The 72,089-nt window shown below is 36.2% G+C and overlaps 6 protein-coding genes and 2 non-coding genes across 8 annotated transcripts; 6 read left to right on the forward strand and 2 right to left on the reverse strand.

Moving 5' to 3' along the window:
• Positions 1-1,096: 1,096 nt before the first annotated feature.
• LOC125499210 (small nucleolar RNA R71) lies at positions 1,097-1,203 on the reverse strand. Its single transcript, XR_007275927.1, has one exon. It is a non-coding gene; the product is annotated as a small nucleolar RNA R71 (small nucleolar RNA).
• A 16,224-nt stretch (positions 1,204-17,427) lies between these two features.
• On the forward strand, positions 17,428-18,170 carry LOC104895970 (probable calcium-binding protein CML41). The gene has a single exon (XM_010682625.3). The coding sequence runs from the start codon at positions 17,540-17,542 to the stop codon at positions 18,122-18,124; it is 585 nt and encodes a 194-aa protein (XP_010680927.1). The 5' UTR covers positions 17,428-17,539; the 3' UTR covers positions 18,125-18,170.
• A 12,005-nt stretch (positions 18,171-30,175) lies between these two features.
• LOC104895971 (cold-regulated 413 plasma membrane protein 4) lies at positions 30,176-33,151 on the forward strand. Its single transcript, XM_010682626.4, has 4 exons — positions 30,176-30,675; positions 32,384-32,491; positions 32,588-32,658; positions 32,735-33,151. Exons 1-4 carry the CDS (start codon positions 30,566-30,568, stop codon positions 32,974-32,976), a joined length of 531 nt encoding a protein of 176 aa, XP_010680928.3. The 5' UTR covers positions 30,176-30,565; the 3' UTR covers positions 32,977-33,151.
• Positions 33,152-33,283: 132 nt separating this feature from the next.
• LOC130589358 (lysM domain receptor-like kinase 4) lies at positions 33,284-39,198 on the forward strand. Its single transcript, XM_057395643.1, has one exon. The coding sequence runs from the start codon at positions 36,895-36,897 to the stop codon at positions 38,842-38,844; it is 1,950 nt and encodes a 649-aa protein (XP_057251626.1). The 5' UTR covers positions 33,284-36,894; the 3' UTR covers positions 38,845-39,198.
• A 1,990-nt stretch (positions 39,199-41,188) lies between these two features.
• LOC104895974 (lysM domain receptor-like kinase 4) lies at positions 41,189-43,840 on the forward strand. Its single transcript, XM_048647161.2, is given in 2 exon segments — positions 41,189-41,885; positions 41,888-43,840. Coding segments are annotated over 2 exon segments (1,959 nt in total). The 5' UTR covers positions 41,189-41,696; the 3' UTR covers positions 43,658-43,840.
• Positions 43,841-44,120: 280 nt separating this feature from the next.
• LOC104896174 (lysM domain receptor-like kinase 4) lies at positions 44,121-48,348 on the forward strand. The gene has a single exon (XM_010682892.2). It carries the CDS (start codon positions 46,239-46,241, stop codon positions 48,183-48,185), a length of 1,947 nt encoding a protein of 648 aa, XP_010681194.1. The 5' UTR covers positions 44,121-46,238; the 3' UTR covers positions 48,186-48,348.
• Positions 48,349-48,485: 137 nt separating this feature from the next.
• Positions 48,486-51,653, forward strand: LOC104896175 (lysM domain receptor-like kinase 4). The gene has a single exon (XM_010682893.4). The coding sequence runs from the start codon at positions 49,531-49,533 to the stop codon at positions 51,448-51,450; it is 1,920 nt and encodes a 639-aa protein (XP_010681195.1). The 5' UTR covers positions 48,486-49,530; the 3' UTR covers positions 51,451-51,653.
• A 298-nt stretch (positions 51,654-51,951) lies between these two features.
• TRNAA-UGC (transfer RNA alanine (anticodon UGC)) lies at positions 51,952-52,024 on the reverse strand. Its single transcript has one exon. It is a non-coding gene; the product is annotated as a tRNA-Ala (tRNA).
• Between the last annotated feature and the right edge of the window lie 20,065 nt (positions 52,025-72,089).

Raw genomic sequence — 72,089 nt, forward strand, 5'->3', positions numbered from 1 at the left:
ATTGCGCAATATCATGAGTTATGTTTAGCTAATAAGAATTAGAATCGAAAGATCATATTCATTAGAGGCTTGTTACAATAGGTAGATTTGATTATGTTGAGCGACCGTACTGGCATATGTTAATCTAGGAGTTGTTAATGCCTGACCAAGGATTAGCGAAATATTTCATTTATTCGAACCTCAATCCAAGTGTTGTTGAACTATATTATATTGATTAAACTGGTATAAGCATGGTGGACCGATCGATTGCCCTAGGCTTTTAATTATTTGATAAATTCCCATTTTTCTGCGTTCTATTTATTTTAGTTTAGTTATTAATTATCAATCATTTATCTCTCTGAAGTAGTTAGATAATTGACAAATCTGTAGAACTCCTCTCCCTGTGGATCGACCCGTATTTGCCAGTTTCTGCTAAACAGACACCGTGCACTTGCGGTATATTTTAAAACCCATCAAGTTTTTGGCGTCGTTGCCGGGGAGACGGCTAGTTTCTATAGCTTTCTGATTAATTATTTGACTATTTCTGCTGTCTCATTGGAACTTCAAGTTCCAATGAGGCCATCTCACTACACATTTTTCTTTGTTTCTTTTATGCCCAGGTCTAAAAACAGGTTCTCCAGTTCAGACTGATCCTGATCTTGAGAAAACCATCCGACAGCTCAAGAAGACACAAAAGAAGAAAAAGCAGTTTGCTAATCAGAAAAAAGCCACGGAAGAACCAACTGAACCAATTATGCCTCCTAAGTCGCTGAAATCTGCTTATGGGGTACCTTCTCCTGGCAATGTTCCCACAGGCCCTACTATGCCTGATATACAAGCAGTCAACTTCGAAATCAAGCCTGGCCTCATCAACATGATCCAGCAGAATCAATTTGGTGGCCATCCATCTGAAGACCTGCAAATCATTTACAACGGTTTCAACAGCTTTGTCGTACCGTTAAGCACCAAGGGGTCACTCCTGATCAGTTGAAGGTTATGGTCTTTGAATTTTCACAAAGGACAAGGCACAGAAGTGGCTGAATGATGTTAATGAAACTGAGTGGAGTGCTATATCTGAAGCATTCCTGAAAGAGTACTACCTCCCACCAAAACTGCAGAAATAAGACACAAGCTTGCCACCTTCCAACAAGAACCTGATGAAACATTGAAGGAAGCATGGAATAGATTTAAGGATCTGCAGAGAGAATGCCCACACCACAATCTGGATAAGTGGTTCATCACCCAAGCATTCTACAATGGTCTACAACCTCATATCAAGAGCACGATTGATTCATCTGCAGGGGGTGTCTTCCTAGATAAGGGGGTAGATGAAGGATACGATTTTCTGGCCAACTTAGCAGCGAATGATCATAGCTCCTCCAGGACTACTACAAGAAGAAGTTGGATGCTGATGCATATACTTTGTTGTCCTCACAAGTAGCACAGTTGAGCATGAAGATGGACTCATTGAAATCTTCGCAGTCCACTACTCCTCCCATGAGTATTAATGTGATGTCCTCCATGGCTCCTATTACTTCCTCCTTTTGTGAAGTGTGTGGTATTCAAGGCCACTTTGGTCATGATTGTTCCTACAGTCAACCTGATCCGAATCAGATGGAGCATGCCAATGCTTTTCAGCAGAGACCACACAACCCCTATTCTAAACTTACAACCCAGGTTGGAGAGATCACCCCAATTTCTCCTATAAGAGCAACAATGTCCAAAATCCTCAACCTCCACCACAATCTTCCTACCAACCACCACATCAAAACCCACCACAACATGCTGCTAGACCACCATATTATCAAGGGGCTCCTCAGAACCCCCTCCTGGTTTCAATAGGCCTTCACCCAAGGCTATCAGCAGCAAGCTCCTCATAATAACAGCTCTCAAGAGCCTACTATGTCTGATCTAATGAAAATGATGGTTTCTATGCAGAAAAATCATGAGGAGAGCATCAAGGAGCTGAAGAACACCACCAAGCATTTGGAGACTCAACTTGCTCAGGTGGCTGGAAACAATGCACAAAGGCAACCAGGTCATCTGCCGGGGCAACCAATTCCTAAAGAAACCGCTAATGCTGTCACTCTTCGAAGCGGTACACAATATGATGCCCCACCTATGCCTACTGATGATTCAATACCTCCAGTTCAGAATGATGTTGGATGACAATGAAGGTGAGGATAGCTCCAGAACTGAAGTTGAGCCGGGAAAGTGGATGACGCAGAGAAACGCAAGGAGAAGGTTACTGATTCTCCTACTCCACCACTACCTTTCCCCCATAGGATGCAAAAATCAAAGGTCGATCAACAACTTGGTAAATTTATGTCTATGGTCAAAAATCTTGAGGTAACAGTTCCTTTCACTGATTTAATTTCTCAAGTACCTGTGTATGCCAAGTTTCTGAAAGATATGATAACTAAAAAGAAAGATTTTGGTGGGATAGATAGGGTTGCTTTAACTGAAGAATGCAGTGTGTTCTGCAAAATAAAATCCACCCAAATTAAAAGATCCTGGTAGTTTTTCCATCCTTTGTCATGTGGGTGCTCGGTTTATAGATAAGGCTTTGTGTGATCTAGGTGCTAGTGTGTCTGTTATGCCTTTATCTATCTGTAATAAACTGAACTTGGGTGCTTTAAAGTGCACACAGATTACTTTACAGATGGCTGATCGATCTGTGAAGTATCCTTTGGGTATTTTAGAGGATGTCCCTGTTAGAGTTGGAAAATTTTATATTCCTGTGGACTTTGTAGTACTTGATATGGAAGAAGATAGTCAAATTCCCATTATTTTGGGTAGACCTTTTTATGTACTGCTGGTGCTGTTATAGATGTAAAATCTGGCTCTCTACTTTGAGTGTTGGTGATGATACTATTACTTTTTAGTTAACCAATGCTATTAAGTCCCTATGCTTGAGCACACATGTTGCAGGATTGACATACTCGATGAGATCTCTGGAGTTAGTTTTTCACAATTTCTGTCTGATGAATTATTGGAGACAAGTCTTGATCTCACTGATGATCTTAACATTGATACGGTAGCAGATTGTAAGGTAATGGAGACTATTTGCTCTACTTCCGAACCACAGGTAAAGAAGTTAGAACTTAAACCTTTACCTTCTCATCTCAAATATGCATTTCTTGATGATGCTGAGGAATGTCCTGTGATTGTCAGTACTAAACTCACAGATAGCCGCTTTCACAACTTCTTACAGTGCTTCGCATGCACAAGAAGGCTATTGGGTATAGTATTGATGATCTAAAGGGCATTAGTCCTGATTTCTGCATGCATAGAATTAATTTGGAAGAAAATCACCGCCCTTGCATACAACCTCAAAGACGTTTGAATCCTAATATGCAAGAGGTGGTGAAAAAGGAAATTATGAAACTACTTGACGCGGGCATCATCTACCCCATCTCAGATTCTAAGTGGGTGAGCCCGGTTCAAGTTGTTCCTAAAAAGGGGGGGACTACTGTTGTTAAGAATGATAGAGATGATCTAATTCCTACTCCTACTGTTACATGTTGGCGGATGTGTATTAACTATCGCAGATTAAACATGCCACTCTGAAAGATCATTTCCCTCTCCCTTTTATTGATCAGATGTTAGAAAGATTAGCAAAACATAACTTTTTCTGTTATTTGGATGGATATTCAGGTTTCTTTCAGATTCCCATTCACCCAGCTGATCAGGAGAAGACGACGTTCACTTGCCCCTATGGCACTTTTGCATATCGCAGAATGCCATTTGGTTTGTGCACACGCCCCTGCCACATTTCAGAGATGTATGATGGCCATTTTTTCTGATTTCATCGAAAATTCATGGAGGTATTTATGGATGATTTTAGTGTTTATGGTTCTGACTTTGATGTGTGTTTGCATAATCTCTCTAAAATTCTGAAACGTTGTTCTGAGGTTAATCTGGTTCTTAATTGGGAAAAGTGCCACTTTATGGTGAATGATGGAGTGGTACTTGGACATCTCATATCTGAGCGTGGCATCCAGGTGGACAGAGCAAAAATTGAGGTGATTGAGAAACTTCCTCCTCCTGTGAATGTCAAGGGAGTGAGAAGTTTTCTGGGTCACGCGGGTTTCTATCGCAGATTTATAAAAGACTTTTCAAAAATTGCGAAACCCCTTACTCAATTGTTGCTCAAGGATGCCACCTTTGATTTTACTGATGCGTGTGTGGAGTCTTTTGACAGGATTAAGGAAGCATTGATCACTGCCCCTATCATACAACCTCCAGACTGGAGTCTTCCTTTCGAGATCATGTGTGATGCTAGCGATTATGCGGTTGGTGCTGTGCTTGGTCAACGGAAAAACAAAGTCCTCCATGCCATCTACTATGCCAGCAAGACCTTAGATGAAGCCCAGGTCAACTATGCTACGACAGAGAAAGAATTGTTAGCCATTGTGTATGCTCTTGACAAGTTTCGGACCTACCTCATAGGTTCGAAAGTGATTGTTCATACTGACCATGCTGCGCTAAAGTATCTCTTGGCCAAGAAGGAGGCCAAACCACGACTTATACGATGGATATTGTTACTACAAGAGTTTGATCTGGAGATCCGTGACAAGAAGGGTGCTGAGAATGTAGTTGCAGATCATCTCTCCCGGTTGAGGTTTGAGTCAAGTGCTGACGGTCCCATAGATGATGCTTTTCCAGATGACCATCTTTTCGCTGTGTCTACTCAATCTCCATGGTATGCTAATTTGCTAATTATTGTGTTAGTGGTTCTCATCCTCCTGATTTGACATACCAACAGCGCAAGAAGTTCTATCACGATGCCAAGCATTATTTTTGGGATGACCCCTCTTATACAAGAAGTGTTCAGATGGCTTGTTCCGACGATGTATAGCTGATTGGGAGATAGTTGGCATTCTCCAACATTGTCATAGTATGCCTTGCAGTGGACATCTGGGCTCACAAGCCACCGCTTATAGAGTTCTCCAGAGTGGTTTTTATTGGCCTACCATTTTTAAAGATGCTCGTGTTTTTTGTCTCTCTTGTGATGAATGTCAACGAACGGGTAATATTTCAAAGAGGCAGGAGATGCCCCAGATGGGTATTTTGGAGATTGAACCCTTTGATGTATGGGGTATTGATTTCATGGGACCTTTCCCTTCTTCTTGTGGGAACAGGTATATCTTGGTTGCTGTGGACTATGTGACTAAGTGGGTTGAAGCTGTGGCTTCCATTACCAATGATTCTAAGGTAGTCATGAAGCTCTTCAAGAAGGTCATTTTCCCTCGATTCGGAGTCCCGAGAGTCTTGATCAGTGATGGGGGATCTCACTTTCACCAGCGCACTTTCAAAGCTTTACTGAAGAGATATGGAGTCACTCACAAAGTTGGTTTAGCCTATCATCCTCAGACTAGTGGTCAAGTTGAAGTCTCCAATCGTCAGATCAAGCGCATTTTGGAGAAGGTAGTCAACAGGTCAAGGAAGGATTGGTCACAAAAATTGGATGATACTCTGTGGGCTCTGAGAACTGCTTTTAAGACACCTCTAGGAACCACCCCATATCGATTAGTCTATGGCAAAGCTTGTCATTTACCAGTTGAAATGGAGTATCTCTCAGCTTGGGCAGTTAAAGAAATTAATTTGGATTTGGAGGCTGCAGGGGAAGCAAGACTTCTTCAACTGAATGAGTTAGATGAGCTTCGACTATATATAAGCATATGAAAACCACAAACTCTACAAGGAGCAAACCAAACGATTTCATGACAAGATGATTGTAAAGCGGGAGTTTCATGTTGGTGACAAAGTCCTATTATACAACTCTAGACTGAGGCTTTTTCCTGGAAAGCTTAAGTCAAAATGGTCTGGACCTTTTGTCGTCACTGACGTGAAAACACATGGAGCTATTGAAGTGGCCAATGCGCTGGAACGAAGTTCAAAGTGAATGGGCAGCGTCTGAAACTGTACCATGAGGCGCCTTCATCGGCCAAGTAGAGGTCATGTACCTAGACACTCCCTGATTTTGAGAAGAGGTACTAAGGTCGTGCGGGACCATCTAAACCAGCGCTTTGCGGGAGGCAACCCGTCTTTTCTTTTTCTTCTTTGTCAGTTTCGATTTTTGTTTTCTTTTGATTTTTTTAGTTTACTTTCTTAGTGTGGTGAGGGAGAGTGTACTGATATTTGGACGAGTCTAGTGTGTGCAGGAGGCAAATTTTACGACTTGGGAAAATTTTGACGGAAAATAGCGCAAAAATGAATTCGCCCGGTCAACCGGGCGAGTTCGCCCGACCGGGCGCGCAAGCAGTTTTCAACAGAGTGAACGAAAAAACGCGAGAAAAAGTAAAGTACTTTTCGCCCGGTCGACCGGGCGAAGTCGCCCGCCCGGGCGCGCAAGCGTCTTTTGGGGGTATATTGCCCGGTCAACCGGGCGAAACAAAAATGAAAATTCTGGAAATCGCCCGACCGGGCGGATTTCGCTCGGTCGACCGGGCGGAATTTCTTCTTTCGAAAACGCCCAGCTTCGCCAAAATCGCCTAACTCTGCGAAAAAAAAGATTTCGCCCGGTCGACCGGGCGGGTCGGCCCGACCGGGCGAAATCCCCCGACAGCTTTTATTTGCCCACGATTTCACCCCCTTTTCATTCTTTCTTTTTCCTTCTCTCAAAAACTTCATCTTCTCAAAACCCTTATCTTCTCTCTCCTCACTACCTCCATCTCCATACCTTCTCCTACCTCTCTTCTCTCACCAATCTCATCCCTTCCTTCAAATTTTCTTCACTTTTCTTCATCTTTCTCACAAAAACAAAAGAAAAATTCAGAAAATCTCCATCTTTTCTCTCTCTCACTTCCATTCACCTTCCTATCAAATTCAAGCATGTCAAGGCCAAGCAAGAGGAGGCAAAATTCACGAGGGGAATCAAGCACTCGCATCCCACCGGATTCAAACTTCCCCGAGGTAATCTTCAAATCTCTAGAACAAAAAGAAAAATTTCAGAAATTGAAACATAGAAATATTGTTCCTACTAGATTTGTTGATTCGCAATCTCTACATACATTGGGAATATTTAATGATACAAAGACTTTATTTGAGAAATTGGGTTTGGGTACTATGTTTGGCATATTTTTCTGGACCTACAGGCACCTAACCCTCGAATTTCTGAGTTCCCTAGAAGTAGGGAATAAAAATCAGGTGCTTCATTTTCGCCTCATGAATGAGGATAGGGAATTAACATTGGGCCAACTAGCTGCTATCTTTGGCCTACCCCTCACTGGGGAACATCGTCACCCTCCAGAACTTCGCATAAATACACTTTGGGCAGCCTTTACGGGTGAAGATGCGGTCAACACCCAACCATGTCTGCCGATCATTTGCACCTTCCCAGTCTTCGCTACTTGCAGCGATTTCTTGCTGCACACTTTTTGGGCGAGCTGAGCCCCACTCCTGTCAAAAACAGGAGATTTTTCTGATGGGGAGCTATTTGTTTCCCGAGCTTGACTACGCTTTGTGCCTGCCCTATTTGTTTGTCTCCCAGCTCAAACGGACCGCCACTAGCTTGCCTGCCCAATTTGAGGATGGTAGTGTCAGGGGACAACCTATTGTTGTAGGTGGACTTATAACTGCTATTGCTGTTCACTTTGGTTTTGTGCCTGACGTTAACAATGCAGTAGTTGGCCCTGTAGAGATTGGCATCGATGACATGATCAATGCCAAGTGGATCACTGCCCAGTCGGCCAACAAGTTTAGGTGGTACATTGCCAAGAAGGAGTCCATCCTTCTTCCTGACCGCGCCCAGACCCGCCTTGAGCCTGGTGTAGGTTCCTACCTACTTCCTTTGCGGGGTCAGGAGCCCATTGCTCGACGACCCTTGAGGACCTACCATAGGCAGTCGGCGGGGGAAGCCTCTTCCTCCGCTCCTGTAGACCCTATGATGGCCGCCCTTACTCGCATCGAGCAGGGACAACAGTCCCTTACCTCACAGATGGGCTGTCTTGAGTTGGGTCAGGCCACCATTCAGACCCACCTGACCTCCTTGGACACACGGTTGACCACCGTGGAGTCCGACATGCACCATGCCCTCTACCCCATCTACCATGACTATTACCACCAGGGGCTTATCGCCCATGACCATACCCATCCGTCTTGGTATACGCCACACGTACCTGACCCCACTGACCATATGGGGGAGGATGCCTTTGGCAATGCTGTTTTTGGTGCTGCAGGTACTTCTGGAGGCGGTTTTACTGCGGATATGTCTGACGATGAGACATGAGTCATCTCTTCTTCCCTCTTGCTGCAATGAGGTCATTGCCGAGTTCAGCTTGGGGGGAGATTTGTTGTAAGTACACCCTCTCTTTTTATTGCTTTTTAGTGTAGTCAGTTTAGTTAGTCTGTTTGTTATAGTTTACCATGCCCTCTACCCCATCTACCATGACTATTACCACCAGGGGCTTATCGCCCATGACCATACCCATCCGTCTTGGTATACGCCACACGTACCTGACCCCACTGACCATATGGGGGAGGATGCCTTTGGCAATGCTGTTTTTGGTGCTGCAGGTACTTCTGGAGGCGGTTTTACTGCGGATATGTCTGACGATGAGACATGAGTCATCTCTTCTTCCCTCTTGCTGCAATGAGGTCATTGCCGAGTTCAGCTTGGGGGGAGATTTGTTGTAAGTACACCCTCTCTTTTTATTGCTTTTTAGTGTAGTCAGTTTAGTTAGTCTGTTTGTTATAGTTTAGTTTCATTGCTTTAAAAAATAAATAAATAAATAAAAATCATATATTGCTGAAAAAAATACCAAAAATACGAATTGACTGGATTGGTATGATCGCCTCTCTGTGCCCCATGATATTCTTTGAAAATGTATTTGGGCTCTTTATCTGGATAGTTGGGTACTTGTGATTGTGATGCTGGAATGTGAACTCTAAAGGCCATGACCCTCAATGAGTTTTGATAATAAAGCGCTTATCTTGACTGCATACTTGATCTGGTTAGACTGTGAGGATTCATTTTTGCCAATGGATTCATTTCTATATCCATTCTATTTTCTTGTGTGTTAGTTCCTCATTAGCTGACTGATCTTGACTTTGACATCGTACGCATTGAGATCTGATGACTTGTGGCAATTGCTGTGATAGAGGCGTTCTTTTGTCTGTTTTTTTTAGCCTTAAAGTGATTTTCATGATATACTTTTATCCTCCTTAGCCCTGCTGAGCCTAATGACTATTTCATGTTACTTAACCTCATTACATGCCCATGACCTTTGTTTTGATACTAATCCCAAGCCTAGCTTGGGGGAGCATATGGTTGAGTTAGCATCTGAGATAGTTTTTATGAGTTACTTTGGATGGAAACGATTGTCTTAAGGTACAAAAATTGAGAAAAAGAAAAGAATGAGCAAAATGAAATACATGTGATTATGGGATTGAAAAAATGCAAAGAGAAAGAAAAAGAAAGATTGAAAAAGAAGAAACGAACAAAAAAATCAAAAATTCTTTCTTTTCCAAGTGCTTGCAAAGAAAAAATTCAATCACGCTGTTTCTAGAATGAGTTCATTGCAAATTTGGTGATTTATAGAATTAGGAAACTATTATTGGCTATATTCAGGTTGATACTTCTAATAACTTGTGCTCCCCTATTCTTGGTTTTTTCCACCCACATTTCCATACATAATCCATACCCATACCTAAGCCCCATTACAACCCCAAGAAGTCCTCTTGAGCTTGCGCTTATATTGTCTATTGGATCGATGTGGTCAGTTTGTCAAGGTTAAAGAGTACGTTCGCTACTTGAGTCGACATGATTAGGTTGAGTGACATTATTACCTTTCTAAACACATGAGAGCGTGAGTGGGAAGGGTCATTATGGTTGGGATGGTGAGCGATCGGGCACATCTTTTGCCTGCCACAAAATGTCGAGAGGAGTGACACCCCAGTGAGTACCTTTTCAATATTTGTACGTCATATAAGGCAGCTGTATTGGTTTGGGTGATTGGTAGTAGAGTGATCTGAACTTGAACTTGAATTGTGCCTGCTTGAATGATTTGTGAGCCTTATAAAAAAATTTTGATCTCTGTTTTCATATTTGAAGGGGTGAGGCAATCATATTCTGTTCATGTCATGGTTTTGCTTAGGGACAAGCAAAAGGTTAGCTTGGGGGATTTTGATGTGTTCATTATTCATCGATTATTTACTCTAATCCCCTTAGTTTTGATAGTCGATTTGGGCTCTTTCGAGCTCTTTCTTGTGGATTTGATGTGTTTGGAGTTCTTGTCGTGTTTTGCAGGTTTTGATGCGGATTTGGTACTTTGTACCTTTATCGGAGTCGCAACACGGAAGTCTAGCAGTCACACAAGGTCCAAGGCGTATGCGGAAGACCGCATGAGCGTTTTGGTTGGATTCCACGAAGAAAAAGACAAGGAAACAACTTCGCCCGGTCGACCGGGCGAAGTTTCATACTTAGCCACCAGCAGCGTTCGAAGAAGAAACCACTCATGCGCCCGACCGGGCGGTCTCGCCCGGTCGACCGGGCGAACTGCAACACTTAGCATTTTTCATCCTTCATTTCGCCCGGCCAACCGGCGACCAGACGAAGAAAAACGCTTGCGCGCCCGACCGGGCGGAATTTTTCCTTCGTCGTAAGTTTGTGATCACCGTCGCCCGACCGGGCGGACTCTCAGGACGCGATTTTTCGGGTTTTTTTAGCCGGTTTTGTAATTAGTATAAATAGGTTTTTAATTTTCTACGTTTTTTAGGGCCAAACACTTAGTTTATTCTCTCTACTTTTGTTGAACTTTTACATTGGAAGATTATATAGATCGTCGATTTCCTTTTCCATCGTTCTTCAATCATTTGGTATTCTTCTCTACTTAGTTTAATTTAATGAATTCTTTTACTTTGATTATGTTTATTGCGTTTAATATCATCATGAGTGAGTAGTCTATTTCTAGGGTTTAGAGAGGGAAGCCATGTTTATACCTTTTTATTGTGGTTTGATGTTCTTCAATAATTGGATTGAATTAGAATAATTCCTATTGATTTGTTATACTTGTTTAATTCATGTAATTGCGCAATATCATGAGTTATGTTTAGCTAATAAGAATTAGAATCGAAAGATCATATTCATTAGAGGCTTGTTACAATAGGTAGATTTGATTATGTTGAGCGACCGTACTGGCATATGTTAATCTAGGAGTTGTTAATGCCTGACCAAGGATTAGCGAAATATTTCATTTATTCGAACCTCAATCCAAGTGTTGTTGAACTATATTATATTGATTAAACTGGTATAAGCATGGTGGACCGATCGATTGCCCTAGGCTTTTAATTATTTGATAAATTCCCATTTTTCTGCGTTCTAGTTTATTTTAGTTTAGTTATTAATTAATCAATCATTTATTCTCTGCAAATAGTTAGATAATTGACACAAATCTGTAGAACTCCTCTCCCTGTGGATCGACCCGTATTTGCCAGTTTCTGCTAAACAGACACCGTGCACTTGCGGTATATTTTAAAACCCATCACTCATCCTCCAAAAATCGGCCACTTCCTAATACACCTAGAACTTCAATTAGTAGGAGGATTAGAGAGGTAAAATTAACAAGGAATAAGTGCAAGTTTATGGAGGATGAAAGATGAAAATTCTCTCACAATGGTGTTTGAAAATTATGGTCCACTATTCTCTGTAATTCCCTGTTGTAGTCTGTAGTCTGTAATCATGGTAATCATTGTATGTCCCATGATCCTAGGTTGATACTCTGAGCATTTCTGCTATTTTCTAGAAAGACACTTGTCATAGCAGCAGCAGTACTAGTTGTCATGTGTGACCGTTTCTTTTGTCTGTTTTCTAGAAAGACACTTGTCACTATGACAGTGGACATAGATTAGTACTTAATGTATTGCTCTCTATTTTAGAGATTTCAAGCTGAATGAAATGAATATGGTGAGATCATATTGAGAGAAAATATCTCCTGAAACTTGTGTTCTCGTTGTCTTCATGGTATCAGAGCAAAGGTTCTCATAAAACAGTTTCTAACCCTATCTCCTTCAAACCTGTAAAACCTTCTTTCCTCAGCTTCACTCTTGTTTAAATCATAACAAAAATTGAAACAACTATAAAAAGTCAAACATTATTTTACTTTGTCATACTTTTAAATATATTTGAAAAACTTAAAACACTTTTCGGGTTGTGAAAATGACTTTTAAATTGGGTATGAGGATCTCAACCACTCAAATCATCAATCATTAAATATTATTTTTGGCCCAATCACCTTATCCTAAGCCCAAAAGAGAAACCTATATAACACCCCCTCAAAACCCCAAATTCCCACACACTTTATTTTCTTTCTCTTTCCTCATCTTATGTCCTCTCTCTTTTATATTTCTCTTTTCTTCTCCTCCTCTTCGGTTTTCTCCCTCACCTCCACCACACGTTTGCCGGACCACCGAATCAGCAGCCGGCGTCCCTTCGGTTGCCGCGAGTCCTCTCCACCCCCTTCTTGTTTGGTTATTTCTTCCTCCTTAAGTTTTATTTTAATGTAAAGTTTGTATTTTAAGGGTTTGTTTTAATATGTTTATGTTTGATGATCTAATTATGAATCTAAGATTATATAATTTATATAATGAATTAATAAAAATTCAGATTTACTTATTATGTTTGAATTGGAACTTTAATCCTCAAAGAATGGATTTTTAGGGTTTCATGAGTTCAAAAATCATAGTAGTATACTATAGTTTATGACTTTAAGTATTCTTATGATTTTAAGTATGTTTAAGTATGTTTTTGAAAAAGGGCTTTATTATATTATATGTTGTTGGAAATTTAAAAGGATGTTGATGACAGAGTTTTTATGATTTAAATATTATATTTAAGGAGTTTTAACAACTACTATAGTACTCCATCCATTTCCTAAAGATCTTCCCTCTTTCCGTTTAAGTGCGTTTCCAAAAGATCTTCCCTCTTTTACTTTATTCCTTATTTGGAATTTTTTTCCTTTTTACCCTCTCATGTCCCTATCATATGGTCCACCACTACATTATTAACTCAATTTTACTCCCTTTCTTTCTCCTACTTTAAGCCTTTTTTATTTGTTTATTTGTCTTAACCCCTTTCTCTCTCCTACTTTACTCACCTCACACCCCACACAAATGGATCCCCCTTGGTATCTGTAAGAACAGTAACAAGGAAGGTCTTTAGGAAACAGAGGGAGTAGTACAGCTAGTACTACACTAGGAGGTTTTACTAATTAAGTTTTAAAGGTGGAAAAGATTTTTAATCACTTTTAAGAATGGTTTAAAGTGATTTATTATTGTTGGAAATTTAAAAGTATTTATTGTGGATTATATTGGTTATTTTTAGCCAGAGAATTCTCTTTAGGTGACTTTTAAGGTTGTGAAAGTGGCCTCTCGATTTATACACAAGGTATGTACATACCTATGTGTTGATTGGATTAGTATCATGTCCTAAGGATGAGAATTATGTATTATCATGTATAGGGAACTATTTCTAGTTCATACATGATTTCTATTATGTTGGATTTGCATGTTTTATGCCGTTGTGTGGAGCATGTTAGTTATGATATTTATATTACTAGTCTTCAAAATTTGCTATTCTATTAGATACTCCATTCGTACTTTATTTATGATTAAACTTAAATGTGAAAAATTCAACAGTTAGATGATTTTAGATATATTAATTCGCTAATGTAAAAAAATAAAAAGGTTGTGAGTGATTGTTAACATTAATTTTTTGTGAATGAATATTGAACAGAAAGAACAAAAATAGTGAGTTGGTTTAACTGAATTAAAGAGTATCAAATGTAGTGAATGTTCAGACTTTCATGTGCACGTTATGTATGCCATCTTTTTTATAAGGTATAAATATTTTGTTCATTTAATTTTTGATTGAAGTATTTGATGCATATACCATTTTAAACTTGTTTTAAATGGCAAGTTGGAATGAGAATTTTTAAATGATTTGCTTTTGTAATTTTTTTCATTCCATTAATTAGATCATTAAGGGTATTTTAGTCACTTCAAAAGAGGACACCACACCTCCTCCCTTGGCGTATATAATAGAGATATTTGTATGGAGTATTGATGTAAGCATATGGTATTTGGAAACTTTATTTTATTAATTCACATGAGGGATTAATTTTTATGTTAGTTTAGATCATGATTGAATCATGTTGTTCCCTATGAATTATTTAATTACTTTATGAAAACAGAGGTCCTTATATCGTAAGTTGATTATTATACCTATGAAAGGTTGGTTGGTGTTGACCTTGTTCAACGAATAAAAGAAAGTTATTAATTAAAAGTTGGAATTAATCTTGGCTTGTAAGTTGTTGATCACCTAATCTAATCCCGAAACAAAAACAGAAGCTTATGATTGTTTGATGATTATATTATGTGTCCTTCTTGTGAATCATAACAAGTGAATAAATTATTAATCATGTAAAGTGAAACGTGGATAACAATAACTTTAGACTTGTGCATGTCTGAAGTGTTGGACAAGTATGAGTTGGAGTACATAGTGGTAGCCCATGGCTTTTTGTGGGACCGGATTGATCACAGTATCCTATTTTTATTTTAAAGGTTCCTCGATATCGTAGGTTAGGGGAATACGGAGTCGTGCCCGTTTTTCGTCTTCAAGGTTGGAGACTGATTTCGGTTTAGATAACTCGTTCCATTGACTATTCCATCTAAATTAATTAATCTACTAGTTGTGAAGTTTAGTTCAGTAAAAGTAGCCTGCAATGTTATTTTATTATTATTTATCCATGCCTATTATTTATTACTATCATGTTTAGATTGTTTATTTATTTATTATGTACTACTCACCTTTGATGATTACGTGCTTTGTGTGCATGTGTTGATCATGGTTATGCCTTATTGATCATGTGATGACCCATTTGGTGAGCAGTCTATAGGAATCAGTATTGCGTGCATCGTCCATTACAGGTTTGAAGATGATGCATCATGGGTTCGGGATTGGAGAGCTTGTGTTGACTACATATTTTATTTTATTTTATACTTTTCATCTGTTACTTTGACTTTTGATGTTGACTTCAACTTTTGTTGGTTTGACTTTTAGAGTTGAATTTTTGTTTGACTAAGTTTTATTTCTAAAGTTTATTTATTATGTTTTTAGCTGTAAATTTTGAGTAAGTTGATACGTTATCACACAAACGATAATACTTTGATAACTGTCTAAGTGTTATATTAAAAAGGTATTTTGATAAATAGAGAATTGTCAAGGTGTTAAAGGTTTAGATGTGGTTAGTAGTGGGTTGTTACAACCTTCCCGATGGCCAGTGCAGCATGGACCCCGTGCTTCCTCCCTCTCTCGTGTCGATTTCCCCCCTTTTGCCACGCAATCTCTTCCTCCCAATCCACTTCCTAACAACCACCACGCAGTCACTGGTTCTCCTCACCGCTACCAGACCCCTTCCCTTGCCGAGCTATCACCCCATTTCTTTGCTTTTGAAATTCGCTTCCCCGCCCCAGATCCCCTTCCCTTGCTTTCGAAATTATTTTCCCTTCCCCGCCACCCTCTACCCTGCCCAGAAAAAGCCTTCCCCATCCCTAAAACCCCTCATTCGTTCCCTTCTTCGTCACGCCTTCCCCCGCCCCTGAACCCCCCTCCCTGGCCCCGCCACCCCCTCTCCTATTCAAGAAAAGTTGAAAACTCTCCAATTCCATTACCCCCCCCCCCCTCAAACATGTAAATGATTTTTTAAAAAAAATTACCGCTTAAACCGGTAACCTTACACTTGGACCATTTTTCTAAATCACCCCCAAAGCTGGGATCGTTGTGGAATATTAAAAATTTAGGATCTATGATTGGAATGGGAGCCATAAGTGGACCTGCCGTTGTCAATTTTTCCAAAATATTGTAACAACAAGAAAACACATGCCTAAAATATTTTAATAATGGGTCATCCCTAATGAGGATAAGGTAATTGACCGGTATATTCCCCATAACCTTGCCATCATTCACAACACATGATCAATTTTTATTCCCATCCCCGTCTAATTTGAGCAGTCTAACCATACCCCGATCAACCCCCTATCCACCACAAAATTCCTTATAATTGGTACCTTAATTAGGTTTGTATACTATCATGGAAAGAAAACACGTACAAAATACAAGGGAGGATTGAGGAGAGCAATGTATAGGGTAATAGTTGAGTAAAAATAGTTACATTTAAGAAATGGAAGTCACTAACTACCCTTTTCACTCAACATGTAAAGGAAATACTTTATTTATTTATTTTCGTTTATATTACTTAAAAATTATTGCCCATTTTCTTAGTTTAGTCTTTCTAACATACAAGTTTGGATGGAGCCATATAGGAGAATAGACAATATGATGTTAGAAGTTGATGTGTTATGATTTTATGATATACTTCATCCTTTTCTTAATAGATGCGTCATATTGACTTTTAACACTATTTGAATATTAATCTTTGACCATATTCAATTATTAGTTTGTTAATATAAATGTCATTATTTGTAATTGTTGTTGCTTAATCTCAAGGTATATATTCAAAAACATTTTTAAAAAAACTTTTAAATCATATGTAATTAAAGATATTGATAGTTAAAATTATACATCAATAAGTATTTTGAATCAATCTGATACATCTATTAAAAAACTAAAGAATCATTAATAAAAATTAAAATATAGCTCTAGACGCCCCTCTTATGCAACAAAAAAAGGGAGGCAAAAAACTCCAACCATATCAGTATAGCCATATCAAACAAATGCTGTGCACTTCATAGTAATGGAGTTGGAAATGAGTTGGCTTATAAAATTCGCACGTCGCTATCATTATGTTATCAAATGAAACTGACTTCTATAATAAGAAAATATTGCCCCCTAAATATATTTAGTTCCTTTGGCTTATTTGTATTTTTGTCTTTATACTTTTATCAATGGACAAAATTTTCAAATTTTGACCATAAAATTTGAAGTAGGAAGAAAACATAGGAGGACTATAACTTATTAATTGAATCGAAAACCACCCCCTTAAACACCAAGCAACAAAACTTGAACAACAAAGTGTAGTAGATCCAAGTTGATTATCCACTGATAGAAAATCTTCATTCGAATTTTCATCAGCAAATTCAGCTTATATAGCCAATAAAACTTAGTAAAATATATGGTCTTAACTAATCTTAAAGCACAATTTATTATTTCCTACTCAAATTTCCTCATACTTTTCATTTAGGAGAATGAAAGTCGGCATATAATTGATTAAAACAAGTGGAACTAGAATACTAGATGCGTCAGCTCAGCTTCGTTACGTGGGGGCTGGACCCAAACGAAACTGCCATGCAATTTCCTTAAAGCAACTCCTACGTAAATGTCTCCAACTTTGATCCTTCCTTAGCAATTTCCATCTCAAATTCTCCACTGCATATAATTTACTTGTACTTTAAATCTATTCCTATCGCTTTTTTTATTGTGCGTGCAACTCTTCTACTTCCCTACATCTATATATATCATCCCAAAAAACAATATAACTCGAAGTATCAAGGAAGCTAGCTAACTAGTTAAAAAAAAAGACCTAAAACTTTTCCTACAAAAATGGCATCCGATTGTATCTCTAAAAGTAGGTGCTTCCCAAATGTAGGACTACGAATAACCCTCCACAAAAAGAAGTCCAAGAAAGCCACAGCTAGTGGATCACCCTCGTCGAGCTCCTCCGGCTCGCCTCGCTCCCCGTTCACTCCCGGGTCCGTTTCTATGCGGACCAGGGAAGAGGAGCTTAAGGATGTGTTCCGTTACTTTGACATGGACAATGATGGTAAGATTTCGGCTCTCGAGTTGCGGAGGTATTTTAACTCCATAGGGGAAATCCTTTCGCAGGAGGAGGCGCAAGAGGTGATTGATGAGCTTGACTCGGACAATGATGGAATGCTAGTGTTTGAGGATTTTGTTAAGCTTATGGAAAGTAAAGATGGTGCAGATGAAGATTTGAAGAAGGTTTTTGAGATGTTTGAGCATGAGAAAGGGTCTGGTAGGATTACTCCTAAGGGACTTCAAAGGGCTTTGACTCGTCTTGGAGATTCTAAGTCTTTTAAGGAGTGTAAGGCCATGATTCAAGTTTATGATGCGGATGGTGATGGAGAGCTTGATTTTAATGAATTTCATCAAATGATGGCTGTTTGAGAAACTTGTACTATTACCTTAAATATATGAGTGTTTCTTTTCCAAATCGGTTGTTATATTACTACTGTTTTTTTATGGGGTTATTATATTATTAGTTTAAATTACACTATCAGAGTGATAGCATTCCATGTTTGGAGACAATGAAGACTTGTGTAGGTAAACCATTGTAAAATCAATGCGTCTTGGGTGTAACATATTACATGATAATTTATTGTCTAATATGCAAAATGACATATATTCCACCAAAAAATGGACTGTGCAAATAATAACATGAATTTTATATCATTTATTTTAGGTCTTACAAAAGAAATATTAGTTTGTGGATTATTATACCGAAGAATTTTCGTTGTAAAATAGGTTAAGGACGGTTGGGTTGGGGGGGGGGGGGGTTGTGTTAGTGGGAGAATGATGAAATAATATATGCAACTTCTGATATGCATGTTTTGGTGCCTTGGTGGCTGAGGTGGTTGATAACAATAATGAAGCATGAGAAGATCGTTTTCTTATTAGCGCCTGAGAGATTAGGAGAGGGGGCTTTGCTTTTGCAAGAAGTCATATTTATGAATTTCCTAGAATCGGAGCAAAAAAATACTTGAAATGATTTGGCAAGCAAATATAGGAAATAATATTTGTAGCTTGAAGCAATGTGAGGCTACTTTAATCAGCCCAATGTCATAATCGAAATGATTATTGTTGCCAAGGAAAGGATTTGATTTTTTGGAAATGAATTCGAGTGGAGGGATGATAAAACACTAATTAGGCTTTGAAATCAATAACAATAACCCTTTTGCAAAAAAGAAGTAGTTGGAGGCTTGATAAGAAATGGAAAGTAAAAAGGTGGAAGGTTAAGTCAATGTTAAAAATAGGGATGGCAAATGGGTGGGCGGATGCGGATACCCCTGAATCCACACCCACCTCCACCTAAATTTTCCATACCCGCCACCTGCACGCCAACTATGACGGGTACAAGTTTCCATATCCACCTCCGCCCACGTGGGTATAAGGTTATACCCACATCCGATCCGCTCCACCACCCAAGTGGATATCCATTACCCACTTATACCCGCCCATCACCTAGGTGGATTTTCCACCCGCCCACCTGATTTATTTTCTATATATAACCTATTATATAAATTAATTATTAGAAACACCCTTTTCAAAGAAAAATAAAAGTACACATTTTTAGTATTCATATTTCTTAATTATTTTTTACAAATTTTTAGATTTATGAACATAATTCTTTATTTTATAAAGGGTAAATTAGTAAATATTATACGGGGCGGATGGATATGGGGCGGGGCGGGCGGATATGGGGCGGGGCGGGTGGATTTGGGGGGGATGTGACCTCATATCCACCACCTACCCACTACCCATGGCGGATTTGACTTTTCGTATCCATACCCACCCACTACCCACCAAAGTCATATCCATACCCACCCCAACTGGGGCGGATGCGGTGCGAAACCCGCCAAATTATACCCACCTGCCATCCCTAATTAAAAAGCTATCAGCTAGGTTTTAGAAAGAATGCTAGAAAGCTGTTAACTTTTAATGAAAACATATTTCCTTTGTAGAAGTACTTCAATTACTCCTCTTTATAAAAAATAAAAGTAAATTCCTCCTACTTTCATTTTCTCTATGAGAAGCTACAAAAATTGGAAAAAACGTGTAACTATAAGTTAAGTTGGGACTTAGGAATTAGGATAGAGAAGTATATCAATTACTTTAACATAATACATTATATACTATTATTTATTTCATAAGACCGTTTGAGCAATAATAATAACAATAATAACAATAATAATAATAATAATAATAATAATAATAATAATAATAATAATAAACAAAAAAAAACTCCAACGGCTACTTTTTCTCTCCAGCTATGGCGATTTTGCTTGGTTAGGGCTTCAGCCAACTCAGTCACTATGACCAGGAATAAGAAGACTCCTTCAGAACAAGTGTCTACAGCTTCGGAATCTAGAACAAAGGATATACTACCTTATCCTAGTGATGGTCCTATTTCGCCTGAATTGCAATCGGCTATTAATGCGATTCAATTTGCGATTGTTACGCCTCATCCGGATGATGCTAGAACTGTAGAAACGGATACTCCTCAACAGCCTAAACAAAATGACATTGCGAATACAGAGAACTCTTGGAATACACTTTTCAAAAGTAGCATATTGACATCCAAAGGTAACTCATTAAACTTTATAGCGCCGATAATCAAAAATGGTGTTGTTGTGGCTTGTTTGGATAAGACAGAAACTGATAGACTAGCAGAATTATGGGCTTCTAAAGAGCCGAGGAGGAGGTCTCCGATAATCCTGCAAAATACAATGAAAAACTGGCCCCGGGGGTGTTCCCAGGAAAGCCCCTCCGACGCTCAAGTCATTTGAGATTGAGTTAGAGAGAGAAAGTGAGTAAATGTAGAGAGAGATGCTCTGGTTTTGTTAGGTGAGAATTTCATCCCTTTGTCTGATGAGACAACCCTATTTATAGAGGATGAGAGTTAAGGGCATTTTAGTCAGCTCTAGCTGGTGGAGGATTATGTTCCCTAGAGGTAGGGGTATTTTAGTAACTTCGTCATAGATGGGTCAGTCCCGGAAATGGGCCCAAACATCTGCCATTAAGCGATCACCTATTAGTAGGACTTGATGATCTAGAAGAGTGAGGAAAAATTCCTTGGGAAGTTCTTGGAGAGGTAACTTCTTTCGTCGCATGCAAAGTCCTCAATATTGACCGAAGTGGAAGATGATGCTTGTTGAGTTTGTTGTGCGGCTCTAAGCCTTCGCCGTATGGCCTTGACTGTCCTTTCTAACTCCGGATTGTATGGAATCAAAGGAAAGTCATGCCCACTTGGCATACAAAGCTAAGCAAAGAGTTAGCAATAAGAAGACAACAAGCAACAAGATGAAATGAAAATACTTCCTCCGTTTCTTTTTACTCGCTACACTTTGCATTATGGGAAGTTTCACATTACTTGCTACACTTCTTTTTTGGGCAACAAACTCTCTCTATCTCTCTCCTCCCACATGGGTCCCTTTTCTTTTTACTCTCTACCTCTCTCTTCACCAAAAATTGCCTAGGAGTCCGTGAAATGAGAAGTGTAGCGAGTAAAAAGAAGCGGAGAAAGTAGTAAAAGACTTAGACTCACACAACTTTACAACGTTTTAATGCTAGACGCTATTCCATGGCAACGGCGCCATTTTGACAAAGGGAAATTAGGTCTTTACTAATCTCCTAATGTCAAACAAAACCTAACTAAATACTAAACTAGGTAAAGGGATAAGTAATGGTGGAAATCCGCAGGGAATAGCAAGAAGAACACTAATGTTGCTAATTGTTGCAAGCTAAGTCGAAGATTTAGCAAGATGTTTGGTTTCCTAAACTAAGAACTAAATTAACTAATTAATTAAGATCTTAAGAAGACACTAAGTGATTAGATAAGAAATTGATTGATAAAAACAATGGGAGAAGGGGATAAACACCATCCAATCATGATTTAGAAAATAAGAAGTGCGAAGTTTAGAGGAAAGAATCAAGCAACTAATTGAGGTTATTGTCTCTTAACTAGTTCTAAGCCCTCTCTCAAGGGTGCATAAAACTACCTAAGTCACATAAGTAAGCCACTCTCATGATCTCAAATATGCAACCAAGGGGATAAGTATGATGTCAATCCACAAAACCCTCACTCAAATCTCACTCTCATGAGTAATTAAGCAAGATAATAGCATAAACGTCAACCTTAATCTCCTCTCTCAATTTGAATAAGGCATCAATCAACAAACATCCAAGTAACCAACTAAAATGCAAGTAGATAATAATCATGCTATTGATCAATTAAGAAGTCCAATCAAACCCCTAACTTCTTATTTAAACACCCAAATCGATCATGGTTGGGTTTCCATCCCCAACTAATTAACTACTCACTAATCATCATAGTCATCATAGAAATACTAATAGAAGAAAAAAAATCAAACATGAACAACTAAACAATCAACACAAGATCTAACATAATATTAAGTTAAAAATTGAAATAAGTAAATATAAAAGTATAAAAAGTAGAGAGAAGAGGAGATATTTCTTAAACCATGAAGAAGAAATGAAGTTCTTGCATAAAACCCACAATTTTTGTCATAATCCAATCTACAAAAACATGAAAATCTACTTTCTTTTTCTAGAACTTCACTTTCTCTCACTAGATTAAGCAAAAAATTCTCTAAAGATGATTTACTGGAATAAAAGTTAATTCGTCATTAAGCGAAGAAGTATTTATATTATTACAAAAACGGGGCTAAAACAACGTTTAAAGAAGAAATGTCGAGAAAATAACAAGGAGCGCCCGCTCCTTGTTAATTAGGAGCGCCCGCTCCTAACAAAGTAAGGCGATGGCGATGGAAGAGTGCTCATGGAAAGCTCTGGGTTGCTCCATCCCTACTGCCAACAGGGTGGCTGCCCATCAAATAAGGATCGCGCGCTCTTTGGTAACGGGGAGCACCCGCTCCTTGTAAAATGCTCCCAAGGAGCGCTTGCTCAATGGGGGCTCCTTGGTAGGTCCAACTTTTTGCATCCTTCTGCCAGCTTCAGTACGTCAAGGAGCTCCGGCTCCTTTTTCCTTGAGAGCACTCGTCAGTTCCTTGGTAGCTCCCTCCTCGTTCCAAGTCCCTGCCTCATTCTGCTATGTAAAAGATCATGGAGGAGCGCCCGCTGCTTTCCTGTTTGCTCTTTTTCCTCAAATACAACCACACTAAACAATAGTGTTAGCTATCAAAGGGGAGAGGGGAGGAACCATGAAATTTCATCTACCTAGCATGCATCATTAGAGGATGAAAATAAGGAAATTAAAGGGAAAAAGCGCATTTGAATTCAAAATTATCATGCACAACGTGCCAAAATATGCACATGAGAGACTAAATTCTCACTCGTTACACTCAGTCTTTCTCCTCTATGTCTGTTCCGTTGCGTAGTGTTGTCGCTGCAAGATGCGCTGCCGACGATGGTCCTCCTCACTGTCGGTGTTGATGTTTGGTTTCATCTTCTCTTCCGCATTGTTGTGGTACGGTCAAGTGTTCTTTCTGTCTCCTATGATCCTGTGTTGCTGCTATCGTGGTCTGTTGTGCTGATGTCGGTGCTCCAGCGTCGTTGATGCTGCTTTGCGATGGTGTTGATGTTGGTGTTCTCTTATACTTATTCCTTTCCAGTTCTCTTGTGTGTTAGTGAAGGTATAAAGTTCAAATCTTAATCTTATTTTCCTTAAGTTGATAAGCATAAATTCATATTTCCATTGGTTTAAGAATCAGATTATTGAATTGAAATAGTTATTTTGATATTGAGAATAAAGATTGGAACTATGTTTTAAACAATTGACTGAAATTTCTTTTGGAGTTGAGAATCTTAGTAAGTTTGCTAAATCAGATTTTATAAGTTAAGCTCCTTATAAATCAAATCCAATTTATAATTTTATGTCCAAAATTAGTATTGTAATTCTCTAAATAGGAGTAATTAGAATTAAAGTTAGAGATTAATATTGTGAATTGGTTGGATTAGTTGAAGGTTTGCATATAAGGATTTGTAGTGGTTCATGGAAGAGTTTAGAGTGTGAGCAAGTCGATTTATTTATTATGGTAGGAATGAATGTTAATTGTTTGTTGTTTTTGTTATGAGGTGATTATTGGAGAATTGCTAATGGTTATATAAGTGATTCAAGCTAAGAAGTTGAACAAGTTATGATTCTTGGAGACCGCGTATAAATATTCTTGGGTTTATTTTCGTGAGTATCTTATCAATTAAGGTAACATTTATGTTCAGCATAATGTATTTACATGCCCGCTATGTGTTATGTTTTAGATATCGAACATCGTTATAGTCATGGTCATGGTTATAGATGCATCAATATATGTGTTGAGTTGTGAAATTATATTGATTGACCAGAAAAGTATGTTTTGCTCAATTATTGGAATTGTTCGAAAATACGGTGTTTCTTGAGATATGATTTGAGTATGATAATGAGAAAAGGATTTCGTAATTTGTTTTAGTTGGCCTAGCTTATCAACTGAAATGAATAAGGGGAAAGGTACAGGTGGAGAAAAATGATTCAGATATAAGTTATGTTAAGACTAAAGAAGGTCGAGTATTTTGTTATGTATGTTACAATATGTTATGTTAAAGCATGTACTTGCCAGCGATCTATGTTAAGTGATTGAGCTATGCCAACGATATATTTTAAAGTATTAATTCCTTTCCTAACGATTACCAAGCTTGAGTATTGTATGAAAAATGTTTGCCACCCAAAATCGATTTAACGAGATTAAGTAAAGTTACTGAGCTTTTTTCTCGTTATAGTTTTACTTTAGTTTTGTATTTTTCCTCTGTTATTTTCAGGTTTGTCTTGGAAGCTCGAGGTAGATTGTAAGCGTGAATTAGATTATGAAGTTGTAATTAAATATTGAAAGTAGAGGTTTTATTTAGAGTATAAGTTGTTAGTACTCAAGTGCTGATATGAAATTAAGTATTTTATTATTTGGGGATTGATCGAGTAAAGTATTTTGTAATATGATATTGGTTTTTAGGTTGTTTGTTGTGGGCCTTTACCCATAGGTCCCAAGATCGTGTAAAAAGGTTATATTTTCTCTGTGAGTAAACATTTAATTAGAGGTTTATTAAGTGTTAATTATCATTAGTGAATCTTTAGTGTGATTAGCTAGCAGCTCGGAAGTGTAGGATGTCGTTACAACAAGAATTAGAACCAACAAAGGTGTCATGTGGATATTTCCTCCGTTAGATGTATCTCCCCCTCGAACCAGGACCATCGTTCCCATTGACTCATTGAGCTTCTTCAAATCCACCTTCGCCTTTGAGCATCGTGATTGGAAGACTTATAGTTAATACGAACCTTCTTGCCCCTTTTACCATGTGCCGACACACTGAAGGCTCCCTCTTGGCTTGATAATTCTCCTCCCTGCTTCATCAACTTTTTCGACTCTAGAAGGCAAACAACGGTCTCATCCAAGGTCAATGTTAGCTTAATTATCAACAAAGAAGTATTAACAATATTAAATTTTAATGGAAAGGGTACCAGGGGAAAAAAAATTTCTTATCTTCATCCTTGAAGGTCTAATCCAACTTTTTCCAATTGGATTATCAATCATCAAACATGTTAAAGTAAGCTTTCAAGTCACCGTTTCCTCCATCCCCAAACCGAACAAATCCTTCTTAAAAACAATCTACTCGTCAAAGACTTAGATTGAAACATCTTATCCGATTTCTCCCATAACTCTTTGGTTTTTTCTTCTTTAGGAAAATCATATTTAATCTTTGATGCAAGGGCTAACCAAATAGTCGATGTCGCACACCTCTTCATGTCCTCCATATGGGATATTTTCGTCTTCGGGTTTCTTGTTTGCGAAGGCTTCATAAATACCTTGTTGAATCATATTATCTTTCACCACGCTTTGTCGTAACACAAAATTGTTGTTGCCATTGAACAATTGCATCTCGAACTTTCCTTCAAAGATCTTGTCTATCTATCCTAAATTTCACATGTAGGCTCTGATGCCACTTGTTAGGACTTATACAGAAGCCTAGTAAAAAGTAAACACTATAAATAAAGCTAAGGAGCAAAAAGAAACAAATGAAAATTTAACGTGGAAATCTCTCCCTTAACAAGTACAGGAAAAACCACCAACCATTTCACGAATCCTTCAACGGGTATTGCAAAAAAACTCAAACTTATAAATCTGGTGAATTACAATCTATGTCAAGAATTCTAACGAGAGAGCTAAGAGTCTTTGTAATCTCTCCCGTATTTGATGCGCATATAAAATAATCACTAGTAGAAAAACGCTAATTTGTGTCGAACAACAAAGGAGCCGACACTGTAGCTGAGGTAGATATCATTTGCGTCCAACATAGGGATGTCAATCCAGTCCGAATCTGACCCTAGCCCGCTTCGATCCGAAGGAAAAAATCTGAGTTGACTCCGACAAAAAAGTATCCGACTCCGAGTCGGAGAAGGGTCGGAGGAGAATCTCATAAAATAATCCGACATCCGACTTCGAGTCAATCAATCCTTTTTTCTTATTTATGTTAATGTATAATTTATGTATAACCTGACTTTGACTTTCAGCCAATTGTATTATATAGGATTTTCCCATTGAAGATATGATTGTTTTAAATAATGGTAATATTTGAATTATTTGAACTATATAAGATTTCCATATGATTATAAGAATAAATTATAATGATTAGATTATTGTATTATAGAAGACTATTCTATTATAAAAAATGGGCAGAAAAATAAGTCTGGTCGGATTCAAAGTCGGATGTTCGGATTTTAAGTCGGATCGGAGTCGGATGTTCGGATTTTAAGTCGAGTCGGACTCGAATTGTCGAAGTCGGACTCGAATTAAAATCCGACTACTTGTAGGGTCAGAGTCGAATTATGCATAATCAGGTCCAAATCCCCACCTCATTCTCTCTCCCCACCCAACTGCCCATCTCATTCTTTCACTTTCTTCATTCTTCTTCGCCGACTTTTTTCCCCACTCAAATCCACCTTTGATTTTGTGGCTTCAACACCAATTTACAGCAGATGTATGTCGTTTTCTCCTTCCTTTCCACCCTGATTATCTCCATTTCTCTTTCTCTCCTTATCTCCTTTACATTTTTTCTCCTAAATTCATCTAGAGTTTCAGAAACAAGGCAAAGGAAAGTGGGCCCTACTGAATCCGTTAACTCACAAACTTTACTTTTGTTCATCTAGGTATTTCACTAATTTGATTGATTTACTGGGTTTCGATATCTCGAGGATACAATTGCGGAAGACGAGTAGATCTTGGAGAAATAACAAAGCAAAATAAATATACAGAAGAAGAAGATGATGGTGCTGATGAGGATACAGTTCATAGCAAGTTCTTCGTTAATGGATTCTTATGTATTTGTTTTTACTTTCAGATCTGAATTAGTTCCTCTCTAAACATATTATTCATCACTCTCTCTAAAATGGAATCTCATTTATCCGAAATTTTTAATTTGTTTTGGTTTTTTTCGCATATTTTTTTAATATGATATTTGGACCTTCTTGATATGAATCCTCAAGATGTTATTGAGTCCCTTGTCAACAAAAAAATAATCTTCCAGCATAGAAAATTCTGTATGAAAGTTTTATATGTTCAAGCTACTTGACACATTCTATACCCATAGTGTTTATATTGTTGATTAGGTTTGTTTAGTTTATGTGGTTTTTTGGGGTTCAATTTAGATTTTTATGTTGGTTGTTTATTTGTTGTTGTTTATTCTCATATCCGCACGCTTCCCTTCTCAAGTTCTTTGCATTTGTTTTGGTGTTTATTGTTTGTGTGGATACTGCTACCATGAATTTAATTTTTTTTGATAAATAAATAGCAATTTGCACTGGATAGCGATTTCTTTGTATTTTTTGGGTGGAAAACAAGGCCAGGGGCATGATCTGCACCATTCTAATGCAGTGGGTCAATGGCATGATTTACATCTGACCCTGATGAACGTGTGATGCAAATGGTCCATCAATTACGTCACATAGTGAACCGACACAGATCTTGTCTAGGAAATTTGCGCCATGACCTGTAGCGTCGGACCCGAAATTGAGGGAAATTGGGGTTTGGGATCCGATGCATATCGTGCTTTTTGTACCAGTGAATGATCTTAAGCCCCCTTTATATAGAGAATGAAATCCTATACATAGTAAAATTAGCTTCTAATAAGGTCTAGTCTAGCTTGACTTAGGAAACTAGTTCTTTATGTTCCTAGTACAATTATCAATCTATTAGGAAATAACTATAAAGAATCCTAACATATCAAGACGTAGAAAAAACGAAAAGAGAAAAGAAATCGAAAAATCCTATTGGTGAGGGTTCTACCCTGCAAGCAAACACAAACTTTCCAGTTCGTCTACAACTTTTCCTCAAATACACCCGAAACTCACAACATGTCTTAGTGACCTACTATCCGTGTTGAACTATTGGACTTTTTTTTTTTTGACGGGAACTATTGGACTTGCATACATAACAATAACAACTTGTAAACTCGATTTTATACTTCTTGCATTCTGAATTAAGTGAAGTACTTCTCTCAAAAACTCTCATGTAAAAGAGACAAGTTTTTCACCTATTTCAGAATGGAGAAAGTACATTTTTGCAAAATAAAAATAAAAATAGAAGGAGATGCTCTGAAAGCCACTTGATTGACCCGAATCCAAAATTCTAGTTTAGGCTAAGTAATTTTCAAGGCGTAATTCAGAATAAAGCGACCATGATTCAGAGTGTTACACAATCCCTTGAGCTCTATTGTCAATCATCCACTTATACTTAGTTGAAGGATGATAAAACCATAATCATTAGTGGCAATAACAAGGGGAAATTAATAATATATGGTATAAGGCATTGATTTGCGTGTAAAAAGTACAGTTGCATTGATTTGTCAAATACATGTGATCTCTGCTATAAAGTAAAAAGTTCCATTGATTTGCATGCTCCATTCAGCTTTTCCCCCAAAAAGTACAATTGATTTTTTCTAAGAAGTCCTATTTATGTGTTCAAAAACTTTGATTATTGATAAATCAACTCACGTCTGTGTGTCTTAGACCCATGTTATTGTTAAATCAACTCATGTTTGTTTATGTAAAAATGCTGAAATGACATCATTGTCACCGAAATCACATAATTATCCCTGTTAACGAACAAAGATGCCCACTAACTTTTAGCTGTTATTTGTCCAAAAAATATTACTTTTGCAATTTTCAAACTTGTATATCTCTAAAATTATATTTAAAAAAATTTAAAAAATACAAATATTCATATATTTTTATTCTCTACAAATAAACATTTATTTTGATATAATTTCATTATATTTTTATTTATAGATTCTCTAACTATTATTTAGATATATAGAAAAATAATACAAACACTATTTGTGTATACACAAACAACATATGTTGGGTACACGAACAACATTTTTTTAAAAAATTGGTAAGAAGAAATTCTTTGGGTTGCCCTCGCACAAGACCCCCACCCAGAGGCCCATTACAAGTTAGACTTTCCAACCAGACTATTTGTAGAGAATAAAAATATATGAATATTGATTTATTTTTTATTTTTTTTAAAACATATTTTTTTTTGAGATATACAAGTTTTAAAATTGTAAAAGTAATATCTTTTGGACACTTAGGGCCTGTTCCGCAACAGCTTTTACACTAGCTTTTAATGTTTTGACTAAGTCAAAACACTAGTTAAGTATTTGGCATAGTAGAGGTTGGAGTAGCTGTTGGAGTTTCATATAGCTTTTGGATAGCTTTTCCCAAACGTTATATTTTACAGCATTCAGTTTCGATAAGTAGCTTTCTACTTTTTTTTTTTTTTTTTCAAAGGAAAAAAATTCCACTTTTTATGGATAAAATTTTGGGATTAATAGAATATCATATATTCAGGATAAAAAAATTGGATTAACAGAAAAAAAAATCCCACGTTTTAAGGATAAACAATCCCACTTTCTCATTTTTATCAAAGATAATTTTTTTTTATCAACTAACTCTCTTGTTTTCGTTCTGCTTATATTTTTCAATGTTCATTAGTATACTAATATGGCTGCTAGATACGTAGATGGCTTGGTGCATTATATTCTCATTATTATTTTTATATTATTCATGGTTATGTTAGACACATAGATGGCTTCATATAATAACAAAGAAGGGATGAAAGAGGTATTTAAGTGGACTGATGAAGACACTGTCATCCTAGTATGAACCATATAGTAATTAATCATATAATTATAATTAATATTATAATTAAAAAAATGTTATTTTTATTATATATAAGCATAATAACTACTTTTACCGAACACTTATATTATAAACAACTACTTTCACAGCTAAGAGCTAACATCTACTCGCCGACAGCTAACAACTACTCCACGGTCAACAGCTACCTAATAGCTACTTTTGCCAAACAAGCCCTTAGCCTGTTAAATGTTTCTAAATCTCTACCGGTTAGAAATTTATCATGGCTCGGCGGGTTGAGGTGTCAATACCATTGTTTATTAAAAATCAAAAACAAAGAGACAACAGGAAAAGGGCGAAATTGTAGTAAAGGCGTATATTCTTTGGCACAAGGAGAGAGCTACTGCCTAGCGCCTACTGGTGTTGACCTGATTTGGTACGATGAGGACCACCATACTTACGAAGGTCAGAGAAACAGGAGAAGTTGATTTCCAAGTTCATCAGAGAAACCATATCAATTATAAGATCCAGATTTGATCAAGGTGGGACCCACTTTTATGTGTTTGGTAAACAAGTGAAGATACCACGGTGGTTGAGTGCACGCTATCACAGAACATCACCAAATCCCTCATATCATAATTCATAATTCGTAATTCCTTTCAATTTGCGTCGCAAAACCAGAGAATAATATGAAGATGGAAGTGTTGCAGATGGTGTCAGCCGCAATTGCTGCTGATTTTGCGTCGGAAAATGGGAATGTTTCTACCGCCTTTCGTTGGGGTGCTTCCTTCTCCGTCCTGTTAGTTCTTTTTATTTCTCTCTCCTCTTATTTTGTTGAATTTTTACTATGTCTAATCATATACAACTTTTATAATTCTATGTACAATATTTATGGTTCAACATGTAACATTTTTACTCAAGATACAACAACTTATTGTTCTGAACTAAATTCATTAAGGAATTTCTCTTGTCTAATTTGAATCATCTTTCTTGTTTTCAATTTTCATCATGCCCATTTCTTATTAATGATTAATCCATAATAGACTAGTCTCTTACTTTCGCTTATTTTTATTTTTTTTGGTGCAGTACTAGCTCTTGATTACACTAGTTTGCTAAGGTAGATTTTTTTTCTGTAAGTAGAGAACATAGAAATTAAAGTGTAGAAACCCATTTTTTGCGATAAAGTTTCGTGCTCATGGTGAGGTGATTGACGTGAGAACTTCTAAATTTATGCTCAATTCCATTACCATTACCCTTATTTATGACTACTAACCAAACAGGCCGTCACAGTTTTTTTTGGGGCAATACTAGTCCTTTTCTCTTCTTTTGGAACCTTTCTAAAGTTGCACTCTTGTTCTACGTCATAATTATGCGCTAATTTTTTTGGGTGCAATTTTTTGATTTTCTGTTTTTTTGTAGTACATGACAAACCTTTTTTTAGTTATCCTGAATCACCGTTCTGTTATTGAGCTTGAGCGCAATTGATATATAAAACCAGTGCAGGCTAAATGTATGTGTTGCTTTATTGCCTCCAGTTATGATCTCTTGATTACACTAGTTTGTTAAGGTAGATTTTTTCTTTAATTAGAGAACATAGAAATTGTTGTCTTTTGATGATCACTAAAAGTCGAATAAATGAGAGCTAGCTGTTAGTTTCATGGGATTTCAAAATCCAAACTTACAGATTAAAATACTGCACCCTCCATCAGCTTCGGTTTATTCAAATATACTGTCTAGTTATGTGGATGAATCAAGAGATTTCGGTTTCTCTCCTCTACAGATTATACTGCTCATCAAAAGAGATTCATTAAGACAATTTGAGAGCATTTTCGCCAAAACCAAAATTGAAGCATATGAAAAATTAGAATGTCTAAACATTTCCGAAAAGTAATCACTCATTGTGTTTGTGATCCATGCATCTTCACTCCCTGTATCTGTTGTAAGACATAGTTGCATTCAGAGTGTGTTAGGTGAAGCTTTCTGAAATTCTGATATTAAGTTCGATATTACTCTTGCACATATTGCAAAAAAGGAGGGACATAAGGTCCATTTGCAAACACAGTAAGGCTAAGCGTACCATTTGAGTTTCTGTCATTTCGGCAAAGATATACAAGCTATACATGATATGACTTGATCATGCTGTTTTTATGACCATGAGTCTCGATACTGAATGGGCAGCTGTCATGACTTACAAGTTAGAGGCTGGACTGGGAAGGATTAAGTTTAGATATGGACATTATAACGTCTTAGTTCTTACACTCTTAGAGCAGGATGTCTCATTGGGATAACTAAGATAAGTAGGTTAATAATCAATGATAATGTTCTGTCTTCATATTAGTCCTTGTATAATTTTCTTTTGATTCTTCCTGTTCTGTTCTGTTCTGTTTACTGCCTTTAACGTTCATTTTTCTTTTTGCTTTAATTGTAAATTAACTGATACCATTAGTCCATTACACTTCTATTGGTCTAAGTACCTGTATTTTTTTCTTCTTTTACCATTACTGTAGGTTTCTGTTAGTACTGAACCTATTAGGGAGAAGATCCAGGCTGCAAGCTTCTCTTCTGGCCGTATTTCTTACAGCTAGTCTCCCAGCAGCTATTTTCCAGATATTACGGTGCTTCTAAAGATTCTTGGCAAATCTCTGGCCTTCCCAGATTAGAACTCATTGTGTGTAAGAAACTTACTGAAGAACATCTCCCCTATGTTGCAGAGGACAGTTTGGACGTTGGGTTGCTATTCTTGGTATTGCTTCAAATTACTGCTTTCCAAGTATCTTCCCAGGTAAGAAAAAAATGAACACCTGTATCACATGTAACCCAGCTAATCAATCATCATAATGCAATATTCTTGATTGCAGCTTCTGTCTCTCGCTTTCTCCTCTTTGTTGTTATGCCAAATTGGCTGGCCAATGAACTACGCGAGAGCCTTGCAGGTGGTGTCTTCTGTCTGCTAATTTGCGTATCACTTTTTATAATGGAGATACATGCAAATGGAGGATGCAGCAGCCGTTTATGTACTGTGCACTGCTGTGCATTTTGGTTCAGTATGGCTCTTCTCTTCTTCTTTACAATACTTTATCTATGTTTAGGATCTTGGTAAGTAACTAGAATCTCAGCAGGGTGAAGATCCTGTTGCAATCATGCTATGCGCTGATTGAGATTCAATTTCTCATGGATTATAGATCTGTAAAGTCTTTGTATATACACAAGAATCATATGTATAGATCACTTAAACAAAGTAGAAATTTTTTTAAAAAGTGGAGGTTCTCTATGCAGGTTGCAGGCTTGTTTATGCTTGCATTTGTTCCTGAAATGTGCTCCTTTGGGCTGATTACCCCCCCCCCCCTCCTCCCAAAAAAAGAAAAGAAAATTTGTTGGTTGCTAGAGTTTTTGATTTGAGAATTTGATGCTGGGATCACACATTATTTTTGGTGATTTATAACAGTGATGTTTTGAGATCCTGTGGGATAACAATAAGACGGGATTTAGTGCATCCTTTCTGTAGAAATTGGATTCACTTTCTAATGGTTGGAGAATGGAAGAAAAGTGGAAGCGCCTGATATTGCTGTTAGATTTTAGTCTAAGCTGTTGAATGAGTTAGCATGGTTGATAGAGACGTAGAGTTATGGGGTGAGGGCCTATTCTCCCCAGTTTATTTTCAGTTTTCAGTTAATTCAGTTCACTTCAGCTCTAATTATCATTTCTATTAGTTATAGTTCAATTCAATTCAGTTCGGTTGTCTTATGTCGAAGAGAACAGGCCCTGAGTTAATAAATATATGATGGCAAGAATGACGCGAATGGTGTAAGATTTGTGCAATATATGAAGGGTTAGGAGTTAGGACTCACTTGAACACTGAATCTTAGAGATTGGTTGGGCAGAAAACAGTTTATTAGAAAAATGATTTTGTACATTTTCCTTTGTTTGGTTTCTAAATATTTTTATTAAAATGTTAAAAACTATTCTCCCGAAAGTGGAAACATTTTCTTTTTATAGGAATGGATGCCACATCTTTCTTCCTATTCTTCACCTTCCTTTTCCTTTCTCCTATCCATTATCCCCCTTTCATTTACATTCTTGCCTTTTTCTCCAACTTTTCGTTCAATGAACCAAACATATATGATCTAATCTACAATTGTGTTTTCTCTTGAAAAATGTATGGAAAATCAATCACTATTGAAAATGTTTAGCATCGGACCAACAAAGCCTTAGTGAAAGATCACTCTTTTGTCTTTGTGGTCATTTTCTTTTCCCACTGTTCTCGTGTGATTACAATTTGACAAGTTCTGAACTTGTAAAATTCATAATTATACATTTAAACAACACATGATCGCCTGCTGAACTTAGGCGCTTTAATTTCGCTTTGAATAAGAATGTTTTAGGTTTTATAAGTTCATCGTGGTTTAGATAAGGGCTAATAGTTTCAAATTGGGCTAGTAAAATTCAATTCACATCTGAAATATGTTCAGATTAGGGTCAATAAGCTCAAACATATCATATAAGCGCCAATAAGTTCAGTTCAGATGAACTCTAAGAGTTTTCGGATGAAGAGAAAATAGACATGTTTCAGTTCTGCAAGATTCGTTCATCCATCCATCTCTTGATTCCTCCCCTAGACCTGGAACAGAGCATGGGATAAATCCAACTTTTTTTAAAGGGGACAAATAGGAGAAGAAGGACCAAGTAATTTTTGGCAAGCTTTATGGTTTAGTTTGGTTCAGCTTAGAGTCACTTTGGTAAACTACTCTATGAATTTGGACTGAGTCAACTTCAAAAAGTATGTGGCTTTGTACATTCTTGTTCATGTAGTCTTAATCTTCTGTTATGTCAATTCCGTTTCTAGTAAATCACTCACTGGTCATAGAACTTGGAAGACAAGTAGCTTTATATAAACAGTTCACTTGTGACTACATAATTTTCTGAGAGAACAGAGACATTTAGCTGGGTCCCAAAGACAATTCATAGCATAATCTAGTCTATTACATTGACTGATTGGTATTTTCCCTGAAAAATTTCAGATTTTAGACTGAAAATAAATGTATTCTGGGAGATGTATCCATGGCTGCCACGACTTGTGTACGAGGAACATTGACCTAGGACAATTTTGCAGAACTTCAGAAAGTATAATGTCTAATGGAAAGCTCAGTATGACTGGCCTGATTCAGTAATTTGCAATTGTAGATTTGTAATATTTTGCTTGATTTGCTATGGTCACTCCTAAATTGAATAAACTATGCTTTAGGATTCAGAATGAGGAAAGATTTGGAAATGCTATGGGATATCATAACATATTGCAAAACTATGGTTTAGAGGTTTACTGATTAAAATCAGTTAACATTGGTTGATTATATGGTTCAAGTTCTGATTTCTTGATTGTTATTTGGTATTTCATACATTAAACTGATTCGACTTTCTGGCGTTCTTCCTTTATCGTTCTTGTTTCCCCTTTCTTTTAGTAGATATGTAGGGGTCGGGGTTAGTTTGCAAGCTTCACGAAGTGGCCAGGAGTGCTTTTCCGTGATGGTTTCCTTTATTTCTTGGCAAATTTGTGGTCTTCACATAATAAACTGTTAAATGCTGGTAGTTTCCTTATCCTCCCTTGTGAGCTACTACCCTATTTCCAAAAAAATTTACACGCTTTTCATTTCAATAAATCAAGGACGCCATCATAAAGATGTTGGTTCATGGAAGAAGAGAGAAAAGTAGATTAGGAGAGAGGGAAGGTTTGAGAGTAGATGACTCATGTGAGAATAAGTGGTGGATTCGATTGCGCAAGTTGGTTAAAAGAAGTGAATAATATATTTATCAACAGTCCAAAAAAAATTAGTAAAACTTCGTGAAAAAGGAGTATAATGATAAGCATTTTGGCACATAGCATGTAGGCATATAATGTTTAATCTTTGTGGTTTTCTCTTATTTTACATTCACATACACTACATGGTGCCAACATTAACACTATGTGCTATATGTTATGAGTCAATATGCGTAATTTATCATTCCTCATATAACCGTACGTTATAATTGGGAATCTTTGAATTTGAGCACAACTTTTTTGATTCATATGGGATAAGTACGGGGGGGACATAAACGTAAGTGAGTGTTCAAATCCATGTGCACTCTTTAGCTATGGACAAAGTGATAGTTGACTGATTATTGGTAAAGTGTGAACCCAGTGACTAGTGAGGCAAGTTAAAATTCAATGTGCACTCTTTAGCTATAGACAAAGTGATAGTTGACTAATATGACTATGTTGAAGTTTCTATCAAATTAGGCAAATTCCAACGCACTAGTATATGAAGGGGGGTTGGGCAATTTCTAAGGTACACTCGTATTTATTACGAGCTTGGTATAGTCAAAAGTACTTTATGCTTTTCTTAAGAGCTAAAAGTCTAAAATACCACCAAGTAACTCTCAAGGGGCCTTGCCTGCAAACCCGGACGGGTTGACTAGTGCGAGGTTCCGATCCAGTTAAGGCGTCTTTTTCTTACTTTCAAAAAAAAATATGCCTAAAATACTTGGGTATTTCATGGATTTTTTTTGTAGGGTTGGTCTTTTTCTACAAAATATTTCCTACAGCCATTAAAAAGTTTATGTGGTGTAACCAAAACCTTCTTTCAATAATAATGTTTGTTTTCCATATATCGCTTGTAAGTTGTAATCAGCTGAGCTGAAAGATTTGCTACTACTAGCTCGTAACATCATTGAAAATTGTTTTGCAGTGACTTATTTGTACTGTTTGGTACTCGTATAATAGAAACATTTTACCGAATCCGTCTTCTTGTAATTGACTATTGACTTCAATACCACTACCTATGGTCGACAAGTGAGTATATTGTTTCAACTAGAAACTTCCCTTCGCTTTCCTAGTATGCTTTTCATGGAAAATCTCCTTAATGAGTAAAGTTGTCATCAATCACTATACTTCCACTTTCACACAAAAATCAACTATATTACCATACTATAGTTTAGCTCTCTCTTTCTGTATCTTAACATCTCAGCCTATCTATTGAAATTTATAATGGCTTCTCATTCATTCATTTATGGCCTCTGTTTCTCTCTGTTCTACTTCCCCTGTTTGATCACATCCCAGCAACCTTATACTCAAAACAATTGTCGTCGATCTGGCAACATCTCTGCTGTTCTTGGGTACAACTGCAATGGTCTGAATCGGTCTTGCCAATCGTTTCTCATCTACCGGGCTCAGCCTCCCTATAACAGTGTCTCCTCCATCGCCTCTCTTTTTTCTGCCAATGCATCTCAGATTTCTGCAATCAATAACAACATTACGGAAAACATGGCCTTGGCAACAAACACTAAGGTTATCATCCCTGTGACATGTTCCTGTGCTGGTAGATTCTACCAAACCAACACCACTTATGTTGTTAAACCTCATGAAAATTACTACATGATAGCTAACAATACCTTTGAAGGTTTAACTACTTGCTACGCCATTCGAACTCAGAAACTCAGTCCCAATGTCGTAAACATATACGCTATGGAACAGCTCACTATACCTCTAAGGTGTGCCTGCCCTACAAAGAAGCAAGTCAACCAGGGGATTAGGTACCTTATGAGCTATGTCATCCAACCAGGCAACAATATTGGGACTGTTGCTACGTATTTTGGAGCTGATGTTGGACAAACTCTTGATGCCAATGAGAAATCCGAGCAGGACTCTCTTATCCAACCTTTTACAACCCTTCTCATTCCACTACGAAACCCACCAAATGGTTCTCGTTTGTCTTATCCTCCTTACGTACCACCTCCACCATCGCCTCCACCATCTTTGCCTCCCACGGAAGCAACATCACCATTGTTGTCTAGTGGGAGTTCGAATAAGAAATGGGTTTATTTCGGGGTAGGGGCGGTTGCAGGGAGTGCATTTGTTGCAGTGTTAGCGATCATTTTTTTCTTCATGTTTGCGAGGACAGGTATGAGGAAGAAAACTGATCTAGTTGTGTCATCCCAAAGCCGCGAAGCACAAGAAAAGGCTCTTGTGAAGCAGCCACCAGAGAAAGAATATTTGGAGTTTCTTGAGAGTATATCTAGAATAGCTTCCCTGAAAGTATACAGTTTCGACGACTTGCAGGCAGCAACAGAGAATTTCAGCTCTGATCATTGGATCAAAGGCTCAGTGTACAAGGGAAGTATTAATGGTGATCAGGTCGTCGTCAAGAAGATGGACCGAGATGTTAGCAAAGAGATTAGTCTACTAAACAAGGTTAACCATTTTAACCTCATCAAATTTCTGGGGGTATGCTTTGATGACGGGGTTTGGTACTTCGTTTATGAATATGCAGAAAATGGACCATTGAGTGATTGGATCTACCAAGACAATCCTGATGGCAAAACCTTGAGTTGGGGTAAGAGAATGCAGGTGGCTTGCGATGTTGCTACCGGGTTGAACTATCTGCATAGCTATACAAGCCCGCCACACGTGCACAAGGATATAAGGGGAAGCAATGTTTTTCTTAATAATGAGTTCAGGGCAAAAATTGCCAAATTTGGGCTCTCAAGACCAGTTAGAGGGAATGATGGTCAATTTACATTAACAAAACATATTGTGGGGACTAAGGGTTATCTAGCTCCCGAGTATTTGGAGAATGGAGTAGTCTCCCCAATGCTTGACGTTTATGCTTTTGGTGTTCTGCTGTTAGAGATGCTAACAGGGAAAGATGTTGCTTGCCTCTATGAAGGTGTTAAGGTTCACTTATCGGAGATCTTAGGCCCTGTGCTGAGCGAGAAAGATGGATTTTCGAGCTTGAAAGAATTTATTGATTCTTCTCTGGGGGATGATTATCCTGCTGATATTGCATACTCTATGCTCATGCTAGTTGATCATTGCTTGAGAAAAGATCCAGGAAGTCGCCCTTTTATGGATGAAATCGTTCAAATTCTGTCAAGATCATTGACCACCTCACTTATCTGGAAATCCAGCACTTCTGTTAGTATCTCAAGTTCAGAATAATGTTAGGACTAGTTTTATTTAGTAGCTGTTTCGTGATGCCAATTTTTGTTCTTCACCTGCTTTAAGCTATCCACACAATTCCTGTTTTTCTTTTCCTTTGTGAATTTGTGACATATTTCTGTCTCAAGTTCATAATAATCTGTGACTGGTAACATTTATCTTTAGCTACAAACATAATTGTTGATATATGTAGATTAGGGAGTTTCTGATTAAAGTTCATTAGAGAATTGAATTGACTGGCCTTGCTGTTTAAGTTCAATAAGCTTCCGAATTCTTGAAATCATATAGGATATGAAAGAATGTCATATCTAATGTATGGTAATCACATTACAATATTCATGTCTACTTGGACAAGCTAACTCTGTTCAAAGCATCTTTTGTTTTGTGACATATTATACTTTTGTTTGTAGATTTGGACAAGTTTTAACTCTATTTAAATTAGATAGCATCTAGGTCTGTTAAACGTTTGACTTATTAGCTTGCTTGAACAAAGTTTCTGAATCAACTTGAGGGTTTCTAAACCTTAAATCTCACTACATTTAATCAGGTAGTAGATTACCCATTACTAATAAATCATTAAAATATAATTGTTAATTTTGAATTGAATTCGATGCTATAATAAATCCTATTAGTAGTGAGTAGTTTACCCATTGAATCAACCAAGTTTTACCTCTACAACATAGGAAACTTGATGTTACTCTAATTCACCTCTCACGTTTGTTAAAGCATGGCTTTATCCCATAATAGCTTTAATTAAATTCTAATAGAAGTAATGAAAACTTGGTATGTATGTATATTAGTATATGTATACTGATTATATTTGTTTGTTACCGTATATAGTAACAAATATAAGAATTGGGATTGGCTCAAGTGGTGAGCTTAACCATCTTCTCTAACAAGGTCTAGAGTTCAATTTCTACCTCAAGCATTTGCTTGGGATTTAAGGGGGAGGGGGATTAGGGGTGTGTGAATGGGTCTCTGAATAGGAGCCCTGTGCAAGGGCAGCTAGAAGAATCCTTCTTACCAACTTTTTTTAAAAAAAAATATCAGTAACAAATATAATCCTAGCCTGATGGAAAGCCGTGCTTTGACTAGCCTGATTTGATCTATCTGAGCCTCATTAATTATGACGTTCATTAATTGTCTGGTACTAGTATTCATTACATGATATCCTATTCAATGAAATGCGCTTTTGAGTTTTGAGTAAGGAAACGGATGAATGTCTTTAGTCTTAATCCTCTGAAGTGTATTTTTAAAAAAATTAAATTGTAGTTTATCAGGTTACACTAATTGAAGATTTAAACATATTGATTTCTAATTTAGTCAATCTGACAATTTCACAGATCAACCAATTGACTTCCTAGATTTCTTCCTCCATTATTCTTCATCTACAAGCTACAGTTTTCTTTCTATTGCTAGAGACAAATGTTCCTGCAGTTTTTCCAGGATGGTTCTAAACATATTTTGGCAAATTTGTGATCTTTTCGAATTAAGTATAGATCTCTATCAAAATTTAAGGCTACCTCCGTCTAGATTTAGTTATGTGTTATGACATAACTAATTCAATTCAATTGATCAACATTTTTTTTCAGGGGATTTAATTGATCAACATGATAGTATTGATCTAAACTTTAAATAGTATTTTTTAGAAGTACAAATATGGTTTGAACTAAGGGTGATAATGAGCCTCACCTATTTGTGAACACTTCGAGCTCGACTTAGTCAAAATTCGGTCAACGCTGGGCTGGGCTGGTTGAGTTCGAGTTCAACTCGAGACCTTAACTACCCAAGCTGAATTATGATAAGCTCGACTCGAAAAACGCGTGAACAAGCTCGATTACTTTTTTATCATATTGAAATATTGTATTAAGTATGTATAAATAAATATATATATTTGTTCTATTTATATCACAATAGTAAGGTAATAGTTTTATTATATAAAAAAATGCACAAAGAAGACGAGTAAATTAAAGATAAAAATAGGTCAATATTGTTCGTGAACAGCTTGATAATGGCTCGGTCAAATCTTAGCTTGATCACAACTCAGTTTCTCAAGTTTTCGGCTCGAGTTCAAATAAACTTAAATGAACACAAGCCAAGCTAACAAGAGACTCGGGCTCGGCTCGACCTATAAGCACCCATAGTTTGAACATTCAAACAGCATAAATCATGAGGATCTACTAGGTTCCTCTCTTCCTTATATTTATTTATTTGGGGTGGGCATCTACTAGTTCATACTACCTCCGTTTCTTTTTAATTGTTACACTTACACTTTTTACGCATGCCGATGCACTACTTTAAGCCTTTATATCTCTAATTTTGTATTTGTAAAAAATATAAACACTACAAATTAATAAAATACATACTAATACGAATCTAACAAGATCCCACATGACTATGTTTTTATTCACGTATAAATCACAAACGAGGGTCAAAGTGCAATTTGTGAATAGTGTAAAATGTCAAAGTGTAACAATTAAAAAGAAACGGAGGTAGTACTTCATAGCAATTCTCTAATATTTATTAATCTTATCACTATATCATCCTATTATCTTGCATCACAAGAATATCTTTACAAATCCCAGTTATGTAGTTGAACATTGACTTCAAATCAACTCCCTATACCCGTATCTTTTTTTTAAAGAGTTTTGGTATGAAAATTAATGGTCAATCTAGCAATTATCTTAGCTTCCCTACATGAAACCTCTCCTAGAATGGCTTTGAATAACATTTTAAAATGATTGAAGTTGCTATCAATCACAATACATTATTTCAAAAAGTTCACTATATAATCATACCAGTTTTCCCACATCTATCTGGATCACCTTCACCATCCCACCACCCCTCTGCCTATGGCATCTCATTCATTAAGTTACGCCACTTTTGCTCTCTCCTTCATTTACTTCCCTTACTTGATCATATCTCAGCAGCCTTATGGTGATAGTAATTGTCCTGTATATAACAATGCATCTACTGCTTTAGGGTACACTTGTAATGGTGTGAACACAACTTGCCAATCTTTCCTCATTTATAGAACACAGCCTCCCCTCCCTACAACACTATCTCCTCCATTGCCTCCCTTTTATCAGCCAATGCATCTCAGATTTCAGCGATCAACAACAACATCTCAGAAACTATGGCCTTAGCAACGAATACGGAGGTGATTGTCCCTGTGATGTGCTCCTGTTCAGGTAGATTCTACCAAGCCAATGCCACTCATGTTGTTCGAGCCACTGAAAATTACTACGTGATAACTAATATCTTTGGAAGTTTGACAACTTGCAATGCTATTCAGATTCAGAAAACCAGTCCAAATATAATAAATGTATATCCTAATGAAAGGCTTACTATACCTCTAAGGTGTGCCTGTCCTACGACGAGGCAACTCAACGAGGGGATTAGGTACCTAATGACCTTTGTGGTCCAATCAGGGGATGCTTTTTGGACTATTGCTGACAAGTTTGGTGCTAATTTTGGGCAAACGCTCGAAGCCAATGAAAAATCTGAGGAGGACTCTGTTATTCAACCTTCCACAACCCTTCTTGTTCCACTACAGAACCCACCAAATGGCTCTCAAATGGTGTATCCTCCTTATGTACCACCCCCGCCATCATCTCCACCGTCCCTCCCTCCTACAACTACCCCATCACCACCATCATCTAATGTGAGTTCAAGTAGGAGATGGGCTTATTTCGGGGTAGGGGTGGTTGCAGGCGGTGCATTTGTTGCAGTTGCAGGAATCATTCTCTTTTTTGTGTTTCTAAGGGCGAGTATGAGGCAGAAAAGCGATCCAATTCTGTCATCTCAAAACTTTGAAGCAAAAGAAAAGGCTCTTGTAATTGAAAAGCAAGAGACTGAGACTGAATCCCTAGAGTTTCTTGAGAGCATATCTAAGATAGCTTCCCTCAAAGTATATAGTTTCAAGGACTTACAGATTGCGACAGAGGATTTCAGCTCCGATCATTGGATTAAAGGGTCGGTATACAAGGGAAATGTTAATGGTGATGAGGTGGCTATCAAGAAGATGAATGGGGATGTCAGCAAAGAGATCAGTGTACTAAACAAGATCAACCATTTTAACCTCGTCAGGTTATTGGGAGTTTGCTTCGAGGATGGGGTTTGGTACTTTGTTTATGAATTTGCAGGTAATGGAGCTTTGAGCGAGTGGATCAATGAAGACAAAGCCGATGGAAAAACCTTGAGTTGGGGAAAGAGAATGCAAATAGCTTGTGATGTTGCTACCGGGCTGAACTATCTTCATAGCTATACAAACCCACCACATGTTCACAAGGACATAAAGAGCAGCAATGTTTTTCTAGATAAGGAGTTCAGGGCAAAAATTGCCAAATTTGGGCTGTCAAGGCCAGTTAGAGGGAATGATGGCCAATTTACATTAACAAAGCATATTGTGGGGACAAAGGGTTATTTGGCTCCTGAGTATTTGGAGAACGGAATAGTCTCTCCCATGCTTGATGTTTATGCATTTGGTGTTCTGTTGCTAGAGATGTTAACTGGTAAAGATGTTGCTTATCTTTATGAAGGGGTTAATGTAAGCTTATCAGAGATTTTAGGCCCGATGTTGACTAATGAAGATGGGATTTCGAACATGAAGGAATTTGTAGATACTTCACTTGCGGATGATTATCCTGTTGATATAGCGTATTCTATGCTCGTATTAGTTGATCGTTGTTTGAGAAAAGACCCGGGTAGTCGCCCTACTATGGATGAAGTCCTGCAGATTGTGTCGAAAACTTTGACGACCTCACTTATCTGGGGATCTAGTACTTCTGCTAGTATCTCAAGTTCAGCATAATCTTGAGACTAGTTACATCACTTATATATAGCACTTAGTAGTTAGTTTTAAGTTTTTGCCTAATTCTCTTATTCACCTGTTTGAAGCTATCCACTGTGATTCCCCAATTTTATTTTTCTTTTCTTAAACGTGGTGAATTTGTGACATGTTTTTTTAAAAGGAAGGACTTGTGATTTGTGAACATATCTTGCGAGAACTTCCATGAAATTCTGTAGTATTTGTTAGAAGGAAGTTTGCAAGTTGTATGAATTGGATTCTGAAACTTTGTTACCAATTTGTAATAGTTGGTGATTAGGCGTGATGCATGAAATTATCATTTGTGGACTTTTATGTATCACACAAGTTTTCCTTGTACGTTCTTACTAAAATTTTATGTTCAAAATCACTTTTTATATAAAAACTAGTATTTGGGCCCGGGCAATGCCTCGGATAGTTAAATAAGTCATCTTATGCTCATTTAAAAAATTCATCTCATTCATTATATGGATTTCAAAAGTTTTCCATTCATATATCATCATTAATTTTGATTGAAAAAGCAATAATTGGTATAGTGGAGTAATGGTTGGATCTCTTTCTTTCATACTTGAGGTTGTGCGTTTGAATCTTCATGTCAATAATCTTTTTTTAATATATGAGAAAGACGTGGATAAAAAATTATTGAATGAGGGATGGTGACATGTGGCAATTGGCACATATACGTTGTTAGGAACGCTTTTTAAGATTTCAAGTCTTCAATGAGCAGTTTATTAATCATAACATAGATAACGCCTAGTTACTACTTACTATACATTTTGTATAGGTAGATAAGATATATACATTTACTAATCTTGGTTAAAATGACATATATGTAGATCATGGGAACTTAGCAGGGAATTTCTGATAAAAGTGGGAGAATTGACTTGACTGTCCTGTTCTTCAATTATTTTTTTAGGATGGTTGTTAAGTATAATGTAAGTTTCTGAACTCTTGAAATCAGATAATATATAGAAATAAACATGTCCTTGGACCTTGCTTATGTATGTTTATCTTATTATTATAATTATATATAGTTGAACAAGCTATCTGAATTCCGAATACCATATGTAATGACATAACGTGACATAGTATTATGCTTTTGTTTGTGTAGTTGGATAAGCTTAGAAGCATGTAGATGACAAAGGTTTGACTGTTAGCTCGCATAAAGTTTCTGGATCAACATCAGGGTTGTTAAACCTTATTTAAAATGAGTTAATTAGGTACTAAGTACTAGGTAGTAGATACTAGGGTACTAGGTAGTGCAAGTTTGAAAATCTTATTTCTAAGACTTGGGAAATTAAACTTGATGTTACATACTTCATGGAGTGATTACGAAGTCACCTATTAGCATATTGGCATTAAGTAATTGATTCTTATACTTCCTCAGTGTGATTAACTTGTAACATTTTAAGTTACTCGATCAACTTGATAATTTATTTTGTAACAGAGCATTAGAAACTCTTTTTCCTCATGTATCATTTTACTTTTTACTCTTTTACTTCAATTGGATAAGGGTACTATATATATACTTCTTCATTATGTAAGTAGTTATCAAGAAGTATAGTGTTAGTTTGAAGTTTCTTTGTGTTTTTTGTCTTTAAACAAAGTATTATCGTAATTGGGATGAAAAACTTTTAATTCTTCATTAACAAAATTTGGAGTTAAAGTGTAAAGGCTATTCAAATCTAAGAACTCGTTTATATATAGTCTTATGCCTCCATCCCTTACCCTTATCCCCGAGAAGAAATAGAGTGCTGGAGTAGTTGTTACATATTTGCTAGAAGTACAACTAAATTATAAAATGACAATTTGTTTTGTACATTCCAACAACATGAGTGAAATGCATTTACTAGGTCTTTTTCTTTAAAAAATTGTGTGAGACGGTGGATCGGGATCATCTACTACTGTAAACTTCATAGTATTTTTCTTAAATTGTTTAGCTTATCATACATGTCATCCCATTACCTTGCATCACAAGAATATCATTACAAATCTCCCTTATATAGTTGAACATTGACTTCTACAGAACCCCCATCACCCAATACCCCTATCATCTATACTAATATATTAAAGACGTGATTAACAAATATGTAAGTCACGTGACACTTCTCTTATTAGGCATATATTAGTAATCCAAATAAATATTTTTTCTTTAGATATATGAATTCTCTCCTATAAATCTCTCTGTCTTCTCCAATTTCCTTTTTTTATATCACCTTTCATAATGAATTTTTCTCACTCAATCTTTTTGTGCTACTTTCTTTGTGTGTGTAAACATTTTGATCTCTCAGTCTGTTATATGTGACTATGTCAGTTTTCATCAACCATCTTTCAACATTTGAATCGTCCTATCATTCTTTTTCCTTGTGTTTTTTAATTGGATGACCATGGTCAAGCTAGCAAACCCGTAGCTTTCCTATCCTAGACTGCCTTGCACGAAGAAATCTTTTATGATAATTGAAGTTGTTATCAATCACAATACATAATTTCATAAAGTTTACTATATATTCTTACCATGTTTCCCTCCTCTTATACTATCTTCCTTAAAAAGCCAATTCCATTGTAAATGGCGTTTCAGTCATTGACTTACACCAACTTTATTCTCTTCTTGATTTACTTCTCTAGCTTGATCACAGCCCAACAGCCTTATGGTAATGATAGTTGCCCTGCATCAAATAATGCCACTTCTGCTCTTGGGTATGACTGTAATGGTGTAAACACAACTTGCCAATCTTTTCTCCTTTACAGAACCCGGCCTCCCTACAATACCATCTCTTCCATTGCTTCCCTTTTATCCGCCAACGCATCTGAGGTGTCCGCCATCAACAACAACATCTCGGAAAGCATGGCCTTGGCGACAAACACGCGGGTTCTTGTTCCTGTTACGTGCTCGTGTTCAGGTAGTTTCTACCAAGCCAATGCCACTCATGTTGTTCAAGCTCATGAAAATTACTACGTGATAAATAACGACATCTTTGGGAGTTTGACTACTTGCAATGCTATCCGGACTCAAAAAACCAGTCCAAATATATTAAATATATTCCCTAATGAGAGGCTTACTATACCTCTAAGGTGTGCTTGTCCTACAGAGACCCAACTTAGCGCGGGGATCAGGTACCTTTTGACCTTTGTGATCCTACCAGGCCATAGTATTGGGCGTATTGCTGATGATTTTGGAGCTAATTTGGAGCAAACATTTGAGGCTAATGAAAAATCTGAGAATGACTCTATAATTCAACCTTTAACAACCCTTCTTATTCCACTACAAAACCCACCAAATGGCTCTCAAATGGAGTATCCTCCTTATGTACCACCTCCACTATCATCTCCACCGTCCTTGCCTCCTGCAATCACACCATCATCTAATGTGAGTTCGAGTAGGAGATGGGCTTATTTTGGGGTTGGGGTGGTTGCAGGTGGTGCATTTGTTGCAGTTGCAGGAATCATTCTCTTCTTTGTGTTTCTAAGGGAGAGTGTCAGACAGAAAAGCGATCCAATTGTGTCATCACAAAACTTTGAAGCACACGAAAAGGCTCTTGCAATTGCAAATCAAGAGACTGAGACTGAATCTCTAGAGTTTCTTGAGAGCATATCTAAAATAGCTTCCCTGAAAGTATATAGTTTCAAGGACTTGCAGGCTGCGACAGAGAATTTCAGCTCGGATCATTGGATCAAAGGATCGGTATACAAGGGAAATGTTAATGGTGATGAGGTGGCTATCAAGAAGATGGATGGAGATGTCAGCAAAGAGATCAGTGTACTAAACAAGATCAACCATTTTAACCTCATCAGGTTATTGGGAGTTTGCTTAGAGGATGGGGTTTGGTACTTTGTTTATGAATTTGCAGGTAATGGAGCTTTGAGCGAGTGGATCAACGAAGGCAAAGCCGATGGAAAAACCTTGAGTTGGGGAAAGAGAATGCAAATAGCTTGTGATGTTGCTACAGGGCTGAACTATCTTCATTGTTTTACAAACCCACCACATGTTCACAAAGATATCAAGACCAGCAATGTTTTTCTAGATCAGGATTTCAGGGCAAAAATTGCCAAGTTTGGGCTCTCAAGGCCAGTTAGAGGGAATGATGGTCAATATACATTAACAAGTCATATTGTGGGGACAAAGGGTTATTTGGCTCCTGAGTATTTGGAGAACGGAATAGTCTCTCCCATGCTTGATGTTTATGCATTTGGTGTTCTGTTGCTAGAGATGTTAACTGGTAAAGATGTTGCTTATCTTTATGAAGGGGTTAATGTTAACTTATCAGAGGTTTTTGGCCCAGTGTTGACCGATGAAGATGGAATTTCAAACATGAAGGGATTTATAGATACTTCCCTTGGGGATGATTATCCTGCTGATATAGCATATGCAATGCTGGTATTAGTTGATCATTGCTTGAGAAAAGACCCAGGAAGTCGCCCTAGTATGGATGAAGTTGTGCAAATTGTGTCGAAAACTTTGACAACCTCACTTATCTGGGGATCTAGTACTTCTGCCAGTACCTCAAGTTCATGATCATGCATAAGTAGTTTTATGTGGCAGTTATTATATGTTGTCTCTTTATTGTCTTGCAATACTATGACTTGTTTTATATTGGAGTGAAGAAACATGTGTACGAAAATCTAATGTGAACATGAAACTTGCTTTGATTCATCCAATAAAACCTTATGTTTAGTAATTTAGTTTCTCTTTCATCCTTGTGTCTTATATAAGACATGAGTAACTTATTGTCCTAAATAGATCACTTATGGTACAAGTGACCCCTTTAGGAAGCACAAGACCCATTATCTAAAAATGACCCCCTTTAATTCATAGAGTGACCTACTCTTTCGTTGGTGTTAATAAGGGTGGTAACTGGTAATAGACAGTTCGCCCAATGGGGCAATAGGGTCGGGTCAGATATGAAAGGGCTTCACCCTTTTTTTTTACAATCTGTAACTAGGAATCAGATTACAACATTATCAATGTTATGTAAGAGAGGAACTGTCATAAGTTGTGTTTAGTGGACTTGAGTATATAATGGACATTTTGTTGTTTTAATCCATATAATTAAGGAATGACATTGTGAAAGGTATTCTTATACTAAAGAAATTGCATATATATTATTTTTCTTTGTCTTTCTTCCTTCCCCCCCCCCCCCTCCCTTTTTTTTCTTGGATCCATCTACCAGCTCATAACATATATTCTTATATTTATTAAACTTATCTCTTTGTATGATTGTATCATTTGGAAAGGGAAATACCACTTGTCACTCTGCAATGTTAATACCTTGTATCATAGTCCATGGGAGCAACCAAAGTTGGTTGGTGTGAGTGGTAAGTTCTCTCATCCTTTAAACAAGTAGTCAGGGATTCGATTCCTGATTCTTGCGAATAGAGCTCCCAAAGTTGGGAGGGGTAGAGGGAAATTACCCCTACTATCAGTGGAGGATACTCCCTGGCTAACACCAAAAAAACAAAAAAAAAAAAAAAGAAAAAAGAAAAGTCCATAAGAGCATCTTTGCAAATCCCTCTGATGTGCTTAAATATTGTCTTGAATACTACTTCCCATGGACCGCATATGAGCTTTTATCACCCATCTATCACCTTCCCAGTTCTCACATTTTATCACCCATCTATCACCTTCCCAGTTCTCACATTCTTTCTTCCATTTTTTTTTCCATAAAAGTAATCATATAGATGGTCAACTTAACTTCCTGTAGCTGTCCAACTTAAATCACCTCTGAAAATGAATTTCAAAGAATAATTATTAATACTGTTATTAATGAGTAAAGTTACTATCAAATAGAATTCATCATTTCAGAAACCTTGCTATATAAATCATAGCATGTTTCTCACCTCAAGCCAAAAGTCCAATCCAAATGGCTTCTCTTTCATTAGCTTACACCATTCTTCTCTTCTTCATTTTCCTCCCTTACTTGATTACATCCCAGCAAACTTATGCTTCAGATATTTGCCCTGCAAATAACAACGCAACTTCTGTTCTTGGGTACACATGCAATGGTGTGAACAGAACTTGCCAGTCTTTCCTCATTTACAGGGCTCAGCCTACCTACAATACCATTTCTTCCATTGCTTCCCTTTTATCTGCCAATGCGTCTCAGATGTCTGTCATCAACAGCAACATCTCGGAAAACATGACCTTGGCAACAAACACAGACGTAATAGTCCCTGTGATATGCTCATGTTCAGGTAGATTTTACCAAGCCAACACCACTCATGTTGTTCAAACTGGTGAAAATGACTATGCGATAGCTAACAGGACCTTTGAAGGTTTGACTACTTGTAATGCTATTCGAACTCAGAATATCAGTCCAAATGAAAGACTTACTATACCTCTAAGGTGTGCTTGTCCTACAAGTAGACAACTTAATGTAGGGATTAGGTACCTTATGAGCTTTGTAACGCAAGATGGCAATGAAATTCCTGAGATAGCTATAACATTTGGAGCTGATGTTGGGCAAACATTCGAAGCCAATGAAAAATCCGAGCAAGATTCTGCTATCGAATCTTTTACAACCCTTCTTGTTCCATTGCATAACCCACCAAATGGTTCTGTACTACAGTATTTTCCTCCTTTACCACCCCCATCATCCTCTCCACCATCTCTTCCTCCTACAGCCACACCAAGGTCATCAAGTGGGACTTCAAGTAAGAAATGGGTATTTTTCGGGGTAGGTGTAGTTGCAGGTGGTGTATTTGTTGCTGCTGCAGAGATCCTATTTTTCTTTATGTTTTTGAAGATAAGTATGAGGAAGAAAAGTGATCCAATCGTTTCATCTGAAGCACAAGAAGAGACCCTTCTGCAGAAGGAACCAAAGACAGACACTGAGTCCTTAGAGTTTCTTGAGAGCATATCAAAAATAGCTTCCCTAAAAGTATACAGTTTCAAGGACTTGCAAGCAGCTACAGTAAATTTCAGCTCTGATCATTGGATTAAGGGATCCGTATATAAAGGAAATGTTAAGGGTGATGAAGTGGCAATCAAGAAAATGGATGGAGATGTCAGTAGAGAGATTAGTGTACTAAACAAAATTAACCATTTAAATCTCATCAGACTATTGGGAGTTTGTTTCGAGAATGGTGTTTGGTACTTTGTTTATGAATATGCAAGTAATGGAGCTTTAAGTGATTGGATCTACCAAAACAATAACCCAGATTGGAAAGCCTTGAGTTGGGGAAAGAGAATGCAGGTAGCTTGTGATGTTGCCACAGGGCTGAACTATCTTCATACATATACAAGTCCACCGCATGTTCACAAGGATATAATGAGTAGTAATGTTCTACTTGATACTGAGTTCAGAGCAAAAATTGCGAAATTTGGGCTTTCGAGACCAGTTAAAGGGAATGATGGTAAATTCACTCTAACAACTCATATTGTGGGAACAAAGGGTTATTTAGCTCCCGAGTATTTGGAGAACGGAGTAGTGTCTCCCATGCTAGATGTTTATGCATTTGGTGTTCTGTTGCTAGAGATGCTGATTGGGAAGGATGTTGCTTCCCTTTATGAAGGAGTTAAGGTTCACTTATCTGAGGTTTTAGGCCCTGTGCTGACTGAGAAAGATGGGTTTTCGAGCTTAAAAAAATTGATTGATCCTTCACTTGGGGAAGATTATCCTACTGATATTGCGTATATTATACTTGTGCTAGTTGATCGTTGCTTGAGTAAAAATCCAGGAAATCGTCCTGTCATGGATGAAATTGTTCAAATTCTGTCTAAAACTTTGACAACCTCGCTTATCTGGGGATCGAGTACTTCTGCTAGTGTTTCAAGCTTATGATCTTTGAAAGATTTGTGTTGAAGTTGCTTCTTTGTGTGCAATATATCTAACTATCTGGGGATCGAGTACTTCAGCTATCGTTTCAAGTTTATATATGTTTAAAGTACAAGATTTGTGTTGCAGTTGCTTCTTTGTGTGCCTATATCTAGCTTGTTATTGTTCAACCAAAAGCTTCATATTCAGTTTCTTTTTCATTTGTATTATGTTGTTTCATGCTTTGAAACAGGTATTATATGTTGCAATTTGCAAATGAAGAAGTCGTATAACTTCGATATTCAATAGCCTCTGCTGCATAATCCAGCATAGCTTCTTGCATTAAACCAGCAAAATACACTTGTTAGTGGTTACTTTATACAAGAACTGCATAGTAATTATTCGATCTCTGTTTAGTATTTATCTTACTAGCCAGAAAAGAAAGAAGAATGCAGATGTTGGACAATGAAAAACTTTATTTTGGGTGCAAACTGCAAAAGCAGAATGAAATACTTTGACGCAAAATTTTGGAGATGTGGGGGATCGAACCCCGTGCCTCTCGCATGCAAAGCGAGCGCTCTACCATTTGAGCTACATCCCCATGTTGTTTTCATATTGAATTTAATATATGATTACGAAAATACTTAAATAAAAAGTCACGGTAACTCTAATTTGAACATATGAATCTACGTCATTATTGCACTTCCACAGCACAGATAAATCTTTGATTTATCATCTTTTCAATTGCATACTAATTATAATATCAACCACACATGTCATAAGGACTATACCATTAATTTGAATATGGAGGTTCCAAATATTATCCTAAAGAAAAGAATATGTTTGCTCTTAATACGTATTATGTCTTTTTATGATAAACGCATACAAGTTCAAAATAAGAATATATATATACAAAGGACGTAGATATATCATTCCAATCCTCACCAACGATGAATATATTAAGATAATGACACACAAATAATCAAAAGAAATTATTCTTATTCTAACCTTAGTTGAAACGTTCATCATAAATCATAACCAAAAGTCCAATAATAGAAGTATTTTAGATTAGTTGAAAATATTATCGGTGAATTACATAATTATGAGCAAAATATTCAATGAACTGCATAATTATGATAACAACAAATTTGTTAATTGTCCAATATTGTATCAAAGACATTTATTTGTTCTAATGGCGAAAAATAATTTAATTTATAACCATATCTCTATCATATAAGTCAAGGAAGAGCTATGGTGTACCCTCTTGAAAAGACTTAAATACCCCTAATCTCAGAAAACATAATAAAGAAAAGATTTTCTTAATTCTTTTCTTATTACAAATCTCTATTATACTCCATCCGTTTCATTTTAATCTACACACTTACACTTTTCACGCATGCCAATACAAAACTTTGAGGACATATATCTTTAGTTTTTTATTTGTAAAAATTATATAAAGTATATATTAATAAAATACATACTAAGACGAATCTAACAAGATCCCACATGACTATGTTTTCATTCACGTATAAATCACAAACGAGGGTCAAAGTGCAATTTATGAATAGTGTAAAATGTCAAAGTGTAACAATTAAAATGACCCCCTACTCTTACACAATAAATCATGTAATTATTTATAAAGAATAAATTTAAAAGAAAAAAAACATAAGTGCTATAGACATTAAAAAAAAAGGTTAAATACAACATCTAAAATTATGCCTAACTTAACCATGGTTGATTTTAATTTTTTTAAAATAATAAAAAAAGAAATCTCATACGCAGGGGTGCAGCAATGCAGCAAAATATATTACCATAAGTACTTGTGCACACAAGCCAACATGTCACATTTATTTATAAAATTGGATGTGTTAGGGTTGGGAAAAATTCTGCAATGGGCCTATATCGCATCCCCCCTAACATAATAGCCGACGCCTAAAGTTTTCGTGTCAAGTTATATAATATGTTTGACGCGATAGGGGTATGGCGGGAATGTGGTCATTTATCATAGATGACCCCCCTATAGGGAGGTCATTTGTCATAGATGACCTCCATATAAGGGGGTCATTTGTCATAAATGACCCCCAAAAACGGTGTCATTTGTCATAGATGACCCTTCCAAAATGGGGTCATTTGTCATAGATGACCCCCTAAAAAGAAATCATTTGTCATCGATGACCCCCCAAAGGGTAGGTTAGTCTTTTAATATATTTTGTTGTATTTAGCCTTTTTTTGCTGTATATAGCACACCCCCCAAAAAAATCAACTATATTTAAATAAGTCAATAATTATCTATTTGACATAATTGTCAATCAATACAAGTTTCGAAAAGTATTCCGTTTAATATTGATTCCAAATCTTTGAATAATGAGGAAAGTTGTTATGAAAGAAAGGAAAATATTACTCCATACAACACAAACACCATTATTTTTACTTAAAATCTGAATTACAATAAAATTAAATTCTTACACATACATTCATAATTCACCATCGTCCCTATAACAAGTTCGTCAACTATGTGCATATCGGGTATCTAACAACTATCAAATAATTTCAAGTTGAAATACAGTCGAAAAATTTTATTACTCCGTAAATAATGCGTTTAATCCCTCTGAATATTGTCATGTACAAAATCGCTGTTTTTTTTTAATAAAAAGATTGTCTAAACATCATGAAAAAGTATATGTTGCTCATGAACTCTTTAATATATCACGTGCATAACTCTTTAATAAAAAGGAAAGGAGTGATATGATATTTCGTAACACTATGAAAAATTATTAAGTAACGTTTGGATTTAAAAACTAAGGCACAAAACTCTAAGTTCAACATACATCGCGTTCATAAATTGTTAGTTGTCAAATATCGCAGGATCATGCATTGGCTATGAGATCCAATTTAAATGTTACTATCTCAATTTCAAAATCCGTCACCTAGTTTACCATTATAGAGTGACTAAAAATAATTTACTATTTCCAATGATGCATCATATTTACTACTCTCTCCATCTCTCTGTTTAGTGGTTGTTTCTCATTTTATATAGAAATTAAGGAACTTATCACTTGATTTAAATATTTATAGTACTTGATTACTTGCATTGAAAAGATAAGTATTGCATTAGAAAGTGCACATGTTAAATGTGGCTCCAACACTTTCATGTATGAATGATGACGCATATTAAATATGGGTTATGTGGTTACAATAATTTTTTATATAAAAACTAGTTATTAGGTCCGAGCTATATCTCGGGTAAGAAAATTTTTTATTTACTAATATTATACTTTAAAATGATAACACTAAATATCAGTTGGTCTAGTGGTTAAAACTTTTATACATCCTCCATTCTGTTTAAATAAAACATTGGGTGAAATGACATTATTCATTGATTAATTTTGACTCCAATTTTGTCGCCATTATATAAAGAAAAACATAGTCATGGTGCGATCTTGTTAGATTCGTCTCGATGCATACCATCAAATTATAACTTTTTTATATTTTTTACGTGTGCACAACTAAATATATTAATGATTAAAGAAGCGCGTTGGGTTGCGTGAAAAAGCAAATGTACCATTTAAAACAGAATGGATGAAATATATATAACCTTGAGGTCATGAGATCAAACATTACACTATGCAATTTCTAGTTTTTTTATTGTATGTAGATTACATGAAATAAAATGTTATAGGGAGAGCGGCACGTGGCACCATTACTTGTGTAGGAACTCCTTTTAATATATTAGTATAGATGAGCATAAAACAAGAATAAAGTATTATCATCTTAAAAATAAAAAGATGGGAAACAAGAAAAAAAAAGAGGGATACCCAAAATGGAATAAAGTACTATAAATTGGGATGGAGAAATTAAAGTATTTAGATACTTTCTTTTCAATAAATAACTAGTTGTTGATTCGGACGATGCCCTAGATCATTTGCTAATTTGAATTTGAAGTGTTAAATCAAATACTTGAGAGAAGTGAGAAAAAAGGTGTAGGCATTGATTGTGCTCGGGAAATATCTTCTAGTTACTTTTAAATTTTCTACATAGTAAATTATAATATGAATTATTGTTTAATATAACCCTCGACTTCAAGAGAGTACATATTTATAGATATATAATTAAATACAAAGACTATAATACAATATTGTTTTGAAATTTAGGTTAATTTGTTAGAATAATATAATCGGATGCAAGTAAATAGTGTAATGGTGTTAATTAGGGTAGTTATAAAAATTTTAAGAGTTTTTTTTATAATATAATAGTACTGAAAAAGTAGAACGGATTATTATTAGCTTTATATTAATGAGTGTTAATATATACATGTATACTTAATTGTTTCAAAAAGAGAAATATTATGTTGTCTTTAAATAATTTTGTTTCCTACAAAGTCCATGTAGGCGGCAAGTTCAAAATAAATTTAAGTTGTCCATATAGGCGTTTTTAAGAAAGAAAAAACCACGTAAAATAATATGTTCTCGTCCTCTCTGAAGGAAGAGTAGCCGTTGTACTTCTTACTTGTATGAGAATGTCGGATTCGATGAGTCAACCGAGTGTGTATTAGATGGTTGATCTGGATCTTTGATGGGAATGTAACAAGTAAATGAAGGACTATTAACAATAGCAGTATTGCACTTTTGTTCGAGCAATGTTGGTTGGCCACATGCATTACCAAGTATGTGGGTCACAAATTTTGAGATAATTGGATGTAGATAACGGATCTCCTCAATAATTGTGGAAAAATATTGTGGGATGTAAGTGTAAATTACATCTTTAAATACTTTTCTAATAATTAGATGTAAGTTATATATATATACTTTCTCCGTTTCACAATAAGGTGAAACATAGAGAACGTGGGGAGTTATCAAGAAATTTAGAGAGAGAAAGTTCGGACCACAATAAAGTAGAGTGAAGAAGTATTGAAGTTGTGGTCCCCTCTTATATATATATATATATATTATATGTGAGAATAAAGGTAGGTCAGAACATGATGTACAACGTTCTAGAACATGATGTACAACGTTTTAGAACATGATGTACATCATTTTAGAACATGATCTACGTCGTTTTAGAACATGATGTATCCATTTTAGAAAATGTTGCTCAGTATTTTAGAATATGATATACATTAATTTAGAACATGATATACATTTTGCATGCGTTGATCATGTATGGTGATCACGTGTCTATAATCGAAAAGATATAATGTGGAATACCAAAATTTCAATCAATACCACTATAATATCTTTTTGTTTCTCTGGTTGATGAAGTAGGAAGATTTCCCACTTTCGTTCATTCATTTAAGTTGGTAAAAAGGATAAATCATATAGTAAGAAAACAAAAATCGAACAACAATCTGCACTTAAGATGAATGACGCCATTGAAATCGAACAAAAATCTGCATTGAAATCAAAAAAAACATATCAAACAAAAATCTACAAGTCAAGAATATCAAATTAAAAATTTCGAATAAAACCTGTTGAATTATGGAAAGAATAGTGTGGAATCCGCAAAAAATCGAATTAAAACTTTGAAAAACACTAGTAGAATAAATGCTATTTGCTGCGGTGGTATTGCTGCGGTTTTACTCATACGCAGCAATATAGCACATGAAAAGAAAAGATAAATATAAAATAAAGATATTGCTGCGATTTTGGCCTAAAACCGCAGCAATATAGTATCTACTGGAAAATTTTTGAAAAAAAAGTTGACTATTTGACCGAAATATTGCTGCGATTTTGGTAAAAAACCGCAGCAATATAATAAAATAATATTAAAAAATAACTTTTTATTATATTGCTGCGGTTTTTTAAAGAAACAGCAGCAACATTATTTAAAAATATTAAAAACTAGTATAAAACATGCATTTCCTCACCACACGCCTCATACTTAGGGTTTTTTTGTTTCCTCACCAGTCACCACACGCCTCTCTCTCTGTCTTCAACCGATCACCCTCTCTCACGCAGTCACGCTGCTATCAATCTCTCATCTCTCTCAGTCCTATATTTTCTCATCTCTCCTCTATAATCTCTCTCACTCCTCTCTCTCTCTCTCTCTCTCTCTCACTCCTAATCTGTCGTCATTATTCGCTGGCGAGCTTCATCACTCGTTCCTCACTCTCCATCCACGGTCGTCGCAACAGGCGCTTCCTTCGTCTCGTTCCTCACTCTCCGATCCATATATCGTTTTGTGTGCAGTCGTGTTCGTTCCTCGCTCCGGTTCGTTCGCTCGTGTTCGTCACTGTCAACTCCGGTCGGAATTTAGTTCGTGTGCAACACCGGTCGGAATTCAGTTCGTCACTGTCAACACCGGTCGGAATTTAGTTCGTGTTCGTTCCTCGCTCCGGTTCATTTCTCGCTCCGGTTCATTCCTCGCTCCGATATCGTTCGTGTGCAGTCGTGGGCTTTTTTTCTTTTTTTTTTCGTTATTTTTGGTTTTTTTAGATATGTAAATTTTTGTGTTCATAATTTCGAATTTCTGTTCAATAGGTTTTATAATTTAGATCTGTAAATCTTCATTGGTAGTTTGCATCTGGTTGGTTTAAATCTCCATTTTTTAATGTCCATTTTTTAATGTAGTTGGTTTTTGGCCTCCATTCCACGGTTGTTTTTTATTTTTTCTTTTAGTTCGTTTTTTCTTTTTTTTTATTAGATCTGTTTATTGTTAGGTTTAGATTTTTTTTGTTGCCTTTTCATTTTACTGTTTTGTAATATTGATGTAATTAGATTTTATTGGTTGGATCTGGTTGGTTTAAATCTCCATTTTTGTTGCCTTTTTTTAATGTAATATTGTTATGTCATTTCATCTGTAGTTTGTATGTGAATTTAGTGGATAGTGAATGTGTTAGTTGTTTGATTTTAATATTACAAAATTTAATGGGCAAATGCAAAAAAAAAAAAAAAAAAAAACTTCCAATATTAGGGTATATTGCTGCGGTTTTGGCTAAAAACCGCAGCAATATACTTGATTTTTTTGATATAAAATAATAATATTGCTGCGGTTTTACCAAGAAACCGCAGCAATATATTGGATTTTTCTGATATAAATTAGTAATATTGCTGCGGTTTATAGCATAAACCGCAGCAATATGTTGTTATATTGCTGCGGTTTTTAACCGCAGCAATATGTTATTTACCTATTGCTGCGCCCTTAATTGCTGCGCGCCCAAAACCGCAGCAATATGGCACTTTTTAACCGCGGCAAATAGCATTTATTCTACTAGTGAAATTACGCCATAGACGTGAAAGTTTGTGGGGAAGAAGGGGAGTAAGGGTAAACCTAATTACAAAAATACCATTATTCATAAGTGTATTTAGAATAGTTAGATTAGATTAGATCTAAAGGTCCAGATTTGTTCTCACATAAAAAATCAATTTTTTTTAATCTTTTTAGTTAAGATTAACATCCTTCAACTTAACAAACACTAAATTATAGCTTCATATTGTAAGCTGCATAATAGAGATTTATAAGGAAACTTATCCTTTATATTGGTTACTATATGTTAAATTTCATAATATAATTTCACAACTATTATCCCATAGCAAATTTGAGAATATAATTTCACTCACCACAAACACTTTTACTCACTACAAACACTTTTTCCTTTACGATGTTAGTACTCTCTAATCTCTGCACTCAATTTTTTATATTATAACTGGGCTTCAAATATGGAGGTTGTTTTAATAAATAATAATAACAGCAGTTCAGTAAGTACTTAATTGTTTAAATTTCAATTTTATTGTCATATTATTCAATGTGGTAGGTCATATTTTATATTTTTGAAAGTATTGGGTCAGACCGTCTGACCAATACTTACTGTCAGACGGGCTGAGCCCAATACTCAAACGGCCTTAGTAAGAGAACGCAGACTTCGCCGCCCTTCTTGCCCTTTACCCCTCCCTCCTTCTCACTCAACCACCATTAACTCCGTCGCATCCCACAAACACCATTTACGCACCCATATTGAGGACTGAGGAGAGAGAAAATGTCGCCAGAAAAACCCACCTCAGTTACACCACTACCTGCGGAGGTGGCAGTAACACAGTAAGATGATTATGAATTTTTTTTTCATGCTCTACGCAAATTTCCCAACCCCTATCCTTAACCTCTTACTGACACGCTCACGAACATATTGCCAAAAAAATTGCAGAACCAAGTAGGCAGGTTAGCCTTACAAATGATGATTCCTGACTATAGCTAATATCACATCCATTGAAGGCATTACTGTACACCGCATATTTCTCGTCGCTAATATCACATCCATTGTTCTTAATTAATACTGTACAAAATTAAGAGTAAAGTTAGGGTATGTACTGCTTATGTACTGCTAACAATGATTCGGGCTTTGTTGTTCTACACCTCATAAACATCAGAGACGAGAAATAAAGCAAGGTTAGTTGGTTTTTGTATTGTTTCAGTTAGTTTTTGTATTCTTTCAGTTCGTTTTTTATTTCTTTCAGTTGGTCTTTTTATTCTTTCAGTTAGTTCTTTATTTCTTTCAGTTAGTTCTTTATTTCTTTCAGTTGGTGTTTTATATGTTTCAGTTGGTGTTTAAAAATACTTGAAACCAACTGAAAAAAAAGAGTAACTGAAAAAAAATGAAGACTACCTGAAAAAAATGAAGACTACTTGAAAAAAAATGAAGACTACCTGAAAAAAAATGACCTAAGGTACTTTCATTTAGACCTAGTTACTTTCAGTTAGACCTAAGTTACTTTCAGTTAGACCTAAGTTACTTTCATTTAGAGGTAACTTACTTTCATTTAGACTAACTGAAAAAAAATGAAGACTAACTGAAAAAAATGAAGACTACCTGAAAAAAAAATGAAGACTACCTGAAACTCAAGTGAAGTGGTCCGACGGGCTGATTGTGTCGGACGAGTCCGACACAATACGAACTCCTTATATTTTTTGAGTTGCGATTATATGTACTAAAATGGGAATGGGGTCATTTGTCATAGATGACCCCCCCAAGAGGGGTCATATGTTATAGATGACCCCCTTAAAGAAGGATCATTTGTCATAGATGACCTCCCCAAAAAGGGGTCATTTGTCATAGATGACCCCCTTAAAAAGGGGTTATTTGTCATAGATGACCCCCCCAAAGGGGGTTTATTTGTCATAGATGACCCCCCAAAAGGTAGGTTAGTCTTTTAATATGTTTTGCTGTATTTAGCCTTTTTTTTGTTGTATATAGCATTCCCCTTAATTCTCCTTAAAATGTTACTGTATAAAATTTGCCTTCCGTGATGTAAGGTTTGTTGCAGAAAAAAAAAAAACGGAAGAAGTACAACATTTTAGGATAAACATGAGTTCTTTTAGGGTGTCTTCTTTTCAATTTATTTTTAGATCAGATCAGATTTCATCAGATCTTATCAGATCTTATTCCTCTAATAGTATCAGTTTTTATATCAAATCTCGTCAGATCAGACAGATCAGATCAGATCAGATGAAAAGAACACACCCTTAAAAAAAGTAATTATTGTTAAGATGAAAAAAGGGGGAAAACGAGAGAGAGGTATAAAGTACAATATGTTGAAACTAGGTTGCACGGACACTTCTCACAGGAGACATATCCCGTGTCCGACACGTATCAGATACTGACACTCGTTGGACACACCAAAATATGTGTCGGACACACTAACTCACGTGTCCAATGTTTTTAGTTATACGGACACTTATAGGACACGTGAGTTTAATTGTGTCCTCTAAGTGTCCTCCACGTGTTTACAAGGCTTACTAAAATTACATTTGACAATTTACATATTTAATCATGCTTCAAAATAAAGCATCGAAAGTTAATACTACGTACTTCGTATTTGGATAGTTGATGAATTGACCACATGGCTTAACGCCTTAACATCTTCATTAACCACAATACCACATGGCTTAACATCTTCATTCATTAATTCAAGTTTTTAATTAAAATATGTAAATTTTTGACACACAAAATAAAAATTGGTGCAATCGTATTGGTATGACCGTATGAGGGAACCGACAATTCCTGTTAGACTTCTAGAGAGTCTGACCTTGAAACCAGTAAAAACTACTGCAAAGGTAATGCCCTGCAAAAGTATTGTGACAGACTTACATCACATGAAAAAAAAAAGGTGTGATGTAGAGAGATAAGATGGACGTTCCCCTTTCTTCATTTATTCATCTTTGATAACCCCATCATATTACACCCACCATTCCACCATCATCACTACCATTATAGACATTTCTACCCATTACCACTTCTTCGTGTCTCACCAATCACCATCCACCGCAACAAATCATCAACTACAAGCATCCGGCGTTTTTTCACACCCACCAAAACAAACCCATCGCACCTTACCCACTAAAGAAAACACCCATCACATCCTCTCTCCTCTCCAACATCATCCTTTTCTGAATTTCAAGCAAAGAAACAATCTACTATAATGGCTATAGAACCCCCGAGGTTGGTTGGCAATTTCTATATCTCCTTTTATCTATTTATTAATTTCTTTTTTGAGTTTTTTCTTTTTCTAAATAGAGTAACATTTTTAAATTTAGCAAAATAAAAACACTAACAATATTGTTGTTTTTTAGCAGGGCACGTCTAATTCTTTGCAACTTGTATGCCAAATTGAAACTTGGCATGACAAGAATATTTTTCTGGGAATGTTATTACGGATGTAGGAGATGAAGTTGAGGAGACTAGTGCAACTTTTTTGGGCTATGAAAACATTGATGATACACTGTCTTTCACCCGAGTGCCGAGAACATCATCAAAGTTTTCACATGTTCTGGGATTCGAATATGAAACTGAGGATGGTAGAGGGCAGTCAACACGCTCAATTATCACCTTGGAGAGTGATATTAGGGTTCCCCTTGGGGTTTTCCTACTGAATAATGTAGAGCTCTACCAATTTTATGGCAAGAGAAACTATTTGAGAACTTGGGAAGTTTTAGAGATTTGTTCAGGGGGTTGCATCGTTGCTGTATTCTTCCTATAAAAAGAAGGATTATGTCGGTAAAGATCTTAGGAGAAGTCTCTTTGTAAACAGGGTCGTATAACTAAATACGAATATATATATATATATATATATATATATATATATATATATATATATATATATATTTCAGTGAAACTAGTGCGGGGTAACTTACTGACGGAAAGAAGATATGACTTGTCGTCTTCTCTTTGATTCACAAACAGTCCCGTTTCTGAGATTTTGGAGGCCCAAGGGCGAAGCTACATATTAGGGCCCTGATTAAGTTCAAGATTTTTTTGAATGTTTTATTTTTCGGTCTAGACCAAAAAAATAAATAATTTTTTTGGTCCGAAAGTTTTGAAGTTTGATTTTCGGTCCAGACCGGAAATAATTTTCTTTGATGGCTTTTAGATAACTCCTATATAAATTTATTTTTATATTATTATTTATAGCTATATTTTTATATATTAGAGAGAAGGGAGAGGTGAGAGAAACAGATATAGATTTGATGTATCAGAGAAGATCGCAAATTTGTAGGTAGACTCGAGACCACCACGTACATTGTGATCTCGGATTGAAACGCTATCTGCAACAAACAAAACGCAAGGAATGTAAATTAATTATAAAAAAATTGACAAAACGCTATTTATATACTTCCTCCGTTTTTTTTAGATGTTACACTTTCCTTAAATTGCATGTTTCTAAATAGATGTTACACTTTTTTTTTTCTATTTTGGTAACTTTTGCCTTGTGAAATCTCCATCTTACCCTTACTAACTACCCATTTAAAAATTAAAACTCTCTTAATCTACCCTATTAAATCACTAACTAATCTAGTCAGATTTTAACCATTCCCACCAAAATTAAATCCCCCCAACTACCTTTCCATCTTCCCCATGATCATTTAATAGATTCAACCCCCCCCCCAACTGTTTCACACTGATTCACCCCCCCCACCAATTAAAGTTCTTCCCCAACCCCCCAATTCCCCAACCCTAAATCTACGAAGTTCTAACACCCCCTCAAAACTTCATCTTCTCTCTCTCCACTTTCATTTCTCCTCTTCTGATCTTCTCTTCCTCTCTCTACTGAACTTGAGTTTCTCTCTCTAAATTTCTTCACTTCCTCTTCAAATCTCCCCTTTAAACTTTCGAATTCTCCATTCTTCTCTTGAAATCCTCACTGTTTTCTCTCTATTTCATCTTCAAGTGCTCAAAAACCCTAGATCTTGTTTCTTCTTTTCAGAAAAAAAACCCTAAAAAAATGTCGAAGTGTTATGTGCCTAATCTCCAACCCCTTGTTGATGCCTTGTTCCAAACTGACGACGCTGATGAGTCTGATTCCATTCGCGAGTTGATGCATGCATTTGAGTATGGGTCTCCTTGGCCAAGGAGGCTTTTTGACAGTGGAGACGCAAAGCAGTTGCTTCGCCCTTTTGCCTTCAAGGCTTTGGGTGTGGTGGTTGATGAGTTTTACCTGGTTACGGGGATACCAAGGGAATTTCGTCCCTCTTCTTCTTCCAACCCTCAAAAAAGGAGTCCCGAAAATGAGCAGATCTTGGACCTCAGACCAATTTCACAAAGGTTGAGGCCTAGATCGAGGGTTGAGGAAGAAGGGTATGGGAAAAAAGGTAAGGAAATGGTGCGTTCTACCCATGAGATCATTTGCGCGTTAAGGGCTCCGTGTTTTTACACAGTTGGAAAAAATGGTAAGGTTCAAGAGGTGAAGGAGAAGGAGAAGGGGAAGGAGAAGGAAATTGTGGGGTCTAAGAGGAAGGGGAAATGTCAGTGTGTGGGTTGCAGTGCTACGGCCTTCAACGTCTATGGCGATGAAGGCACATTTTATGCAATGTATGTGGAGTCTGATGGGGGGTTCAAGGTCTTCGATGTGGTTGAAGAACTGCTGGATGATGAGGAGGCTGAGGAGGGTGAGGGTGAGCTTGAAATTCCAATGAGTCCCTGCACAAGTTCAGAACTTGATCCTGATTCTCATTGCTTCCTTATCAGGAGAAAGGAGAGTGCTTTGACTCCCTGAGGTTCTATCATCCTAACTCTTTTAATTGCATTCTGTTTTTCGTTGCCTTATGTTTATGATTGCCTATGGGTTTGTTGTTGGCTATTATTGCATACTGGGCTATTATTGGCTTGTGTTTATGGTTGGCTTCTGTTTTTGGTTGTCTATGGGTTTTTGGTTGGGTTCTGTTTTTGGTTGTCTATGGGTTTTTGGTTGGGTTCTGTTTTTGGTTGGGTTCTGTTTTTGGGAAGCCTATGGTATTTGGTTGCCTTCTGTTTTTGGTTGCCTATGAATTTATGGTTGGCTATTGTTCTTATGATGTATATTGTGATGTTGGTATTGGGTTGGCTTGTGTTTTTGGTAGGGTTCTGTTTTTGGTTGCCTTTGAATTTATGGTTGGCCATTGTTCTTATGATGTATATTGTGATGTTGGTATTGGGTTGGCTTGTGTTTTTGGTTGGGTTCTGTTTTTGGTTGCCTATGAATCAATGGTTTGGCTATTATTCTTATGATGGACATTGTGATGTTGGTATTTGATTGGGTTTTGTTTTTGGTTGGCTTCAGTTTTTGGTTGGCTTCTGTTTTTGGTTGGCTTCTGTTTTTCGTTGGCTTATGTTTTTGGTTGGCTTTTGTTTTTGGTTGGCTTGTGTATTTGGTTGCCTTGTTTTTTTGGGAAGCCTATGGGTGTTGGTTTGGATTGGAGGTTTGAGGATGAACAAATGGCTAATGATGTACTTCTGTTTTTGGTTGGCTTGTGTTTTTGGTTGCCTTCTGTTTTTGGGTGCTGAGTTAAGTAAGTCCCCCACTGTTTACACAATGAGTCCCTCTTGCTTTCCCCCTTGAGTCCCAAATTTTGAAAAATTAAAATCCAGATGATGAAGGGACTCATACATTGGGCTTGAAGAGCAGTAGATGATTTGCTCCTTATTGTGTGTTAAACCAATAAGTTGAGGTTTTAAATCATCCATTGCTTCCTTAATGAGCCATGCAATTATCCCTGATGGATTTAATAAACACACATCTTACTTAAACTTGTTGACATGCAAAAGAATAAAAAAACCATAAATGCTTAACTTCATTAAATGCTTGCATCACTGCTTATACAAACCAGTCCTTCAACATGTACAAAAAGTCTAATAAGTAAACAAGACCCCCCAAAAACTTCCTGGTTTGCTTAGAAGTGTTGCTTCATCTTGTCCATAATCTTCAACAAAAAGTCTTGTAAATAGTATACCTGTGTATTTGTGCAAGTAGATCTTCATCTTCTTCTATACTAAGTTGCTCCCCATTCTTTTCCTTCATACACAGTTTAGTTATGTTCAAAAAAAAAGTTGCCACATCTTCTGGCCATTCTACTCTTGATGTGCATCTAAGTAGTCAAATGCTTTACCTACATTCACAAAACCTCTCATTCAAATAAGTAACTGCCTCATCTATCAATGCTTGGTCCACTTCCACATTTTCTGGAAGTAATCCATGTCTCTCTAACTTTCTTTTTGCATGGTGTGGGTTCTTGAAATTGTTCCCCCCTTTGCACTTTAGTATTTCTACCATAACATATTGTAATTGCAACCAAGTGTACTTCAAACTTTGGGTCAAAGAAATCATAACAGTCCTGCACTCTAAAATCAGTTCATCTAGTTCTTAGGAAATGATTGATATTGTAGTGCCTGAATTGCTCTAAAAAACCCCAAGTCTAGCACATTTAAGTCAGGGGACTGAGTGGCTGATTGATGAGTTGGATATTGAATCCATTCTGAGTTGCTGCTGCTATAAATTTGGGTCTGATGCATGAATGTGAGGTCTAGATTGTCTTGTTGTATGTAGATATCTTTGACACACCTTCTGGCCAATTCCTCATATGGCAGGTATGATAGTGTTAACTATCATTCCCTCATAACTGGTAGTGTAACACTTTCAATTGCCTTGTCAACAAGTACCTGCCCTTCTGTTTTTGTTGAATATTTAGCTCTTGCATACTCAACAAAATGGTAGATACCAAATTTCCTATCATGTATCATCCTTCCCTCACTGTCCTTAATAGGTCTAGATGTGGCACACATGAACATGACTTTTATCTTAAATCTCTTGGACTGACAACAACTATAAGGGTCATCTTCAGCCGGAAGCAAGTAAAACCTCCTCATGTCTGGACTTAAACAAAACTACTTCTCATCTATGTGAACAACATTTTGCATGTCAACAAATTTTGGTGGTTGTGTCCTTGTTGCTGGTAATATGTGTTGTAACACCCACTTCATTCTTTGAATCTTATGATCTTCTGTCAGTTTTGGGTGGGTGCTGCTAGTGTGACTTCTCAGCTTGCCCCGTTTCAGTAGACTGTAAACAGTGGAGGGGGGGACTTTAAGATATCCAGCAAATGCCCTTATACTTGTCCTCAGATTAAGTGGGACTGACTGAAGCCATTTGTCATCATAAACTTTAAGCTTCCTACCACATCTTCCTGCTTTTTTGTTTCTCACATCTATGGCATGCCCACTTTTCTCTGTTTTTTGCATCTTTCCATATCCTATCTAATGTCATCCTACTTATGCCATGCTTTCTTGCTATTTCTGTTTTTAAACCCCATGGAAATTTACCATTTATTTCAGAGGTAAGTAGGTCATCAACCAACATTCTTCTTTTTGTTAAAGTTAAATGTGGTTTTTGGGTTGATGAACTTACATTGTTTTGTATTTCTGTGTTTTGTTGTTCTGGGTTACCCTGCTGATTTTGTTGATCTGCTTCAATGCCATCTGCTGCTACTGTACCTCCATCATCATCATGCTCTGTGTCATCATCAATGTTGTAATGTGTCCACATCTCATGCATCAGCAACTCATCCTCCATGCCTTCAATTTCCAGCAACTCTTGAAGGCCAAACATCTCTGCCCCTCCCTCATCTGCTGACCCCATCTGATCAAGCTGGAGAAGATTTTTTGAAGACTGAAGTTTGAAGTTTTTTGTGGGAAACTTCAGTTCTTAATTTAGTAGGATTTTTTTTGTAATTGGTCCTGTGCAGTGTGTACAGTGAATTGTGGAAACAATATGATTTTTGTAAAAAAAAAACTAAACCATGGTGCTAAACAATATTTTCTCTCTCCTCATTTTGGGAAACAAGCCCCCATTTAATGTTGGGGGTTGATATAGAGGATAGAGTATGGTAAATGTAGGCTTAAACTAACTTTGAAATTGGGTAATTTAAATTTTTTGCAAATTTTCAGCTTTATGAAAATTTCGGAGGGAAATGCATTTGGTGCCAAAAAAAATTGGCTCCGCCACTTTTCTCTCTCCTCAACCGTGTATAATTTGGGAGGGAACCAACTAGTGGTCCTTCTTTTCTCTCTCCTCCCTTCCCTTAAACCCCCCATGTGCAATGGACCCCACACCTTTAATCTCCTACACTTATTCTCTCCTAATCACTCCTCTAATTTTTGCCTAGAAAACCACAATTTTTGAAAGTCTAACATCTAAAAAAACGGAGGAAGTAAATAATTTTTTTTAAAAAACAAAAGGACAGAAATCAGTGAAATTCTCGCAGAAATTGCGGCTGAACTCCCGATTCATCGATATAAATTTTTAAAAAAAAAAAATTAAATACTATAATATTATCTATTAGTTTTTTGTGAAAGTAACTGGTTTTAAAAAATAATAACGCATGTTTTGTGGAAAAAAAATTATAAAAATTAATATCTATAAATCAGATAATATAAACTGATTTAAAATATATATATAGAAGTCCCTTGATATCCGGTTTTGATGAAATACACCTGTGAAATTTCAAAATTCATATTTACCTCATTCAAGGTTTTGCATGCCATCTTCATAGTGATCTTTCACCATTGCCGCCATGGATGATAGACTAAATGTTGTGAAACAAAAGGTAATTAAGTATATATCCAATATTTTTCATTTGCTTTATAAGGATCTTGAATTCCTTTTGCTTTCTCCTGGATTGTATTATGTTGTGGTTTGTAGAGGACAATGAAAATAATAGATGAGTACAAAACAACAAAATCAAAACCAGTGGGTCAAATTAAACTTAGATGGGTTAATTTTCATGACTTTCACAAGAGAGAGAAGGAGTGAGTTGGATGATTTTGAGTTTTATTTCAGCTTACAATTCATGAAGCTTTGTTATTAGTGAGGGAGATAGTGACAGTTGGAGGATTTTGGGTTGTACTATGAGTCTATGACTTAAACTGAATGAAAAGAAGACAGTGATGTATCATTAATGAGAATATAATTTATGCTATGGTTTCTTTTAGTATTTGGTTAGTTTTTCTCTCTTAAAATCATACTTCATGCAATCTTTTATTTACTTGATAATTGGGAAATTGGTGAACATAATTTTTGAATTTATAATTGGTAAATTGTTAGTATATTGTTTGTTGTATAAATTGAATAGTGAATTTTAATTGGTAGTGAGAATTGTTACTGAATTATAATTGTGTTAATTGCATGAATTGTTAGTAAAATTAAATTGCTTGAACTGTTGATGAATTTTAATTGCAGGAATTGTTCCTAACCTGTTATGTGATAATATAATTTGACCAAATTTATAGACAAAACTATATGCGCGTGTTTGGATTGTTTAGTAGCCATGCTTTTTTTATTTGCTATTCGAGCTTTGTATATGTAAGTGTCATGTTATTTTGAGTTTGTTATTCGAGCTTTGTATATGTAAGCTAACTTTTTACCATCGGAAGATAAATATGAACTTTGTTGTTTTTTATGATTGTTTTTGGTGGGAAGCAGTGATTTATATGTTCCAATGAAGTTGGTTAAGAATAATGCGATGCAAGTACAGGTTGTGGATCCGCAATTATTGGATGACATTAACAAATCATGTGGTCATAAGGATGTTGAAAAGTGAAGACGATTATTTAATTGGAATTTTGTGCTATTTAATTTAAACATCATAAACGATTATAATAATAGTGTATCTACTTAAATCTATAATTTTAAAGTGTTTAGATACTTATGATTTGTATGATGCATTGATTATAGTAGAGAAGTCTGCATACAAGTTCAAGGCACACAGAACCAAGGAGAAGAACATTTGTCTTCTTATAATAAGACTATTATCCAGTACTAGAGAACACCATGAAAAACTACAAACTTGCCAGTTATGGAGAAACTGCAATGTGAAGCTGCACATTTGAGTGAGGGAAATGGAGGGGTAAAAAAGAGGGATGCACCTAATGGACATCGTGAGCAAGATGCTCGAAGGAAAAGGAAAAGAAAACAATTGGTTACGAGGGAGCCGCTTCAGAAAGGGGGAATGGGCTCGGAGAATGCTAACACATTAGGAAAAAATAATGTTGAAATCACTCTAAATCCTAGGCATACTGTTCAACAGTTTATGCAACTACTTAAAGGTTTGGAGGGACAAGATGATAAGCTAAGAGCGATAAGAGATATGGGATTCGGAGGCCTCATGCATCTTAACTTTCCAAGGAATGACACAATATTCGCGGCAAAACTTATGAGGGATTTTGACCTCTATGGGATGTGCGTACTTTTAGATAGGAACAGAGACATTAAGGTATTTAATTTTTATTAGTTTAGTATATTTGTAAATGTTCTTTTTATATACTTTCATGTTCATTTCATTTTTGTGATTTTTTAGTATCACTAATATGTAGTATCAAGTCGATCTTATATGAATATGTTCTTTATTTTTAAATAATTATGGTGTTCTTTTTTTTACACTTTCATGTTCTTTTCCATGATCATTAATTTTTGTGATTGTCTATAATTTTTGGTTTCTCAAATCTCATCTGCAAATGTTCCTTTTAAAATAGTATGGTGTTCTTTGGTGTTTACCTTCATGTTCTTTCCTTTGTATGTTGTGTGTTTTGTGTGTGTAGTTTGTTTGTTTGTTCCCAATTATTAAATACTCTAATTTTTTTAGTGGTATGATGTTATTTGATTTATACCTTTATGAAGTTTCCCTGTTTGTTTTCTTTTTTGTAGTTTAGTTATGCCAATTCTTGTATATATGTACATATTCTGACAATCAGTATGGTGTTATAAGTTTTTAATGTGAATGTTCTTTTACTGTATGTGTTGTGTTCTTTTTATATACTATCATATAGAGGAGACTGCTTTTTCATTCAAGATAAAACCGATACCAAACATAACATTCTCATTATTATGGTTTGGACCACATATCATATCATACTTATTAGTACGATATGTAGTGTCATGTACCAATAAATCACCAAATGCGTCATAATCAATTTTCATCCTATTATCTCGAAAATAAAAGCACTCAAGATGACTTTCATCGTCCAGTTCAAAGTCATAGTAGAAGTCTACCTCATATGCTTTTCTCTCATTGAAATAGTTGTTTAGAATCACATCCATCAAGTTTCATTTTCTTCTACGCAGCTAACGCATCATAAGCATCACTCTTAATGAATCCCATAACAGATTCACCTCCAGCTTCCTTTTTCAACACACGAACTGCATCTGCAATAGGTATTCCTGTTTCTGTCAAGTTACTAAGCATAGCAAGTTGGTCCTGTGTCACTTTTCTATGAGACCTTATCAAGTGCATTTTAGAAATAGGTATACTACAATGATTATGCTCCATAACATGTTTGACAAGAATATATAAACCAGATTCTTTGTCAACATCAAACTGGACAAGAGCTTTGCATGCACATCGAAAGTCTTTCTTACTATATGCCTTTGGCTCAACATTTTTTTTACTCTTAAACCTAGAACAAGAACAATAATACATGCGTTGTCGAACTGTCTTCCCATCAGCCCTATATGCTATCTTTCCTTTTCTAGTACCAAAACCATGCTTGGATGCATAGTTATTATACAATTCATATGCTTCCTCGTCAGATTTAACCTTTCTTAATAACAACTCAGAAGTGATTGCCTCCACAAACCCTAATCAAAATTAAAAAAGCATATAACATCATTATATTATGTCAAACATATAAAATTTTAATATGTTCTTTATAAATTACTATATATGATGATCTATTTCCATGGTCATATATACTTTTTTTCATAATGGTTTCATATTTTATTTTATCAATCAATTATAGAATTTTTTTCAAAGTCAATACCATATTCTAATTGAACTTGCAACATGTCATGTTATAATCTTATTGATCTTTATAATATTATTATATGTTCTTTAAAAGTGACTATAATGTCATAATTCCATGAGTCATACGTTCTTTCTTTTCATAATGGTTTCATATGTACCTTTTATCAATCAATTATACAATTTTTTTCCCAAGTCAACGCCATATTACAATTGAACTTGCAATATGTTCTTTATATTATTATTATTATATGTTCTTTTGAAGTTACTATGATGTTATAATTCCGTGAGTCATAAGTTCTTTTTCTCATAATGGTTTCATATGTACCTTTTACCAAACAACTATACAATGATTTTTTATAAGTCGATCCCATATTATAATTGAACTGGCAATATGATCTTCATATTATTATTATATGTTCTTTATAAATTACTATCATGCTCTATTTCCATAGTCATACGTTCTTTTTTTTCATAATGGTTTCATATGTACCTTTTATCAATCAATTATACAATTTTTTTCCCAAGTCAACGTCATATTATAATTGAACTGGCAATATGTTCTTTATTAGGGATGGCAGTGGAGCGGGTCAAGTAGGAGACCCGCCCCATCCCCGCCCAATTGGGGCGGGGAT

Source organism: Beta vulgaris, chromosome 6 (genome assembly GCF_026745355.1).
Source record: "Beta vulgaris subsp. vulgaris cultivar EL10 chromosome 6, EL10.2, whole genome shotgun sequence".
Classification (NCBI taxonomy): domain Eukaryota; kingdom Viridiplantae; phylum Streptophyta; class Magnoliopsida; order Caryophyllales; family Amaranthaceae; genus Beta; species Beta vulgaris.

What these genes read in the sequence shown, in the direction of transcription:
- LOC104895970 (XM_010682625.3), top strand. Translation starts at nt 17,540, where the DNA reads ATGGCATCCGATTGTATCTCTAAAAGTAGGTGCTTCCCAAATGTAGGA.
- LOC104895971 (XM_010682626.4), top strand. Translation starts at nt 30,566, where the DNA reads ATGAAGATGGAAGTGTTGCAGATGGTGTCAGCCGCAATTGCTGCTGAT. An exon ending in GCTATTTTCCAGATATTACG is followed by an intron (nt 32,492 to 32,587) that starts GTGCTTCTAAAG and finishes CCTATGTTGCAG; the next exon opens with AGGACAGTTTGGACGTTGGG. An exon ending in CTTTCCAAGTATCTTCCCAG is followed by an intron (nt 32,659 to 32,734) that starts GTAAGAAAAAAA and finishes TCTTGATTGCAG; the next exon opens with CTTCTGTCTCTCGCTTTCTC.
- LOC130589358 (XM_057395643.1), top strand. Translation starts at nt 36,895, where the DNA reads ATGGCTTCTCATTCATTCATTTATGGCCTCTGTTTCTCTCTGTTCTAC.
- LOC104896175 (XM_010682893.4), top strand. Translation starts at nt 49,531, where the DNA reads ATGGCTTCTCTTTCATTAGCTTACACCATTCTTCTCTTCTTCATTTTC.
- LOC104896174 (XM_010682892.2), top strand. Translation starts at nt 46,239, where the DNA reads ATGGCGTTTCAGTCATTGACTTACACCAACTTTATTCTCTTCTTGATT.